General features: G+C 35.0%; 1 long non-coding RNA gene across 1 annotated transcript; it reads left to right on the top strand.

Moving 5' to 3' along the window:
• The first annotated feature begins 40,528 nt into the window (after positions 1-40,528).
• Positions 40,529-59,358, top strand: LOC111528898. The gene is made up of 3 exons (XR_002727193.2): positions 40,529-40,843; positions 56,831-56,900; positions 59,278-59,358. It is a non-coding gene; the product is annotated as an uncharacterized LOC111528898 (long non-coding RNA).
• The last annotated feature ends 12,731 nt before the right edge of the window (positions 59,359-72,089 follow it).

The raw sequence follows: 72,089 nt of genomic DNA, 5'->3' as shown, positions 1-72,089 counted from the left end.
ATCTAAAAACTATTTTTAACAAAATTGCAGATACAAAGTTAACATACAAAATTTATTTGCACTTCTATTCTTTTTTTCTTTCTTTCTTTCTTTTTTTTTTTTTTTAATCCCTCTGTCACCCAGACTGGAGTACAGTGGTGTGAGCTTGGCTCACTGCAACTTCTGCCTTTCAGGTTCAAGCAATTCTCCTGCCTCAACCTCCTGAGTAGCTGGGACTACAGGCGTGCACCACCATGCCTGGCTAATTTTTGTATTTTTAGTAGAGATGAGGTTTTACCATATTATCCAGGCTGATCTCGAACTCCTGACCTCAGGTAATCAGCCAGCCTTGGCCTCCCAAAGTGATAGGATTACAGGCATGAGCCACTGCACCTGGTTCTACACTTCTTAAAAATGGGAAATACAATATAAAAAATAGTATTTACAAAGTACAAAATATGGGAAATCCTTGTGATCAATTTATTGTTTGTTTCAATGAAGAAACAAATACTATAAAAATTGCTGAAATAAAGAAAACCCTAATTACGGACAATAAATAATAAAGGTAATAAGCCTTAATTAGTGCATACGATGTTCATTATTTGATGACTATATTGCTAAGATATCTGTACTCTCTTTATGATATATAATTTCAAAACAATCCAAATAAAAATGATATGTATTTTTTGTTATACTTGACAAGCTGATTCTAAAATTTTTATGGAAACATAATGAACCTACAATAGTGAAAATCTACTTGAAAATGAAAGTGTTTTAGAGCATCTGATTAATTGCTTGACGTAAGCTGACCTGATAGTGTGGCCTATGTGATGGGAATAGACAGATTAATAGAACAAAATAGAGAATGAAGAATGAGATGACTTCACATTTGTGTTTAATTACTTTGTGAAATTATTTAATGGAAGAAAAATATTTCCAACAAGCCACCCTGAAAATACAGAATATTCATATAGAAAAGAAAAACAAAATTTACCTTTTACCATTAAAAAAAAAAAAGAACTAAATTCTACATGAAAAGGAAGGTCAACAACCACGTTTCAGTTGAAGGAGAAGACAAGATGCCTATATGTATTAAGCAATTAGTAGTAAAAATAAAAATTCCATCTTGAAATAATTGGAAATCTGTGTTTCTTGGTACCACAAAGTCTGAATTTGCACTACCATCTGATCACATACACATGACATTGGTAATGCAAGGCAAGTTCCACAAAGTTGAGCACTGTCAACCCATATGATCATAAGAGATAATAATTTGTTTTCAAACCATTAACTCTTGACATAACTTGTTATTCAATAGAACATAACTGAAACAAAAGAATCCTACTGAAGGGGGGAAGAAACAACAGCAGCAACAACGTAAACAGCTGCAAAGAACATCCACACAAAAAATTCACATGGCGGAAAAAATCCAAAATATGGGAAATTCAGATGGCACAGAGAATTAATGACCTCAGGAACCAATGACAAATATAAAATCTGAAAGAAAACGCATTACATAATAGGCCTGTGCTAAATGCAATAAAATCAGAACTTCTCTCTTTACTTGGGAGATAGCACTGTATACTAATCAGAGCTAATGCTTATGCAAATTATAAACAGTGATGGATATACTTTATAAAAATGCAAAGTAGATGATTTGCAGTAAAATTATACTTAATGAAACCTAGTATGATTTTTATTTAAAAGCCAAGTGGGTAACCAAAAATTCTGTTTATATCTAATTAACTGGTCTTCCTTAATTACTAGTACTTGACTCTACTAAGGACTTTTACAAGTAGTTTGTTTTATTTTATAGCAATTTACTCAACAATCATCACAGCTATTATATACTTAACCATATTGTTATTAACTTGCATTGTGTTGGATAAATTATAAATTGAATAAAGAGAACAGAGTAATTTGAGAATATAAGCGCTATTTATTACATTGTTTCTTGAGAAATGATATTCTGAATTATAGAGAACTAGGTGATCAAAAGATAATTAAATGTGAGAATTAATTTTGTTGCATGAGAACTAATTGCCTTATGTGAACTAATAAATCATTAAACCTCTGTTGTTAAAAATGTGTATTCAAAAAATTCATGACAATCCTCTATGAATAATAAGTAGATGCATTTTTAGTCAAATTATCTATTATCTAGAAGAGTGCTAAAATTGTTTATCTTTACAATGGACTTTCAGTTCCAGGTCAAGTTGTAGGCTAGCATCTGCTGTGGCCATATGTCATCTTAGTGGAACACCATCAGGTGAAATTTGTAATGTAACACATTCAAAGTCTCAAAATGATCACAGGAGTTGCCATAATACATAAGGCTTTCCCCTGCTTAGCCTCTCAGTCCCAATAGGGGAGATAATTCCATACTTTAGCAAATATTTTTGTTGCAGCCATGAAGTTGGAAAATATTTTTTGCTGGATGGAATATTTCCCTGGCACCTGTGTAGTGAGCATATGATTAAAAGTCGATTTACTCATCATAAGAAAATATTTTTTGTAGACTCAAGAAAAAAGTGTAAAATTTAACACTGTATTTTCCTTTTTTTATTTCCCATGTTAGTCTGACCCTAAGTTTCTTTCTCACTCAAAGAGACCCCCAAACAGTGATTAGATTTTTCTGCTACTGAGCCACGATAGTAGATCTAGCTACATTCTATGAAGCAGCAGTCCCCAGCATTTTTGGCAGCAGAGACGGGTTTCGTCGAAGACAATTTTTACGCTGGGGGAATGGTTTTGGGATGAAACTGTTTTACTTTAGATCATCAGGCATTAGATTCTCATAAGGAGTGTGCAACCTAGATCTCTGGCATGCACAATTCACAATAGGGTTCAAGCTATTATGAGAATCTAACGCCACCACTGATCTGACAGGAGGTGGAGCTCAGATGGTAATGCTAGCTCGCCTGACGCTCACCTCCTGCTGTGTGACCCAGCTCCTAACAGACCACTGGCAGGTTATGGTCCATGGCCCAAGGGTTGAGAACCCCTGCTATAAAGCACAAGCAGCTTTGGTTCAGTAAAATATTCCCAATTCCTTAAATTCTTAGAAGTTTTAATCAGATTTAAGCTGTTGTCTTCATTTTTTATTAATTTAGATCGATTATTTGCTTTTTAAACTAAATGAAGTCTTCAACTTTCAATAAATTAAATAATGTTAACTTAGTATATATAAGAAAACTCAGAATTAAAATACCACAAATAAATATAAAAATAAACACATTGCATATTGTTTATATTCAAATTCTCAAATGACAGTTTGACATAGAATAAGAATGCTAAATTTCAACTGTGAAACATCTTCACAGCAAAAAAAGACACTACATTCCAAATAAACAAAATAGACTTTAGTATTTTACATTTGAAAATATACATAATAATCAATAATGGATATTAAAACTTCTTCCATCACTTTACTGAATTTTAAGACTAAAATCTTTTTTGTCTAGGCACTTGGAAGAAGGATGGTTTATAATGTTTGTATCAAATTTGGAAAATGATGTGTGGTAAACAGCATTCTAAGATGCCTCAAGTATTCTGACACTGGGTACATATTCTCCATACAACCCTTCCTCTTCTGTGTAAGGAAACGTGGATATAATGGGATATCATTCGTATGATCAACTTACTTGTAGTGAATCAAAATGGAGACTATTTTGTGTACTGATTTACTGAGCTGAGCCATTTTTTAAAAAGTGAAGCATCACATGATAGACACTCATTTCTTGGCTTTGACGAAGCAGACTATTATGATACCAAAAAGACCACAAGATCGAAAACAATGGGGTTGATTCTTGGAGCTGGAAACTGCAGTCCTATAGCTAGAAGTAAATGAATTATTCAAGAAACCACTCGGAAAAAAGACTCCAAACCTAAAATGGAATTGTAGTCCCTTGATTTCAGCCCAGGGATACCCTGAGCAAAAGACCTAGCAAATCCATATCCTGGTTCCAGACCCACGGAAACAGTAAAATAATAACTTGTGTTTTACACTGCTCAGTTTATTGCAACTTGTTATACTGCTGTACCCTAACCCTAACCCTAACTATTAAATGACCATCTTGACCTCGTCCTCTCTCCAAAGTATTGAGCTGAGTAAGAATGACAGCAGGCATACATATCCAGGCCCAATGAAATAAAGAACATTTTAACTGACTGACTCTCATTATTTCCAAGCTGTAAAAAAAAACTTACATTGTTTACATTTAGAAAGCATTGAGGTTTGTAATTTTGAGGCTGAAAATGTAGAAGTTGAATGAATAATGAAACATACCATAGCTCACCCTAGGAAGAACAGAATGATGACAATCTAAAACATGCAAAGTTTGATAAATTATACAATAACATGAGAAAGAAATTATATATTTTTTTCTTAATTCTCATGATAACTGATTAAATTTCAACAATATAAGCTTTTGGGCATCTTACATTTAAGAGGGAAAATATTTACATTTAAGAGGGAAAAGACTTGTATGTTACCCATGTTAGAAGGCAGTAGGGAACCATTTAATAGTTGAAGTTATGAAGCCAGGATGCATGGGTTAGAAAGGCTATCTCTACCTTTCACAACATAGGTATTTCTAAGTAAGTTACTTAACCTCTCAGCACTTCAGGTTTTTACACCTATAAAGAGAGAATGATAATATGTGTTAATTACCTGAAGGTTACATTAATTAAACTATATAAAATCTTAGCTTCTCATGCATAGTGAATGCTTGTGATTAGTTTTACTTTATGTCATGAGCAGAGAAAGCCTAAAGTCCTGCTTAAGTAAGATTGCTGTGTTGGTTATTTTTGTTATTTCTAGCAAAGTATTACTTAAATTAAAATTTAATTTTGCAAACAATGAAAAAATAGAATGGAGTGTTGTGTTTCATGCATGGCATGCTTAACTGAGTTACTGTTACTTAGGTACATGATTTGTCAAGGTCTTTAAAGAAGATAATGGTTTTTAAATCTAAAATTAACAACTGATTTGTTTGCTCTGTTCGACATTGGATTTAACCTTCTATTTTTCCCTTCAAGTTAGCGTATCTGTATGTCTTTAAACCATCCTGTTTAGTTTTATCATGTGGCCATATTCTCAGTTTGCTTGGCTGTTTATAAAATTTCCAAACTGAGTTCATCAAAGAAATAATCAATACTACATATGACACTCATTATTTTGATTTTTAATAACTAGCGTGAATTTGCATCCACATTTTGTTACTCATTTCACTTTGAAATGAAAGCATTTTTCCAATAATTATTCTTTTATTGACAATAACCAGTCTTGGCATGAATATCAAGTAATGGTTCTATAATATATTTGTAAGTGTAATTTTCCTCAAATAGAGACACTTAGTGATTAAATTATGATGTTTTTGTGAAAGTTAGCACGGAATAATACAAGCTAAACAACACAGAGGGCAAATATGTTCTCTGTGAGAGGCAGAATAAGACACCCTCTGACCCCAGGGATGTCAATGTCCTAATCCCAGGAACCTATAAATACATTATATTTTATAAAAAAGTCTATTGAGGTTGCAGGTGGGATTAAGTTTGATAAACAGCTGACCTTGACATAAAAAGATTATCCTACAATATCTCAGTGAGGGAAGGGGCAATGTTATTATTTAATAGCAGAAGAGAAATGCAGAAGAGGAAGTCAGAGTGATGCAGTGTTAAGGAGGGTTCAAATCTCCCTTCTGAAGATGGAAGAAGAGGCCGTGAGCCACAAGACTTGACGGTAGCCTCAAGAAGGTGGAAATGACAAGGTCAGGAATCCTCACCTAAAGTTTTCAGAAATGATCACAGTTCCACCTGTTCCTTGATTTTAGCCCAGTGAGACTTGTGCCCGACTCTGACCAACAGAGCTATACGATATTAAATTTTTCTTTAAAGCACTAAGTTTGTGGTAATGTGTTACAACAGAAAATAATACAACCCCCAACTTCCGAGGAGTACTCAATTCAAACAGACTGGGTGCAAATTGAACAACTAAGATGACTACAGACACTCTCAATTTTCATACAGTGTATTCGAGAGAGGAGGAAGAATTCAAGAGTCACCACTAGAGAAATGTTACAAGTGTGCCAACAAGTCTATCAATCAGACTACACACATCGAGTCATGCCAGATTCACAAAACCCAAGCAACACCTTTACAGAAAAAAAGTGACCTTAACACATTTCAATCTATTTTCTATACGTTAGCAGTTTTCCTAGTAACTTTAAATTTTATTCCAATGTTGATAAGCATCATAAGTTCCCATTTCTTTCTTAGTAGCCTAGAGATAGAACCCCTAGCTCCATTTTCCATGTTGCTTATTCAGGTTGAAATATCTGTATCCTCTATCTATATCTATCTATATCTATAGAGTCAACTGAAAAAGAAAGTCAGCAAACTAAAGAAGTTTATTTCTAGGTGGGTTACAACCTGCAGGACGGAAGCAAGCCTCTAGCAGAGACCATAAAGCATGCTTCTGATATGGTTTAGCTGTGTCCACACCAAACTCTCACCTTGAATTTCCACGTGTTGTGGGAGGAGGCTGGTGGGAGTTAACTGAATCATGGGGGCAGCTCTTTCCTGTGCTGTTCTGGTGATAGCGAATAAATCTTGCGAGATCTGATGGTTTTAGAAATGGGAGTTTCCCTGCACAAGCTCTGTCTTTTTGCTTGCTGCCATTCATGTAAGAAATGACTTGCTCCTCCTTGCCTTCCGCCGTGACTGTGAAGCTTCCCCAGCCATGTGGAACTGTAAGTCCAATTAAACCTCTTTCTTTTATAAATTGCCCAGTCTTGGGTATGCCTTTATCAGCAGTGTGAACAAACTAATACAGCTTCAAAGGGGACAAAATAGAGGTGAGTATTTCTGCTGTATGGGAAAGCAGGACATACTTATTCTATAGGGTACAGGAGAAGGTTATGAATATTCATGGACATAAGCTGTGCATGCGCATTAGGTTTACATATATGAAACATACAGCAACATATGATCCATATTCACATTGGGGTGGAGATTTAACATTTAAATGCATTATCATTAAGTCCCATAGGTTAAAAGGTGAAGTATATGGCCAAGTCCAGGGACCTGCATAATCTCAGGAGATCCATCTCAACTGGTCGGTAGCCAGCAGTCATCCTTCAAGAGGCTCTTTGAAGCCTGGGATGGCTGTGATGTCAGAATCACAAAATCAGGAGGAGGGCACTGGTGGTTGAATGAGGTAAGCAAAGAAGTCCTCTGGTCTTTTCTTCTTCTCAAGTCAACCCTTTGATAAAATCTACTAATGATTAGTAAGGGAAAGGTGGGTAGCAGCAAATGGGACATGGTCAGCCTCTGTCCTATCATGACCAGGAATTAAAACTTTGGAGACTTTTACCCAAAAGAGGGTCCATTAGTCTGTTGAAGAAGTATAGGACTTTTATTTTAGGTCCTCCTTTCCCTCTGCATATGTGTGTGTGTACATATATATGTGTGTGTGTGTGTGTGTGTGTGTGTGTGTATTTACATATACATATTCTTTAGCTTTTTCCTTGCTTCTAAAGAGGTGAAGCTTTGGATTGGTGTTGGAAATATATGGTCATGCTTGCTTCTGAATTGGCCATAATGAATTGAAATCTGTTTTTTCCTTCCATCCTTTTATAAGAACATTTTTGTTTTGCTTGCTAGCATTTGAAGAGGAATGAAGGTATATAGTTCATAAGGCATGAAAGAGTAGAAAATTCCTTCCTAAAGTTGTCGTGTTATCTTCCTGGCCACCTGGTCTGCATTCTGACACAAGAGAGAGCAGTTTAGTTTATTATTTAAAGCTGAACACATCAGTTCTTCAAGAGAAGTATAAGAATCGAAAGGAAGTACTTCACTGCAGACAAAAAATTACTGTGATCCTGAGACACATTTCATTAATAGTGAACTAAGCTCATTTCAAATGCCTTTTCATATTAAGACAGCAGATCATGTTGAAAGTAAAACCACAGGGAGAAATTGTGACATGTTTAAAGATGGATACTTTTGAAAAACATGACTATTGAGGATTATTTGGTTTATTTCCAAAATGACAATGCCCTACATGTTAGAAACAGCAACCTAAAATGTGGGAAAAATATCTTTAAAAGTTTTACTTAAATGTTCTTTTTAAAGGGTAAGTTATTCATTTGTGCAATAAAACACTGATCTATGATGAGCGATGGTTTAATTTTTTCTCCTTCCTTCCCTCTCCTCTCCATTAAAAAAATACAGCAGACCATTTCTATTTAAACAGGAGCCACTTCCATCAAAGGGACTGTTTGCTTCCTGGTGCATTACAATGTAGCATATAGTATGGAATAAATGAAAAACGCTTACAAAATAGAGAGGATACAAACAAGAGCCAACACTTGCATAGTGTTTAGTATGTGCAAGGCACTATTCAGTATTCTAAGCATTTTACAAGTATTAACTCATGTAGTTGGTACAACAGGTAGGAATATTGTTACTTGGATTTATACAAAACAAGTTAAGTAGCTTGCTTAGAGGCACACAGTAGATCTTGTAGGAATAATCCTGCTAGTAGTGAAATTTCACTTTTATATGTTTATCCAAAGCTTAGATTAAAATTAGTTGGGCCCTTGTGTTTGCAAATAATAAAATAAATTCAAGAAACAAAAGATGAAATATTAAAAAAAAAGGACCACAAACAATGTCAGTAAGCACTCAAGAAGGGATTGAACCTATGCCATAAAAGCACTTAGAAGTTCATTTCCATTTTCATGTTTATTTCTCTCCTTTGATTAAATCTTTGTTCTCTCTGGACTGGTCTTCTCTGTTCCCCTCTTCTCATAGTTGATAGAAGCTAGCCACCACTTAGTGATAGATGCTGGCCACCTATTCTCATAGTTGATAAATGCTGGCCACCGCATCATAGCTGATAGGTGCTAGCCACCTATTTTCATAGTTGATAGATGCTGGCCACCACATAGTTGATAGGTGCCGGACACCACTAGTCTTCTCTGTTCCCCTGTTCTCATAGTTGATAGATGCTGGCTCCTGTGGGCCAATATCTTTCATAACCAATCCATATGAACTGTCCTCATTTTACATTTTTATGCTAGGCAATTAGACTGGTTAAATTTAGGTTACGTATCCACCTCTGTCAAAACAGTTCTAATGTTAAGAATCTGACTTTCAAATATCTTTGAATAAAAGAAGTAGAACCAAGGGACTATAAAATGTCATGATTTCGGTAAGTAGAATCTTCCAGTATAAAGTGATATATTTGTAATATATTATTAATTCAAACTCAAGTGACAACATTAGTAAAAGGTTGATTATCTCCTGCTATACAAATGTATAGTGAGACAAAGGAACATAAAATGGAAATAAGAAGATATTATTGAATTTCCAAACCTCCTTCCTGCCAAAAAATATTATATGAGCACAGAAAAAATCAATAATATGAGGAAATATTTATATGACTATTTTAAAGCCATGTGTATAATTTATTTGATTGACATAAAGTTTTGTAAGGCATTTTGAAATAGCTGTCAATGTGCGAACAACAAGCTATTCATTAAAATTCTGTTTTTATATTCATTGTTCTTTGCTCATAAGCAAACTCTTAGTTGCTTGAAAAATAAATTTCAATATTACATATACCTGATAAAAAAACAGTTAGGTGGAATTTGAACAGACCAACTATGGTACCTGCATCTAGCACATATCTAGATGAGATACTTTCAGAGCTTACTCTCAAGCTCCAGTGGCTTTCCCACCTCAGCCTCCTGAGATGTTGGGATTACAGACATGAGCCACTGCGTCCAGTCCCTCAGTCACTCTTTTGTGCTTTGTAACTTATACACATGTCATATGTGTAATATATATTAAATATCTCAAAATAAGAACATAAAACTGAAAAGAAATACATTGGTTATAGATCCTAATATAAAATAAAATACTGTTTTATAAACTAACCTACAGTACAAAGGTACCCCAGTGTCTAAATCCTTGTCTCTCAGGGAGCCATATGTTCCTCAAGTTTCTGAAAGTGTCTTCTTCCTTCTTCTTCTTTTACCTCCCCTTCCTTCTCTCTCCTTTTCTTCTTCTTCCTCTTTATTCTCCTTCTTAGTTGTTGTCCTGAAAATATTTAAGTATATGTATCTACTTCAATTACAAGTTTAAATAATTAATACTGGTGTTTTCTGCATCCTTCCAATGACCAACTTAGGACTACAGAGTCAACTTTAACTATAATGGCGACATGATAGTATGAGTTCAGTAAATGGAATTACCTTTATGTTTATGATTCATTGAATTAGCAAATCATTTTACTATTTTATGTTTTCAAGTTAAGGTGGAAAAAACAGAGGTCAACAAATAATTAAGTAATGTATTGTTGCTAGCCCAAGACCATGGAACCCCACTGCGCACTGTATAAATTCAGTTGTTTGAACAGTAAAATGAAAGCTGATGAAAGAATGCAAGCATCACATACCAGACACTAAAGAAAGTATGCTAAATTCAATAAATTTTTGTTTGTTTGCTTGTAGCAACATTTTTTTTTGTTTGTTTCTTTTGTTTTGTTTTGTTTTTGAGATGGAGTTTCACTCTTGTTACCTAGGCTGGAGTGCAATGGTGTAATATCAGCTCACTGCAACCTCTGCCTCCTGGGTCCAGGCTATTTTTCTGCCTCAGCCTCCCCAGTAGCTGGGATTACAGGCACCTGCCACCATGCAGGCTAACTTTTTTTGAATTTTTAGTAGAGATGGGGTTTCACCGTGTTGGCCAGGCTAATCTCGAATTCCTGACCTCAGGTGATCCACCCGCCTGCGCCTCCCAAAGTGCTGGGATTACAGGAGTGAGCCACTGCACCTGGCCTGTTTTTGTGTTTTAAGTGGGGATTTAGTTTCAGCAAATAATCAAACCTGTATATTAATATGCTATTATGTTAATTTATGACCTAATTCATCAATATTTTAATGTTTATACTTAATTAGTAACTTTTTGATATTGCATTTGTATAAATAATATATTAGGGAATTGATTACTAGTTTCATGTTTTTGTGTAATTAACTTTATAATTAAACGATTTGTCATCACTGAAAGCGAAATATTTTTTCTCTTAAATGCTATGACTAATTGAATGTCTTTGAGATCACCAAATTGTGCCATGAAAAGCACAGATAATTTTTAAAGTGATTTATTTATGTTGACTTGAATTCTCATTTGAAATTCTGAAGAAATCATTAATAGAACAAAAATTTACATCTCAAATCATAACTAGGACTTACTATAAGCAATTTAAACCAACATTAAGTAGCAGATCAGAAGACAAAGATGATTATGCTCCTGCATTTTACAATGCTACTTTTAAACTCATCTAATAAGGCTTGGAGGATACCAAATGAACTTTTCCTTAGAAACGTTATATCACTATTTCTGTGAAATCTGACCAATATTTGTTATTCTTGCACAGTGTGTTAGCTCACTGCACACAGGTGGGTGTCATGGGATACGCAGAGTGCTGCTTTGCCAGCTGGAAGCTTCTGTGGTTGGTGGCGCATTGGCCTCAGTTTTGCTCAGGCACACTGGGCTCATTCCACCCATTCATCCTGGCAGGCTGTGCTCGGCTCGTGATACTGGCCCTGATCCCACACCTGCCAAGGGCAAGCCAGGCACAAAGCGGTGAGAGGTGAGTGAGCGAGTGTGGGGTCCAGCTGCTGCTCACAGCTAGACACTCTGGCCGCCGCGTTGGACAGCTCTAGGTACCAGCATGGGAGGCAGCGCCCTCCGAGGCTGCAGCTGGACCAGGCGTACCACAAGCAGCTTCCACTGCTGGCACTGGGGAATGCAGTGGGGCCCAGAAACTAGAAGATGCCAAGAACCACATTGCCCCAAAGGGGATGTCATAGCCCTGGCTCAAGGAGCTCCTATGTCTGGGCTCCCCAAAGCGCTGCAGCTCTTCTCTTTTTCTCTCTTCTCTCCTTCTCTTCGCCCCAACGTGGTGAGGAAGGAGTGTGTTTCAGCTTTGTTTGTGTTATAGTTCTTTCAGTCACACCATTCAGCGGGTTCTGAATTCTTGTCCGTGTCTAGGAAGAATTAAGTATGCAAATAACTGGAGAGTGAGCTAGGCAAAGAGGTACTTTATTAAGCGATAGTACAGCTCTCAGGAGACCTGAAGTGGGTAGCTCCTTTTGCAGGCAGGTCATATCATCATCTACCTGTGGCTGGGTCCAGGGTTTCTACAGGTTTCAGAGGGGAGGAAGCACGCGCTGCTTAGACCATGGGTGACCATGGGCGGGCCTGGAAAAAGCACGGTAAGTTCTCACTCCAGACCACAGAAGTGGCAGCCCAGCTTCCATGCTTCAGGCCCTCCCTGGCTTGAAGGTGGGGCTTTACTGGGGACCTGCCCCCTTTTGCCCTGGAGACTGTCTGTCTCCTACCACCATAAACCTGCTATCCAGAGTGCCAATGGCGCCCAAGCTATTTGTGCTGACGGATAACTGCATGTTCACATCTAGCTGCCCTCAGCCACCCCTCAGCCTTGCTCCCATGCTCGTTGGTGCCCAAAGCTCAGAGGGCGCCAAGGCGACAGGGTACTGGTGTGTCAGTGATGTCCTGAGCACAGGCACACCTGGCCGGGTGGTGACAGCACCGTCACTCAACCTCAATTTTGCTTTGAAATTGGAGCGGCACTGGGAGTAGGGTGAGGCCATGCAGTGGAAGCAGGCACTTCTGAATCTGTGGAGGCAGGGACTTCCCAGGTCCCCTGGAGCGCAGGGATACCTGGGTCCACAGCCTCGGCTGGGTGACTGCAGCTGTGCCCAGGAGGGCGGTGCTCCTGCCCCACCAACTCAGAAGTGGGTGGGGTTTTTGCCTGTTTCTGGCTCCACCAGCTCCGTGGAGTGAGCAGCCCTGGCCAGACCTCCTCCGCCAAAGACAATGTCTTCACAGTGGCTGCTCCAGCCGTCGTTGGTACATACAAGATATTTATGTTTATTTTATGAGTGAATAAGTGAATGAACAAGTCCTGCAGGAAACTATTTTATATTAAGCAGAATTGCTCTCTTCCAATAGAAGTCCTATTCCAGGAGTCTAAATGTCAGAAACAGATTGTCTCTTCCGGCCTGTGCCTGATTCTTTTATGCTTCACTTAATCTCTTGGCATGTTCTTGCTCAAATGCTTCTCGTAAGTGCATCTAGATATACTTAAGTATGCAAGACGCCTTATGAAGCCAGTGTCATTTCACTATTATATGATTAAAATTTTTGTAACAGCTTGTTAATTTTATAATAATACCTTACTAATTTTGAGATTTCGTAAGTGACTCCAATGTGTAGTTGATATAAATGTATTTCTGCTATAGTACATCTACATCTATACATGTATATTTATTATACATCTAAAAGGCATAGTAAATATAAAATTCCAGGGCAAATCGCCATGTGTGGAAACTACAGAGTAAATATAAGATGATAATAAAATTGGTATCAGGGTTGGGATTCATTCACCTCAAGTATAAAAGAAAGGCAAGAAAAAGTAAAAGGAGAGGTTTTTTTTTAAGAGACGATATTGGGAAGAAGATATCTTTAGATAAGAATGTGATGTGATATTCATTTCCTCTGCTACAGAGAGGAGGGCTTCATCCTGGACTCAAACATTCTTCTGGGGTGTGGACTCTCACCGAGATCTATGCAGAGCTTAATATACAATTCTTTCATCTAGGAGGCAGAATGAACTAAGTCTGACTCTTACCTCGGAATCCTTGCACAAGAGAGAAGGACTTAATATAACTCTTTAGAGGAGGTCACCGATTTGGGATGGGCCTACACTCCCTGTATGTGTTTCAACAATGAATGCTTTTATGATTCCTTTTTTTTTTTTTTTTGAGGCAGAGTCTCGCTCTGTTGCCCGGACTGGAGTGCAGTGGCCGGATCTCAGCTCACTGCAAGCTCCGCCTCCGGGGTTTATGCCATTCTCCTGGCTCAGCCTCCGGAGTAGCTGGGACTACAGGCGCCCGCCACCTCGCCCGGCTAGTTTTTGTATTTTTAGTAGAGACGGGGTTTCACCGTGTTAGCCAGGATGGTCTCGATCTCCTGACCTCGTGATCCGCCCGTCTCGGCCTCCCAAAGTGCTGGGACTACAGGCTTGAGCCACCGCGCCCGGCTATGATTCTTTCTTGGTGGACTTGAGCTGTGCGAAGAGCAAGCCATCTTGACTTTTGTCCAATAGCGCCACCTGGAGTCATGGAGGGAATTCAGCAGTAAAAAGCTAAAGATGCATCCCCAGAGCTCAAGAAACAGTAGTCAAGATCAGTTAGAAGAGAGGTTAATTTGCCATGGTCAAGAGAATGGCAAAAGAGAAAGGGCTAGCAGGAAACCTCAGAAGAATTCACAGAAGAAACTCTCCCCCAATGTATGTCATGCCCCTAGTACTCAACGATAGTTAAAACAAGAAATGCCATTAATTTGAAAATAGCATCTATAAAAGAAGGCGGGAGAGGGAATTTTTTTAATAAGAGAACTTTAAAAATAAAAAAATTCATTATACCTATTTTTAATCCTGAAGGCTTACAGCTTAAAACAGGCTGGCTAGAATGGATTAGAAATATGCTATTAAATTCAAATTCAGAGTTGAAATTAATATCTTGGATTGAACATTCTAATTACTAAATTGTGTCTGTGATAATAATAAAAGTACCTCTAGAACAAATGTTATTTACAAATGAGAAGAAACACCCTGACAGTTACTTCGCTAAGTATATTTTAAAGAGGCAGTGAGTGACAAAAACAAATTTGGATATATTAAAAGGAATTATTCAACATACAGGTTATGTAAGAACATACAAAGCTTTTCTTACATAATTTATTTCTCTACTCTGCACTCTCAAGACAAGCGATTTTTTTCTTTGACATGGTTAAGTGTGGTTTTATTTCTATTTCCTCTAAATTTGTTGTCTAAATTCTGTGGCCTAGCCAAAGCTGATAGGGCAAATATCACTATCACAAAGATTCTGTTAATAAGGATCAACATATGTTTCATAAACATTCTTATGAAACTGTGCATGGATTTCAATATTTTTTGCACCAAATAAACTCATACTCACTTGTTACTATGTCCAAAAGGGACCTAGTTTTAGGCATTAAGAAGGGTAACAATAGTTTGAGAACAGCCCCTATCAGAGCATCATGCTTTCTGCTAAAATTGAGACAAAAATAAACATCAAATTTGTGGTGAAACCTGGGTTGAAGAATGGGAAAATCACTGATGCTTTTTGAAAAGTTTATGGAGACAAAGAAATCAGCAGTTTACAGATAGATAACATTTTTTTCAGAAAGGTTAAGATGATTTTAAGACAAATCCGGCAGTGGCAGGCCATCATCGTAATTTTTCCTTCCCTCCCTTCCTTCCTTGTTTCCTGCCTTCCCTCCTTCCTTCCTTCCTTTCTTCCTTGTTTGCTGCCTTCCTTCCTTCCTTCCTTCCTTCCTTCCTTCCTTCCTTCCTTCCTTCCTTCCTCCCTTCTTCCTTCCTTCCTTTCTTGCTTCCTTCCTTCCTTCTTTCCTTCCTTCCTCTTTTCTTCCCTACCTTCCATTCTGGTTTTTTTTCCCCCTATCTTTCTCTCTTTTTCTTTTTTCCGAGACAGGATATCATTCTGTCGCACAAGCTGGGGTGCAGGCGTGCAATCACAGCTCACTGTAGTGTTAACCTCCCAGACTCAAGCATTTCTCCCACCTCAGCCTGCTAAGTAGCTGGGACTACAGGTGCATACCACCTTGCCCAACTATTTTTATTTAAATTTTTGTAGCGATAAGGTCTCACTATGTTGTACAGGCTGGTCTTGAACTGCTAGGCTCAAGCAGTCCTCCCATCTCAACCTCCCAAAATTCCGAGATTACAGGAGTGAAGAAAAAAATAATTTCATTTGTACCATAAATGAAAAAAACCAACAATTAACAGCATGAATAATAGCCAACATCGTAGACATCTCAATTAGTTCAACGTATGCAATTCTAATTGAAAACATAAACTTTAGCAAATCTTTCACTCAGTGGGTGAAATTGTTGCACCAAAATCAACTGCACATAAGAACACAGCTTTCAACTGAAATTTTAAACAAATGGGATCAATATCCTGTAGCATTTCTTCAAAGAACTGTAACAAGAGATTAAACATGGCTTTACTGGTATGATCCTGAAAACAAGGCACCATCAGAGCAATGGTTAGCAGGAGGTAAAAATGGTTCAGTCAAAGCAAAAAGGGACGAACTGAGAGCAAAAGTCATCACAACAGGTTTTACTTGTTTATTTATTTGGTCTGATCATGGCATTTCTTTTGTTTACCCTCTGGAGGGCCAAAGAACAATAGTATCTGCTTATTATGAGAGTATTCTGTAAAAGTTAGTCAAAAGTTTAGCAGAAAATCACTCTTCATTTTTTCAAATAAACTATACTAATTATATGTTTTCTGAAATCTTCCAGAAACCAAGATAAAGCAAAAATTATTCCTTCATTATATGGACTTGTATTTTGAATATCAGGACATTTCCTCAAAAATAACATAGAATATTCTGGTCCCTTCATCTGGCTTACAATTATTAATAAAATCCATTGATTCCTGCTTTTGTCTATATACTCTTTGATACCACACTTCCCTAGTTCTTCATTTTAGGTAATGTTTTGTATGCTGTTTCATATTATATTTATCAGATATTCTTTTTTAAAAAATGAATTTTCATGTTTATATTTCATGTTTACAACATGATTTTATGGGATACATATAGATAAAAAAATGGTTACTAATGTAAAGCAAATTAACATGTTTATAATCTCATACATTTCTGTGACAAGAGCAGCGAAAATCTATTTAACAAAAATTTCTAATACAATACAATTTGGTTAACATTAGTTCTCACTCATATTGTACATTAGCTCTCTAAACTTGCTCATGCTACATATCTGCTATTTTGTATTTTTTTTTTTTTTTTTGCCTACTTCATTACATTTCCTCATCACCCTCCTCCCTTCCTATGGAAACCACTGCTTTTTTCCCCTCCATCTGTGTATTTGAGTTTTTTTTTTTTTTTAATATTCCAAATATAAGTAAGATCATGCATGCAATGTTTTCTGTGTCTGACTTATTTTACTTATCATTATGTCCTTCAGTTTCATGCATGTTGTGGTAAATGGCAGGGTTTCCTTATTTTTGAAGGCTGAATAATATTCCATTTCATATATACTACATATCTGTAACTAAATGTCTATTGATGGACATTTAGTTTGTTTCCATATTTTGGCTATTATGAAAAATGCTGCAATGAACACAGGAGTCTAGATATTTTAGGAGTGACTATTTCATCTCCTTTGCATATACACCAAGAAAAAGAAAGGGGAGGGAGGTGCTGGATCATCAAATACTTCAATTTTTAATTGCTTAAGAAACCTACACACTGTTTTCTATAATGGCTACACTTATCTGCGTTCACACTAACAATGTATTAGAGTTTCCTATTATCTATATCCTTGTCAACATGTGTTATCTCTTCTTTTTTAGATCATAGCCATTCTTTTGGGTGTTATGTGAAATTTAACAGTGATTTTTATTTTCATTCCCTGTTGATTAGTGACATTAAGCACATTTTCATATACCTGTAGGTTATTTTTATGTGTTCTTTTTAATTTTGAAAATGATCTGTTCAGGTTTTTTGCTCATTTTAATTCAGTTTTTGTATTTTAATGAATGAATTGTATAATAGGATTTATTTATACATTTTGGATAGTAATTTTCCCCAGTATGTGTTTTGCCTCTTTATTTTGTTGATTGTTTCCTTTGGCATGCAGGAGCTTTTCATTTGATGTAGTCTCATTCGCTTATTTTTGTTTTTGTAGCCTGAGCTTTTGGTGTGACAGCCAAAAAATTGATCACCAAGAACTTAAAGATTATCAAGGATATTTTTTCCCTATGTTATCTTGTAGGAGTTTTATGACTTCAAGTCCTACATTTAGATCCAATTATCTCCTTATTCAATTATTGCACCCTTGACACGTGGGGATTATTACAATTCAAGATGAGATTTGGGTGAGGACACAGCCAGACCCCATCATGCCACCTCTGACCCCTCCCACATCTCACGTGCTCACATTTTAAAACACAATCATGCCTTCCCAACAGTCCCCCAAAGTCTTAACTCATTCCAGCGTTAACCCAAAAGTCCAAGTCCAAAGTCTTATCTGACACAAGACAAACCCTTTCCATCTATGAGCCTGTAAAATCAAAAGCAAGTTAGTTGCTTCCTAGATAAAATGTGGGTAAAGGCTTTGGGTAAATACATCCATTACAAATGGGAAATATTGGCCAAAACTAGGGGACTACAGGCCCCATGCAAGTCCAAAATCCAACAAGAAATTATTAAATCTTACAGCTCCAAAATGATCTACTGTGACTCCATATCTCACATCCAGGTCATGCTGATGCAAGGTTATGGGCTCCCACAACCTTGGACAGCTTCACTCCTGTGGCTTTGCAGGGTACAGCCTCCCTCCTGGCTTCTTTCACTGCTTGCATTGAGTGCCTGTGGCTTTTTCAGGTGCATGGTCCAAGCTGTCAGTGGATCTACCATTCTGAGGTCTGGAGGATGGTGGCTCCATGAGGCAGTGCCCCAGTGGGAACCTTGTTTGGGGACTCCAACCCCACATTTCCCTTCCACACTGCCCTAGCAGAGGTTCTCCATGAGGGTTTCACCCATGCAGCAAACTTCTGCCTGGACATCCAGGTGTTTTCATTTATCCTCTGAAATCTAGGCAGAGGTTCCCAAACATCAATTCTTGACTTCTGTGCATCTGAAGGCCCAACACCACATATAAACCACCAGGGCTTGAGGTTTATACCCTTGAAGCAAAGGCCTGAGCTGTACCTTGACCCCTTTTAGCCACACCTGCAATGGCTAAGATGCAGGGCACCAACTCCTGAGGCTGCACACAAAACGCAATCATGCCTTCCAAACTGTCCCCCAAAGTCTTAACTCAGTCCAGCATTAACCCAAAAGTCCAAATCCAAAGTCTTGTTTGACACGAGGGAAATCCTTTCCACCTACAGACCCAGCCCAGGACATCAATTTTCCATCCTAGCCCTCTGGTCCTCTGATGGAAGGGGCTGCTGTGACCGTCTCTGACATGCTCTGGAGACATTTTTCCCATTGTCTTGGTGATTAGCATTTTGCTCCTCATTACTTATGCAACTTTTTGCAATAGGCTTAAATTTCTTTCCAGAAAATTGGTTTTTCTTTTTCTACTGCATTGTCAGGCAGCAAATATTCCAAACTTTTATGCTCTGTCACCTCTTGAATGCTTAGCTGCTTAGAAATTTCTTCCACTGGATACCCTAAGTCATCTCTCTTAAGTTCAAAGTTTCACAGATCTCTAGGGCAAGGGCAAAAAGCTGCCAGTTTCTTTGCTAAAGCATAGAAAGAGTGACTCTCTTTTACTCTTGTTTCCAATGATTTCCTCATCTCCATCTGAGACCACCTCAGCCTGGACTTTATTGCCTATATCACTATCAGAATTTTGGTCAAAGTCATTCAACAAGTGTCTAGGAAGTTTCAAACCTTCTCATATTTTTTCTGTCTTCTGAGTCCTCAATGTTTCTAGGAAGTTTCAAACTTTCCCACATTTTCCTATCTTTTCTTGAGCTTTCCAAACTGTTACAGCCTCTGACAGATAGCCAGTTTCAAAGTCACTTTTTCACATTTTCGAGTATCCTTATAGCAGCACCCCACTCTCTGTGGTAGCAATTTATTGTATTAGTCTATTCTCACAGTGCTATGAAGAAATACCCAAGAATGAGTAATTTATTAAACAAAGAGGTTTAATTGATTAACAGTTATGTATGGCTGGGGAGGTCCCAGGAAACTTACAATAATGCAGAAGGCTCCTCTTCACAGAGTGGCAGGAGAGAGAATGAGTGCCAAGCCAAAGGGGAAATCCCTTATAAAACCATCAGATCTCATGAGAACTCACTCACTGTCACAAAAACAGTATGAGAGAAACTGCCCCCATGATCCCATTATCTCTATCAGGTCATGCCCTTATACATGGGCATTATTACAGCTAAACTGTGTCCGTTCTCTATTCTGTTCCACTGGGCTAAGTTTCTGTAAATATGCAGGTATCATATTCTTTTGATAACTATTGCTTTGCAATATAATTTTAAATAAGGAAGTGCTACATCTGTAACTTCATTTTTTCTTAGTATTGCTTTGGCTATTCTATTTTTTTGTGTGTATGTGATTTCATATTAACTTTAGAATTGCTTTTTTCTACTTCCATAAAAATGACATATTATTTTGATAGGAATTACATTAAATCTTTACATTGCTTTGGGTAGTATGAACATTTTTACAATATTAATTTTTTCCCATTTGTAGGTATTAGATATCTTTTCATTTATTTATTTCTTCTTCAATTTTTTCACCAATGCTCTGTAGTTTTCAGTGTACAAGTATTTCACATCTTTGGTTGAATTTATTCCTCGCTACTATTTTTATACTATCATAAATGGAAACTTTCTTGATTCTTTTCAGATAGTTTATTATGTGTGTACAGAAATCCAACTAAGTTTTGCACGTTGATTTTACATCCTGTAAATTTGCTGGATTCATTTATTTGTTCTAGCAGTTTTTTTCTGGAATTCATATTCTGGATAGGAATATACCATCTGTAAATAGACATCATTTTACTTTTCTTATTTCTGATTTTCATGGCTTTTACTTCTTTTTCTTTTATTTCTTTCTACCTGTCTTTGATAGGACTTCTAGTCCTGTTTGAATAAAAGGGGTAAGAGTGAGCATCCCCACCTTGTACCACATCGTTAATAGGAAAGCTTTCAGTTGTTTTCTGTTAGCTGTGGATTCTTCAAAACTAGGCTTTGTCGTGTTGAGGAAGTTTTCTTCTATAAATAAACTAGTTTGTATCAAAAAAAGTTTGTTAAACTTTGTCAAAATCTTTTTCTGTGTCAATTGAGAAGATTATGTTGTTTTTATCTTCCATTCTGTTAATGTGATATATCACATTGATTAATTTGCAACTGTTAAGTCCAGGCTTGCATGCCAAAGGCACATCCCATTTGGTCTTCATCTATAACCTTCTTGATGTGTTGTTGAATCCAGTTTGCTAATATTGTGTTGAGCATTTTGCATGATGCTAATTAGAGACATTGGCCTATAGTTTTCTTTTTTTGTGGGGTCTTTGACTGGCTTAGGTATCATCGAGGTGATACTGGCTTCATAATATGTGTTTGGAAGTATTTATATTTCTTCGAATGTTTGCTAGGATTTAGCCATGAAGCCATCTGGTCCAAGACTTTTCTTTGTTGGAAGGTTTTTGATTACTTCTTTAATGTCTTTAATCATTCTTGCTCTGTTGAAGCTTTCTATTTCTTCCTCATTCAATCCCCCTTGCCGAAAGATGTCATTTGGTACATAGTAGCATCTAATAAATACTGTAAAGATGTGTCTAGGTAAATAGTAATTAAATAGAGAATTTCTACATATATTTTTATTGTGAAAAGCAAGTAAGATAATCCATGTGCTTAAAGTATTTAAAATATGTCTAGTGCACAGGTATTCATAGACAAAGATTTGGTGTCGTTGCTATAATTTAAGAGGATGGGAATTACTAGGTAACAATATTTTGATATAAGAAAAAGGAACAAACATATTGATACAGAATGAGTGAAGGTATATAATTGCATACCACATTGTGCTTGAGATACATTTTCCAATGTACAATAAACTATGGTGCTTAAATAAAATTCTCTCTTCCTTTTAATGTGGGAAAGTTCATATCTGAACTATAATCTTGTCTTTCAGCAGCATATGTAGGGTTTTTTTTGTCACAACAGGGATTTAAGTCCAGATAGAAATGTTGTTAGCACGTAGAATTTTAAACAAACTGGCATATATCACTTGTATTTATAACCTTTTTTTGAATTTTCTAATATTGAAAGATAAAAATCAGTGGGTATTGTTAATATGGTGGTAACAGTTAATTCTACAAAGTTCTAGAGTAGAATTCTACAAAGTTCTAGAGTAGAACTCAGGAAGCAAGATGAATAGTTGAAAAGAAAGACAAATTAAAGAAATCGTGAAGATTATTTAGAAAACAGTACATTCTGCTTTTACTCAAGCCATTTAAACATATTTTTACAAGTTGAGATATGTTATTAACTTATCTAAATAGTTGCTTCTATTTTTGGCTTAATTTTTAATAAAGACATCTTTGATAGAACATAATTAAGTTATCAGAAAAGGCAGAATAAGGGTGGACATTACACACATTTCCAGGTAGGTAAGACAAAAATTTCATTCTAAATTTAGAGATTAATAAATATGCATTAAAGATTTTCTTTAAAAAAAGATATGTGAAAAAGAACTAAATAATTCAAGATGTTGTGTTGAAGTTGAAAGACTGTAAAGAAACCCCCTAAGCCGGGCTTGGTGGCTCACGCCTGTAATCCCAGCACTTTGGGAGGCTGAGACAGGAGGATCACAAGGTCTGGAGATCGAGGCCGTCCTGGCTAACATGGTGAAACCCCGTCTCTACTAAAAATACAAAAAATTAGCCGGGTGCAGTGGCGGGCGCCTGTAGTCCCAGCTACACGGGAGGCTGAGGCAGGAGAATGGCGTGAACCTGGGAGGCGGAGCTTGCAGTGAGCCAAGATCACGCCACTGCACTCCAGCCTGGGCCACAGAGCCAGACTCCGTCTCAAAAAAAAAAAAAAAAAAAAGAAACCCCCTAAAAAAAATAAAATCATTACAAAATATTTACTATATCTTCAAAAATTGTAGTAATATTAATTTTCTGGTCTTTGAAAAACAAAGACAGTGAAGATATGACTCTGACATCAAGTTGATTCCAATGTGTTGGGAAGCAAATGAGATAAGGAGCTGAATAATTTCAACATTGACAAGTATTACATTAAAGGGATATATCCATGGCTAACATAACATTGATAATGGAAGAGTCTGGTGGAAACATGAGTTAATAAACAGATGAGGAGAGGGAAAGAAACATTTAAATTTAGTTTTGAAGATATGTTTTAGTTTCTTATGATCATTAAGAAGACATTTGTTATAAGCAGAGAGATTGCAGAAAAAATATTTGGAAGTCTGCAGTAATATTTGGATAATCATAAGAATCGTATATGAACAGAAGGTACACTTTATGGGAGGAATAGCCAGAGACTGATAGGAAAGAAAAATATAAATTACATGCCTGGCTTAACAGTTCTCACAAAGAGTATGTTAGTATGCTAGTGCCACAATACTTTAAACGTTTTCCTAGAACAATGTTTTCCTACTTCCTGATGAAAAAGACTCCCATAAAAGCTCTTTGATAACCACCATCCCCTCCTCCAGTATTGCTGCTCAACTGAAATCCCACTAATAAAACAACTTGTGTCATTCTTTAAGGACAAGACTCAAAAGGCTATTTCTTGGGAGTTATATTTATTGCCTTCAATTCACTTGGAAGTATAAAGGACTGATAGATACCTTTTTTTTTTTTTTTTCAACCAAAGTACATTTAACAGGCAAAGAGATATAAAAAAAAAAAATGCTAGAGATAAAAACATTCCCAGCAAGGGGATGAAACAAATACCCTGAGTAGGGGAAGTAAGCCTCCCTTATTTTATTTGGTCTCTGAGGCTTATGCTGTTACTAAAGAGGAGGAAAGAACCTGTCTTTTATTTATTTATTTCAGCTCATTCACACAACCAATATTTTTCTGGATAATATAAGCTAATCCTCATTTATAAAGTTCAATATCATCTGAAGTCATAGCATAAAGCTTTACCAGAAAAGAAATCAGAACACAACGGTCGGAGTTACAATAAATGGTGTTCCTTTTTTCAGATTCATGTAAAGCCCTTGGATTCGGGAAAAAAACTAAATCTGCTATCACATGACATTATTAGAACTATAACAAACACTAACTATTCATCATTGCTGTGGATTTTTCGTGGAGGAGAATGAGAGGAGGATGAAAGGAGTATTGTGTTATTTTTTGTGGTTAACTCCCACCTTTTATGTTATTTGTTCATCAAACGTTTAAGACGCTATTGTGCCTCCGACCCATTTGTGTGGTACTTAGTGTCTAGTATCTACAATGAAAGTTACCAGCATTATTTTCTCTGAATAATGTTCTCATCTGTCAGTGTTGATCTAATTGTCAGCAGCAACAATTACAGCAGAAGTCACTATGATCCTTGGAAAATCTTATAAAGACAGATGATTCTGACATTCTGAAGAAAAGGGTTGAGGACTCTCTATTCAATTACCTTTTACCTAGACACATTTTTCACAGTATTTATTAGGTGCTACTATGTACCAGGTGACGTCTTTTGGCAAGGGGGATACAAACCTGAATGAGTCAGTCACTGTTGCAAAAACGCATACCAAAGCCTCAGCAGCTTTCCCAGAGCAAATGTGAGAATACATTCAAGGTAGCTAAGGCTGCTGTTCTTGACTCCTCTCCCTTGTTATTGTTGTCAGTAATTAGTCGGAACAACTTCCTTTACCTTCATTTTAGAGTTAATGGAATGAAGGAACACTGTTTATGAAAGTGAGGAAGAGAATAGTGGGTTATTAAAAACAAAGATACTTCCTACAATTCATCTTTCGGTGAGTCAGATGTTTACCTTTGTTGTGGCACATGCACTTATTTATATTGGCAATATCTTAGTCCATTTGGCCTGCTCTAACAAGGTACCATAAACTGGGTGGCTTATAAACAACAGAATCTTTTTTTTTATCTGTGTTTTATTTTCTCACAGTTCAAGAGGAAGGAAGTCTGAGATCAGGGTGCCAGCATAGTTGGGTTGTGATGAGGTGTCTCTTGTGGGTTGCAGACTGCTGACTTCTCTCCCCGTTCTCACATGGCAGAAGGGACAAAGGAATTCTCTTGGACCTTTTATAAGGACTAATTCCATCCATGAGGACTCCACCCTCATGATTTTAATCATCTCCCAAATGTCCGATCTCCTTATATCATCACCTTTAGAGTTAGGATTTAAACACATGAATTTTGGGGGGACACAAACAGTAAGATCATAACAACCAAGAATCTAAAATTCAGTGTAGGACGTGGGTAGAGTTCTAATGCCTTTAAAGCTGGCAAAGTTTGAAAATATCTAAAATCAATACATTTTATTTTCTTGAAGATAATTGATCTCTACATTGACTGTCAAAATCAAACCTACCTATATACATGTTTTATTTCATATACTATTTACTATAAAAGCATCTCTTTTTATTTTATGACTTAAATGTATATGCCAGATATAGAAATATACTGTCAAACATCTGTGTATGTGCAATTTTGAATAAAAGTTCTTTAAAAATTCTAGAAATGTGGTAAATTGATATAGTCTTTGAATATGATATCTGATATTTTTATGAATATCTATTTAATTTATTAAAATCAAGGATGCAAACCAAGACTTAACCATTTATCAATGTTTCAATAAAACTGCATTACATAAAGCACAGAAAATGTTGTCACACAAGTAGAAATAGGACCCTGAAAGCTATTGAGCACTGTATATTTCTCAAAGTATCACAATTGTAGAAACACCTGTGTTAAATAGCTGAGTTGATCCACTCTAAAAATATAGAGTACTTAATAGCCCAGGGAAGCAGATACATTGCCAACAAGTGACAGGTGTTCATCACAGGAGGCCATAAGAAGTGTGATGATGAAGGATGTGATGACATTTCCTAACCCATAATATATATATATATATATATATATATATATATATATATATATATAATCCCAAAATGAACGTATGCATTCATAATTGAGTTGGTTTTTAAAAAATTGTTAATGTGGCATTTAAGCTATTTAAGAAAAAACAATAAAATTTGAAATGTGCATAATGTATTAGTTTTAAAAGTTGATTGCAAAGGCATACAATCAAGTTAGAATCAGAAATTTTGTTTCAAAAACTTTTATATGTAATACTATATGAATAGCTTGTGTCCTACATTGAATCTGAAGTTATCAATAAGTCATTATATGAATGCATTTCATTATAATTAAATGCAATTTTTGAATTTTAGTAATGCAAATGAAAGCCTTCAGATAGACTATTTACTGTGATAAAATATAATAACGATGTTTCACCTAAGATTTTATTTTTTATTATTCATAAAGAAATTTACAAGGAGCCATAATCAAATTGTTCCATATTTCTTTAACACATACATGCAATCTTTTCATTTTATTCAACATAAAAATGATACTTAGTGAGGCATTTTATAAGCTTTATTAATGCCTCCTAGACATTCCTATTTGTTAACAGATGTCAACACTTGATTATCCATGCTGATGGAAGGTTATAGAAGCATGGATAATGAAAATAGTAGGTAATTCAGAAAACTGCAGTACAGTCAAATGCACACAAACAGAAACAAGCTTACACATGTTTATTCAAATATACCACCCTTTATCAGTCCTATAAGTAAATGACTCCAAAGTATTTTATAAAAGAAGAGTTGCTGCCAAAGTACACGTAGATAAAAAAATATAGGTATTACTACCTGACCAAACACAGAGAAAGAAGAATGGCTGTCTCTACCTCTAGAACCTAATAAATGATTTTACGTTTTCATGTAGGTAGTTCCAGCCTTTCCCTCTAGATTATCTCTACCTGAGGTGTTCCAGTTATAGTACCAGGCTATTCCCTGTCTAGGCGAGAAAGTATGGCTTTAAGGCCATACACCATTTTAACTGGTAGCTCTGATCAATAAACAATGGTTATAAACCAGGAATAGAAAGTTAAACACTACATGTTCTCATTCATATGGAGAAGCCAGAAAAAGCTGTCTCATCAGAGTAAAAAGTGGGCCTGGCACGGTGGCTCATGCCTGTAATCCCAGCACTTTGGGAGGCCGAGGCGGGTGGATAACCTGAGGTCGCGAGTTCAAGACCAGCCTGACCAACATGGAGAAACCCCCTCTCTACTGAAAATACAAAATTAGCCGGGCGTGGTGGCGCATGCCTCTAATCCCAGCTACTTGAGAGGCTGAGGCAGGAGAATCACTTGAACCTGGGAGGTGGAGGCTGTGGTGAGCCGAGATCATGACACTGCACTCCAGCATGGGCAACAAGAGTAAGACTTAGTCTCAAAAAAAAAAAAAAAGTAAAAAGTGGAACAAAGAATGCTACAGGTTGGAAAGGGTAGGGAGAATGGGGGCATACGAATAGATTTGCTAAAGGACACAAAATTATGCCTAAATAGGAGGAATAAGTTCTAGTGTTCTATACCACTGTTGGATCATTATATTAACAAAATATACAGTACCAAATAGTTAGAATGAGAATGTTGCATGTTCCCAACACACACAAAAAAAGATAAATGTTTTGGATGGGTATGCTAATTATCCTAATCTGATCAGTAAACGTTGTATGCATTAAAGCATCACTATGTACTCGACAGATATGTACAATTATAATATGTTAATTTAATAAATAAAATAAATATATATTAAAGTTTTTAAAAAGTACAGTGGGCTATTAAGCAGAAATAAAAATAACCCCAAATTCTGACATTTGTGAAATAAGGCTTATGCCACTAAGGATATTTGTTTAGCTACTTCAAAAGAAACCAACTGCCACTGGCATAAATAAGATACAAGTTTATTTCTCTGTTGTGTAAAGCATGACCCGCTAGGAGTGGCAAGATGATCAATTTCTTGACTCCATAAGGACACATAGTCATCTAGGTTCATTGTGTTTTGTTGTATTCTCATAATATGACTAAAGACAATTCACCACATGCCCACTTCCCAGTCCACAGGAAGGGGAAGAGGAAATGGAAGACAAATAGTTTTTATTCAGTGGGGGTGATCTGAAGAAGGTAGCATTGTATTTCTCAGAACTTAAGTACATGTTCAAGAGTGTCTGTAATGGAGGTTGTGAAATATAATCTTCAACTTAGATTATATCTGCTGAACTAAAATTTGAAACTTTAATGAATAAAATAAATAAGACAAAAATATGTTTTTGAAGATTATTACAATCTTTTCCAGAGAGAAAACAAGAAGAAAAGACTGTACTAAATTATCATGAAGAGCAAGGACTCCTCGCTTTTCTGAACAGAAATGATTGACTTCAGGTCAAATTCTGAGGAAAGAAAATGAACTTAGGTCTATAGATTCCAAGAAGTTCTCCATAGATTCTAGAAATGTTTAAAGTCTCCATGTTCCCTATTAAGACAATGACCATCATTATTTCTTGTGATTGAGGCACTATATTCTTTTTTAAAAAGTTCACAATTATAATCACTTTATTTATTTATTTATTTATTTATTTATTTATTTATTTATTTATTTATTTATAAGTTATTGGGGTACAAGTGGTATTTGGTTACATGAGTAAGTTCTTTAGTGGTGATTTATGAAATGTTGGTGGATCCATCACCCAAGAGGTATACAGTACACCCTATTTGTAGTATTTTATCCATCAACCCCTCCCACTCTTCCCCCCAAGTCCCTAAGGTCTATTGTACCATTCTTACACCTTTGTGTCCTCACAGCTTAGCTCCCACATGTCAGTGAGAACAGACAGTGTTTGGTTTTCCATTCCTGAGTTACTTCACTTAGAATAACAGTCTCCAGTGTCATCCAGGTAACTGTAAATGCTGTTAATTTATTCCTTTTTATGACTGAGTATCTTTTCATCATATATATGAAATACTACGAAGTATTATATTTGAATAATGGCTTATTTTTCCCTGGGTAAACACCCAGTAGTGGGATTGCTGGATCAAATAATAGTTCTACTTTTAGTTCTTTAAGAAATCTCAACACTGTTTTCCATAGCAGCTGTACGAGTTTACTTTTTGACTAGCTGTGTAGAAGCGTTCCCTGTTCACCATATCCACACAAACGTCTACTGTTTTATGACTGTTTGATTATGGTCATTCTTGCAGATGTAAGGTGGTATCGCATTGTGGTTTTGATTTGCATTTCCCTGTTGTTGGCCATTTGAATATCTTCTTTTGAGAATTGCCTATTCATGTCCTTAACCCACTTTTGATGGGATTGTTTGTTTTTCCTTTACTGATATGTTTGAGTTTATTGTAGATTCTGAATATTTTGTCAGATGTATAGATTGTGAAGATTTTCTCCCACTCTGTGTGTTGTCTATTTACTCCGATGACTGTGACATTTACTGTGCAAAAGCTCTTTAGTTTACTTAGGTCCCAAGTATTTATATTTGTTTTTATTGCATTCACTTTTGTGTTTCTGTTCATGAAATCCTTGCCTAATCCAATCACTAGAAGGGTTTTTCTAATGGTATCTTCTGGAATTTTTATAGTTTCAGGTGTTAGGTTTAAGTCCTTAGTTCATCTTGCATTGATTTTGTATAAGATGAGAGACAAAGATTGAGTTTCATTCTCCTGCATGTGACTAGCCAATTATTCCAGCACCATTGGTTGAAAAGGGTATCCTTTCCCCACTGGATGTTTCTGTTTGGTTTGTTAAAGATCAGTTGGCTGTAAGTATTTGGGTTTATTTCTGGGTTCTCTATTCTGTTCCATTGGTTTATCTCTTGTGCCACACTCTTTTGGTGACTATGGCCATGTAGTATAGTTTGAAATCAGGTAGTGCGATGCCTCCAGATTTATTCTTTTTGCTTAGTCCTTCTTTGGGTATGTGGGCTCTTTTTGGTTCCATATAAATTTTATAATTGTTTTTTCTAATTCTGTGAAAAATGATGATGGTATATTGATGGGGATTGCATTGAATTTTTAGATTGCTTTGGCAATATGGACATTTTCACAATATTGATTCTATCCGTCCATGAGCATGGGGTGTGTTTCCATTTGTTTGTGTCATCTATGATTTATTTCAGTAGTGTTTTGTAGTTTTCCTTATAAAGGTCTTTCACCTGCTTTGTTAGGTATATTCCTAAGTATTTTATTTTACTTTTTTGCAGCTATCGCAAATGGGATTGAGTTCTTGATTTGATTCTCCACTTGGTTGCTGTTGTTGTACAGAAGAGCTACTGATTTGTGTACATTAATCTTGTATCCGGAAACTTTGCTGGGTTCTTTTATCAGTTCTAGGAACTATCTGGATGAGCCCTTAGTGTTTTCAAGGTAAATTAATACATCGTCAGCAAACACTGACAGTTTGGCTTCCTCTTGACCGATTTTGATGCCCTTTATTTCTTTCTCTTGTTTGATTGTTCTGGCTAGGATTTCCAATACTAGACTGAAGAGGAGTGGTGAGAGTGGGCATCCTTGTCTTGTTACAGTTCTCAGAGGGAATGCTTTCAACTTTTCTGCATTCAGTACTATTTTGGCTGTGGGTTTGTCATAGATGGCTTTTGTTACACTAAGATATGTTCCTTCTATGCTGATTTTGTTGAAAGTTTTAATCATAAAGTGATGCTGGATTTTGTCCAATGCTTTTTCTACATCTATTGAAAAAATCATGTGATTTTTGTTTTTAATTCTGTTTATGTGTTGTATCACATTTATTGACTTACGTATGTAAACAATCCTTGCATCCCTCATGTGAAACCCACTTTCCCATGGTGGATTATCTTTTTGACATGTTGTTGAAATTTGTTAGTTAATATTTTGTTAAGGATTTTAGCATTTATGTTCATCAAGGATATCGGCCTGTAATTAGGTTTTTTGGTTATGTCCTTTCCTGATTTTGGTACGCAGGTGATGCTGGCTTCATAGAATTAATTAGGGAGGGTTCCTTCTTTCTCTGTCTTATGGAATAGTGTAAAAAGAATTGGTATCAATTCTTCTTTGAATGTATGGCAGAATTCTGCTGTGTATCTATCTGATCTTGCACTCCTTTCTGTTGGTAATTTTTAAATTACCACTTCAATCTCACTGCATGTTATTGGTCTGTTCAGGGTATCTAATTCTTCCTGATTTAATCTAGGAGGGTTGTATTTTTCCAGGAATCTATCCATCTAACTTTTCTGCTGTATGTGTGTAAAGGTGTTTATAGTAGCCTTGAATGATCTTTAGTATTTCAGTGGTGTCAGTAGTAATATCTCCTGTTTCATTTCTTAGTGAGGTTATTTGGATTTTCTCCCTTCTTTTCTTGGTTAATCTTGCCAATGGTCTATCAATTTTATTTATATTTTTAAAGAACCAGCTTTTTTTATTTCATTTATCTTATGTATTTTTTTGTTTATTTCAATTACATTTAGTTCTGCTCTTATCTTGTTTATTTCATTTCTTCTGCTGTTTTTTTTCTTCTTCTTGTTTCTCTAGTTCCTTGAGGTGTGACCTTAGAGTGTCAGTCTGTGTTCTTTTAGTCTCTTTGATGTATATGTTTAGGGCTATGAACTTTCCTCTTAGCACCACCTTCGCTGTATCCCAGAGGTTTTGATAGGTTGTGTCCTTACTGTCATTCAGTTCAAATAATTTTTGAATATCCATCTTGATTTCGTTTTTGACCCAGTGTTCATTCAGGAGCAGGTTATTTAATTTCCACGTATTTTCATGGCTTTGAAGGTGCCTTTTGAAGTTGATTTCCAGTTTTATACCACTGTGGTCTCAGAGAGTGCTTGATATAATTTCCTTTGATTTTTAATTTATTGAGGCTTGTTTTATGGCCTACCATATGGTCTATCTTGGCAAAAGTTCCAGGCACTTTTGAATAGAATGTGTGTTTTGTGGTTGCTGGATGAAATGTTTTCTATATATCTGTTAAGTCCATTTGTTCCAAGGCATAGTTTAAATTTATTGTTTCTTCGTTGGCTTTCTGTCATGAAGACCTGTTCACTACTTTCAGTGAAGTACTGATATTCCCCACTGTTATTGTTTTGCTGAGTATCTCATTTCTTAGGTCTATTAGTGATTGTTTTATACATTTATGAGCTCCAGTGTTAGGTGCATATATGTTTAGGATTGTGATATTTTCCTGTTGGACAAGGCCTTTTACTATTATACAATGTCCTTCTTTGTCTCTTTTAACTGTTGTTGCTTTAAAGCTTATTTTTTTCTAATATAAATATAGCTTTCCCTGCTCACTTTTGGTGTCCATTTGCATGAAATGCCTTTTTCCACACCTTTAAATTTATGTGAGTCATTATTCGTTAGGTGAGTCTCCTGAAGGCAGTAGATAGTTGGATGGTTAGTTCTTATCCATTCTGCAGTTCTGTATCAAGTGGAGTATTTAGGCCATTTATATTCAATGTTAGTTTTGAAATGTGAGGTATCGTTGCATTCATCATGCTCTTTGTTGCCTCTGTACTTCGTTTTTTTGTTTTGTTTTGTTTTTTGCTTTGTAACTTGTATTTTTCTTTTAAAGGCCCCGTGTGATTTATCCTTTAAAGAGGTTCTATTTTGATGCATTTCCAGAATTTGTTTCAAGATTTAGAGCTCCTTTTAACAGTTCTGGTAGTGATGACTTGGTAATGGTGAATTCTATCAGCATTTGTTTGTCTAAAAAAATTGTTTCTTTCCTTCATATATGATGCTTGGTTTTGCTGGATACAAAATTCTTGGTTGATAATTGTTCTGTTTGAGGAGGCTGAAGATAGGGCTCCAATACCTTCCAGCTTGAAGGGTTTCTGCTGAGAAAACTGTGTTAATCTGTTAGGTTTTCTTTTATATTTTATCTGGTGCTTCTGTCTCACAGCTCTTAAGATTTTTTCCTTCATCTTAACACTGGATAACTTGGTGACAAGGTGCCTTAGGTGAAGATATTTTTGTGATAAATTTCCTGGATATTCTTTCTGCTTGTTGTATTTGAATGTCTAGGTCTCCAGCACTGCTGGGAAGTTTTCCTCTATTATTTCCCTAAATATGTTTTGTAAGCTTTTAGAATTCTCTTCTTCCTCAGGAACACCATTTATTCTTCAGTTTGGTCGTTTAACATAATCCCAGACATCTTGAAGGATTTGTTCATATTTTCTTATTCTTTTTTCTTTGTCTTTGTTGGATTGGGTTAATTCAAAGATCTTGTCTTTGAGCTCTGAATTTCTTCATTCTACTTGTTCACTTCCATTTATGAGACTTACAAGAGCATTTCACATTTCTAAAAGTGTGTCCAAAGTTTCCTGAATTTTTTATCGTTTTTTCTTTAAGCTATCTATTTCCTTGAATATTTCTCCCTTCACTTGTTGTATCATTTTTTGGATTTCCTTGCGTTGAACTTCACCTTTCTCTAGTCCCTCCCTGATTAGCTTAATAATTAACCTCCTGAATTCTTTTTCAGGTAAATCAGGGATTTCTTCTTGGTTGGGATCCATTGCTGGTAAATTAGTGTGATATATTTTAGATTTGTTGAAGAGTCTTGTTTTGTCATATTACCAGGGTTGTTTTTCTGGTTCCTTCTCATTTGGGTGGACTCCGTTAGAGAGGGAAGGCCTAGGGCTGAAGGCTATTGTTCAGATCCTTTGTCCCATGGGGCGTTCCCTTGATGTAGTGCTCTCCTCCTTTTCTATGGATGTGGCTTCCTGTGAGCCGAACTATAGTGATTGTTGTCTCTCTTCTGGGTCTAGCCACCCAGTATGTCTACCCGGCTCTGAGCTAGTACTGAGGGTTGTCTGTAGAGAGTCCTGTGATGTGAACCATCTATCGGTCTCTCAGCAGTGGATACCAGTGCCTGTTTTGGTGGAGGTGATGGGGTTGTACAATGGATTCCATAAAGTTCCTTAAGTTTTGTGGTTTAGTGCTCTATTTTTGTGTTGGTTGGCCTCCTGTTGGGAGGAGGCACTTTCCAGAGAGCGTCAGCTGTGGTAGTATGGAGAGAAATAGGTGGGTGGGCAGGGTCCTAGAACTCCCAAGATTATATGCCCTTTGTCTTCCACTACCCTGGTGGATAGGGAAGGACCACCAGGTGGGGGTGGGGCTACGCATGTCTCAGCTCAGAGTCTCCTTGGACGGGTCTTGCTGCAGCTGCTGTGGGGGATGGGGTTGACGTTCACAGGTCACTGGAATTGTGGACCTAGTAAGATTATGGCTGCCTCTGCTGAGTCATTCAGGTTGTCAGAGAAGTGGGAGAAAGCTGGCAGTCATGGGCCTCACTCAGCTTCTACGCAAACAGAAGGGTTGGTCTCACTCACACCGTGTCCCCGGCAACAGTCTCCAGTACTTTTCCAGTGGGAGGGTGATATGGGCTTGAAAAGCTGACCCAGGCTACCTGCCTCCCAGCTGTGAAAGAAAAGGGCTTGATTGTTCCCCTGCCTGTAGGGTCTGCACACCGGATTTGTACCCTCCCCTGAGTTCTAGCCAGGAGACTTCTCACCCAGTTCAAATTGTTACAAAGTTCAGTTAGAGATTTCTGTCTCCCTATGTAGTTTTACACCCTGATTCTCTCCCATTGGATCTCTGTGGTGCCAGGCAGGAATGGCCTGCTTGGGGACCCAGAAAGCTCCCAGGGCCTTTCTGCTGCTTTCTCTACCCTTGAATTTTGCTTGGCTCTCCAAATAGACTCAGCTCCAGGTAAAATTGGAAACTTCTCCTACAAATAGACCTTCAGCTTCTCCAGTGGTGATATGTGTTTGGGAGAGGAGGGTCTCCCTTTCTCACTTCAGCAGTTGGGATACTCACAGTTTTGGTGGAGTCTCCTGGGTCCTGCAGGAGCCCTCCACTTTCTTCAGAATGTCTGTGGGTCCTCTTGGGATGGTTAGTTAGTTCTTGCAGTCATTCTGGAGCTAAAATTCACAATGCTAGCCCCCCGTATTCTGCTCTGTCTGGAGCTCCAATCTAATCTTGCCTCCCATCCACCATGATCACCATTTCCCCAAGGCACTATATTCTGAAAAATATATATGGTTTTAATTTCATATTAAGTAGAAAATAAACAGAGAGGGATAGTAATGTTCATAATTTTCAGTGTTCCTCAATATGCATTTCCTTAAATAATATTTTCATGAGACAGTTCTTGGAAACATTGCCTTCTTATCAAATAGGTTTGGGAGACATTGAATACTGTATCGCTACTTTGATAATTATAAGACAAATTAACAAATTAATGGTATTGCTACACATAACAAACTGTTTACATTTCAATTTTCCAAATATATTCATCACATAATTTTTAAAAACTCAGTGTTATTTTTTATTTAAAAATTTTATATACAAGATGTGCATAATGTATAGAATTTAATGAGTTGGAAGATAAGTATTCATCTGTTAAATAATCACTGCAACCTGTGCCATAAATCTATTACCTCCAAAAGTTTTCTACTAATGTCCTATTTACTACTATTATTATTTGTATAATAACATAAAATGAATGCTACACTCTTAGAAAATCCTTAGGTATACAATACAGTGTTGTTATCTGTAAGCACTGTGCTGTAAAGTACGTCATTAGTGCTAACTTGTCTTATATAACCAGAAATTTACACCTTTTTTTTTAATCTTCTAAGTCCTTTTAATTGTTCTTATAAGCTAGCATAAAATATAAACTTAAGTAGTACACATGAGTTTTATAATTTACTCATCTCTGGCAGATAGCTAAGCATAGCCCATCAGAGCACAACACAGTGTGAGGGAAATAAAGTGTACAATGAAATCTTCTATCCTGAACCTAATAATTCAACAGAGAAAGAACTATTTGTAGGCAATGTGGATACAGAAGGTTTCATGGAGACAGTGAAGATAAAGCTCTACTAAGTAACAAATAGGTCTTAATGATAAAAACATGGGCCTTCAAAGAACTAAAAGTACCAATGTGTGGCAGTCCAAAAATTATAAGGAAAATGAGTTTCCTTCATGAGTCACATCAGCAATATTTTTAAACTCTATCCCAAAGCAGCGGGGGAAACAACTTTACATCTTTTGACTAATACTTTCCTTTCTCCCTTGCCTGTGTCCCAACCCCTGACAACCACCATTCTACTCTGTGCTTCTATGAATTTGGCTATTATTTATGTATTATATAAGTAGCATCATTTAATATTTATTATTCTGTGTCTGCATTGTTTCACTTAGCATAATGTCTGCCAAGTTCATCCATGTTTTGGCAAATGGCATGGTTTATTTCTTTTTATGGCTGAATAGTAATCCATAGTATGTATATACCATATTTTAAAAATTCATTTATTGATGGATACTTAGATTGCTTCCATATCATGCTATTGTGAATTATGCTAAAATGAACATAGGAATGCAGATATGTTTTTGATATTCTGATTTTAATTCTTTTGGATATGTATCCAGAAATGGGTTTGATGGACCATATGACATTTCTGTTTGCAGGTTTTTTTTTTTTTTTAACAGTATATAAGGAATTTTTTTTTCATAACCTTGAAAGAATGTGCAATACATAAATTTTTAGTGATGAAAACCATTCTAACAGATATGATATGTTATTATGTTTTCTATTGGTATTTCCCTGATGATTAGTGGTGTCAACCACCTTTTCATATATCTGTGTTTTCTTTAGAGAAATGTCTATTTATACCTTTTCATATTTTTAATTTGGGTTATTATTATTGTTCCCATTAAGTTGTAGCCAAATGGTATATTTTATATAATAACCATTTACCAGTTATATGGTTCATAAATATTTTCAGGGTGATGCTGGCATCATAAAAAGAGTTTTGAAGTGAACCCTCTTCTATTGTTTGATTGGAATGATTGGTATTAATTAAAAACATATTTAATGTTTTTAAATTAGGAATGATTAATATTAATTAAAAACATATTTAGGAGAATTGTTATGTGAAGTTATTTGGGCCTGGGCTTTTTAGTGTTATTGAAAGATTTTTTGATCACTGACTCAACATTCCCATTTGTTGCTGGTCTATTGAGGGTTTCTGTTTCTTCTTGATTCCTTTTTGGTAGGTCATATGTTTCCAGGAACTTATTCCTTTTTCTAGGTTGTCCAATTATTTGGCTTTCATAACATTTCCTTATTGTATTAGTCCATTCTCATGCAGCTATCAAGAAATACCTGAGACTGGATGATTTACAAAGGAAGGCTTCCTTCCTGAGGGGAGGCCTCAGGAAACTTACACAGTCATGGTGGAAGGGAAAGCAAATGTGTTCTTCTTCACATGGCAGCAAGAGAGAGAAGTGCTGAGCAAAAGGGGGAAAAGCCCCTTATAAAATCATTAGATCTCCTGAGAACTCACTTAATATCACCAGAAGAGTATGAAGGCAATCATCACCATGATTCAGTAACATCCCACTGGGTCCCTCCCATGATACATTGGGATTAGGGGAACTATAATTCAGGATGATATTTGGGTGGGGACACTGTCAAACTATATTATTTATAATTTTTTTAAAATTTCTGTGGCATCGATTGTAATGCAACCTCTTCTATTTCAGATTTTATTTATTTGAGTATTCTCTTTTTCTTTCCCCAGTGAAAGAATTTGCCAATTTCACTCCTCTTCAAAGATTCAACTCAGCTTAATGGGATTTTTTGATTTTTTAGAAATTTTCTATTTTATTTATTTCCTCTCTGATTTTTTTTCCAGCTAACATTGAGCTAAGCTTTTTTTTTTTTTCATTTTCTATTTCCTTGAGATGTAATATTATATATTTTATTTGAGATTTATTTTCCTTCTTTACATGTATGCATTTATCACTATAAACTTTCATCTTGGTACTGCTTTCACTGTACCTCATACATTTTTGTATGTTGTGTTATCATTTTGTTTTGTCTTGAGATTTTTTTTAGTTTTCATTTGATTTATTTGATAGAATTGTTCAAAGGTGTGTTTTCACATTTCCATGTATTGTAATTTTTTCTGTTTTTCTTTTCTTATTGATTTATGGCTTTATTCCATTGTAATTGGAAAATCTCATGACAGTCTTATGAGGGCTTTCTTTACATGACAACTCACTTTTACTGTCTCCAAAATATTCTTTGTCTTAATTATGACAACTGAAATATAATATGTCTTGGTGTATACCCCTTTAGGTTGAATTTTGAGAATTTTTTAAGTTTCATAAATTTGAATTCCCATTTCTATCTATTGATTGGATAAATTGTGTTCTTTTTGTTGTTGTTTGTTTTGTTTTTTTTGGTTTTTGGAGATGGAGTCTCACTCCATTGCTCAGATTAGAGTGCAGTGGTATGATCTCGGCTCACTGTATCCTCTGCCTCCCGAGTTCAAGCAATTCTCCTGCCTCAGCCTCCCAAGTAGCTAGGATTACAGTCATGTGCCACCACTCCCGGCTAATTTTTGTATTTTTAGTAGAGACGGGGTTTCACCATGTTGATTAGGCTGGTCTTGAACTCCTGACCTCGTGATCCACCTGCCTCAGCCTCCCAAAGTGCTGGGGTTACAGGCATGAGCCACTGCACCCCGTCCCAATTTTTTATCCATTGTTTAAAAAATATTCTATATGCTTCTTTCCCTTTTTGTTCTGGGACTCCCATAATATATATCTTGATTTGCTTAATGGTGTTTCAGAAGTCTCACAGATATTTTTCACTCTGTTTAATGTTGTCCTTTTGTTTCTGTGACTGAATAATTTCAAAGTACCTGTATTTGAACCTACTGATTCCTTCTTCTGTCTGATCAAGTCTATTGTTGATGTTCTCTATTAAATTTTTTATTTTAGTCATTATGTTGTTCAGCTCTAAAATTTCTGTTTGATTCTTTTTTATGGTTTCTATCTTTTGTTGAAATTCAATTCTGCTTATATATTGTCCCTCTGTTATTATTTATTTGTCTTTCTGTGTTCTCTTGTTACTCACTGGGCATCCTTAAGAAAATGTTTTTAATTTTTTTTTTTTTTTCAGGCAGTTTGGAGATGTCCATTTATTTAGTGTAAGTTAGTTGTTGGTGCTTTCTTTTGTTCCTTTTGGGGTATGATGTTTCTCTGATCTTTGATGATCCTTGTAGCCTTGCATAGTGTCTCAACATTGGAAGTAGTAACCTTTTCCAGTCCTTAGACATTGGTTTTCACTGGGAAGGCCTTTCATCAATCAAATTTCCATGAATCTGTGTGAGTGTGTTTCTGGAATACTCATGTGACTGTGTGCTTCCTGGCTCCATGGTGGTTTGGTCACGAGTCAAGGTTCATGGTGTCCAAATTGGCTCCAGAAACCACTGGAGGTTAGGTGGACTTAGAGACTAGATCTATAGTGATTGGCCTGGAACTTGGAGCCATAAGGGATGGCCTGTTGTTATATCCCATAAGGGCATTCCTGGAGCATAAATGTGGGCTGGTGTAAAGCATGAATCTTCAGGGCTGATCTTGGTATGGGGTGGGCATGAAGGTTGGACCCACAAGGATAACATAATTCTTATTTTAATAGCACTTATTCATGTATTTTGAAAAAGCTTTTCAGAAAATTGATTTAATCCAAGCTCTTTATTTTATCATGTTGCATAACAAATGACTACTAAGCACTTACTTTCTTTAATAAGAACTAGATATGTAAATTAACACTCCAGTGAATTCTAAACTTTTAATATGGACAATCTTACTGATTTTATTTAGGGTCAGCAAATTATGATTTATTGGCCAATTTGCTGACACCTTTCTGATTCTTTCAACAATAATATATAACATATATAAGTCAGGATCCCAGGTGTTCTGGTGTATCATAGGTCAATTCAGAAGAAAATCAATTTGATATAAAATTGAATCAAGCTCCATAATACCTTTGGGAAGTATTAATTATTCTCTCAACTGTTCTTTTTATTGTTGTTGCTATTGCAAATCTTACTTGAGCAATATTGTTGAAAAGTATTTAAGATATTTCAACTGAATTTTATATGCTACTTGAAGGCCACTGAACTCCAAACTACATTGATGCCATTATACTAAGGACTCATAATATGGAGATAAATGAGACACAGTATCAGCTCTTGACCAGCCCACCGTCTAGCAGAGAAGACTGAAAAGAAATCCATCAATTTTCATACGGTAGATAATATCTCTAATAATGTTCCTCAAACTCATCCAGCAAGGAAAAATGACATATTAGTTTAGTTTTTTTTTCCTTTCATTTTCTTTAACACTTACATATCTCATATATGTCAAACCCTGTCCTAATTACTTTCTGTATATTAATTCATGCAGTCATCACAGCAACTGTAAATATAATTTTTCTCAGTATGAGAAGACATAGGTCAAACAGGAAAAAAATATTTTCCCAGAGAGAACAGAATTTGCAAAGGCACTGAAAGGGCACAGGATGCAAGCCCACTCCACCTTGTTGCTAAACCTTTGTCCTGCTCTCACAAACATATTGTAAAGATGTTGTAAGTTCCTATTTTTCTGTGGCATGGCAGGGTCACAGGACGCGTTTAAGTATTACCTGCTAAACCCGTTGTGAAACCTGTCACAATATGATTAACTGCCTTTGTGTGAGACTGCTTTCCCGCCTCAGGTTTGCGAAAACAAGCCCTGCCCTGTCCTGCAAGCCCCTGATAAACGTCATCAGAGTTTCAAAATTAACGGAAATATCAGAAATGGCGGGAACCAATCATAATAAGCTGAATCGCCTTGTTCAAATATCAGCCAATCATGCATCCAGTTTGTACAATGACTCTGTGCCTGTTTACCCCAGACTATATAACACTGTCCTGAGCCCAGTTGGGGATCTCTCCTGCCCGGCTCGTTTCACGAGTGAGTGAGAGCTCCAGGTTCGAACCTGTAATAAAGATCCTTGCTGCTTGGCTTTGACTCTGGACTCTGGTGGTCTTCTTCGGGGAATAAACGGTCTGGGCATAACAGCACAACAGCAAAAGTAGTGCTGAAATAGAGAAATTGGACAAAACTTGTTAAATCCTATGTTTTCCTTCAAGTGAAATATCAGAAAGGATAGAAAACAGCAATGTATGCAATAACTCAAAAGACATATTTTCTAGAAGATTGTGGTACTCAGCAGAAGGAAAATTTTTAAAATCAAATGTCGTTCAGTGGATATTAAAGGTAAGTAATTTCAGAGATAATATTTAACATTGCTATTTTAGTTTAGTTCAGTAATGTTTTCTGGTTTTGAATATGGTGAGATCATATTGTGGAATTTTTAAGCGGCTTGATGGTGTTTTAAATTACCTCACAAAATGCCACATGATGCTTAATTTGCTCAAACTGTATAGTTTACATACAAGCTGGCATTATTAAAAATAATTTAAATTTAAAACCTGGTTTAGGTTGTTGCATTTTATGCATATATTGATATTATAGACATAGACTATAGTAAAAAAACTGGCATGTTATTTTATTTTCATTAACAAAAGCAAATATAATTAGCTTAGGGGTCATCTACTACAATATGTTAATTTACTCAGAGAAATTAAACAAGTTGTACAAAGCTACAAAGCTCATTATATTGTTGTGATTCATAAAATACTGAAAAATTACTGTATAGTACTCTGTTGATTATATTAGTTATAATGCAAAATTATATTTTGTTAAAATGGAGAATATTTCTGTATCTAAAATGTGTATTTTATCTTAATCAATCCAGTATATCTAATTTTATAATTAATATTTATTAGTAGTATTCAAAAGCATAAATTTTTCCTAAAGAAATCAGATCATCAGTTCATTATAACGCATTTTTGAAGGCTGCACTGTTATGTAATTTTTGTAATAAGCTTTATATTAAAAAATGCTAGTGACAAAGAATCAAACTTGCTAAAATTTCCAAAAGCTAGGGTTCAAAAGATATATAGATAAAAGTATAATTTTGGAAGAATAATCCCTCAAATTGCATAACTATGAAATTTAAAAAATCAGTCCTAGTTACAAGAGGTACCAGTGTATGCAAATGTATCTAGTTACCATGGTACAAACAAGCATAACAAAATATTTTGCTGCTTTAAAAGTAATCAAATATTGGGGTCACTAAATATTTACATGATATGTAGAAAAATATAGGTAATTTTTCTCTTGTATTCTAAATTAAGCACAACTCAACTAAATAATTTTATCAAAGTTTGAACTTCAAAATTAATTTAAGAAAAGATTCATGAGATAGGAGATTGAATGAATATGCAATTGTAGAATAGGATATATGATCAAGTTGACTGGAAAAAGGAAAACTATCAATACATAATAATATTTATTTTAATCTCAGTATATGCTCAGTAACCCTTGAAAACGAATGGGATACTTAGTCTACAGTCTGAAGAATTTATGTTTATAAAAGATAAGTAAATAGTAGACATGGAAGCTAGTAAGAAGTTTCACTCCCGCAACTCCTCTTCTGAAAAACTAGGATTTGTCACATTTATCCAGGATAATATTGAGTTCTGAGAGTCTGTGGTTCTTGGATGGTTAGACAGATGATGAATAGTGATATTGCTAACATAGTGATAAACTAAAACATTTATCATTAAAAAATCTCCTACATAAACTGTGTCTTCAATAGATTATGATATTCCTCAGAAACAATAAAAACTAGTTAATAGTCATCTTCCGTTGGCTAGTAGTCAAAAACAAGTACTTTAGACTGCCCGTGTTCAAATTCCTGATTCCTTTTCGTACTAGCTCTGTTACCTTGGCATAATCAATTAGTCTCTCTGCACCTCATTTTTAGCATCTTTATAATAAATTCTGCCTTATGAGTTGTTATAACAATTAAGTAAATTAATTTTTAAATTTTCAAGAAGATTGCCTGACAGTTACTTTATTTGAGCCCGTTAAATGAAATATCCCTATAAATATATACAAATTAGACATTCAGTTGATATTTATTATATAAACTAAAATGATAATATAAAAGAAGCAAGGTTATTGTCTTGAACTATGTTGTAAACATTTTAGTGCTGCTTATTTACTAAAAAATGTTCCTAAGTAATAATAATATTGAAACTCAGAAAGTTTTCTCAGTGAAAGTATAGATGAGAGCTCGATAAGCACTTGGAATGTATATTAACTCTTTTAAACCATTATTGTACCATTTATTGCACTAAAGCTTGAAAAAACATTAGGAGGAAGAGGGTCAAGGAGCTGAATCTTGAATTAGTCACTCACTGCCAAATATACTCAAGGAAAAAAATGGCAGTGCAAGAAAACATATTATCTGTTGATATCTAGGTTATTGTCCCCCAGATCTAATCTGTTGTACACTGAGCAATGGGATTGAAATGCAAACTTGTAGACTTAAATTGTACCCTTTAACATGAAAAACTTAGATAAGAAAAGAGTCTGATCAGACTCACACATTCTTTTAACCTAGTACCTCAAAGAACAAGGTAGTCTCCAAAGATAAAGATATTTTCCTACCTGATTTTACCATAAAAAATGAAATTCAAGAAGAAAAGTGACCCAAAAGATCCAAAACAAGAGAAAACATTACATATTTCCACTTAGTGATATCTAAAGTTTATTTTCTTTTGTCTTAAAAATTCAATTGCCAACTCATCTGCTTGTTTTGTACCCGGTTTGTGCTAGACTTATTTGATTTCAAAAATATAATGGAAATTATATTTTCATTAATGGAAATCCTGTCGACAGAAATAGAAGTCAGGCAGTCCAGAAAAGTAAGCCTCTTAAAAAATGGTACAAATGAGTGATTTACTCATATCACAGTAATCCTTCAAGAATATTCTGGAAATATTTGCAACTGGTGGGCAAGCAGGCAGGTAGCCAGAGTCCCCAAGGGTATTATAAGAAATAAAAGTGGTGTAAACATCTTGCTATCACATGAGAATGGTAAAGTTTACCCTTTGAAAAATATAGGAGTATTATTTAGAGCTGGGTGCTTTCTTGGAATTTCAGTACTAATGAAGTTTGTCCTTAGCTGGCAGTAGTTTTAGAAAACATTTTACCTCTATCTACACTCAAAAATTAGCTTGCTTTTACCTGCATTAAAGGAACTCATATCCAGACCTTCTCGCTGTTGTTGTCTTTCTGTTAATTATATCTTCATAACTGGTTTTGTTAAGCCACATATCTTCTATTATAAAGGGAAGAAAAAAAACCCAAATTCTTCAAAATTGATTTTTGGACTCTCTAATTCTAGGTGCATTATTTAAAAATTATTTGCATCCTGAGATTTAAAAGCAGGCATGCCCTTATAAGGAGCACGTTGCTGCTAACAGTTGCCTTCACATACATCTCAGAATCCAAATTTCTGGAGTCTGTGGACCCAACCCTTCAGGTGTCATATGAATATGAGATTTTTGCTATTGTACCTTATCTCATCTCATGTGTCCAGTATATTTCTTTATATAGAACTAAGGCACACATTGACACTTTTATGCTTCTAGGAGTTCAGGCTCATTATTTCCTTCAAAGTTTCAGCAATTATCATGGAATGCATACAAAAGGAGCATGGAATTTCTTTGATTCTATGTCACCTATGCTATTTATTACTACATATATTGGAAGAATTTCAGGAAAGTTTTTGCTTTAAAGATATTTTTCCAACAAAAATTAGTAAATGTAATGAAAAAGAGCAAGTTAGGTTATTATATTTACAAAGTAACTGACTTACTAAATGCAATTAGTTTTTATTTATTAAACAAGTCAACAATATAATCTAATAAGAAGTAACCCTTAACCAAGAACAAACCAATTCATAATACTGTATCTTGCCCCTCTCATTTGCAATGAACTAATAATTTTTCATATATGTTTGGCATAGGTACTTTTATAATGTGAGAAATATGAATTTAGTTTTTATATCTCTTCTTTCTTCTTTCGCTCTTTTTCTCTCTCTTTTTTCTTTATTTCTTTCTTTCTTCTTTCTCTCTTTCTTCTTTCTTTCTCCTTCCTTCCTTCCTTCTTTCCTTCCTTCCTTCCTTCCTTCCTTCCTTCCTTCCTTCCTTCCTTCTTTCCTTCCTTCCTTCTTCTTTCTCTCTTTCTCTTTTCTTTTCTTTCTCTTTCTTTTTTTTTCCTAAAAATGTCTATATACATTGTGTCTAAGTCCCAGTTCTATAAAAACAGAAATGTGAGAGCTCTGAGTTTCTTAATTTATCAGTCGGTTCATACAGAAGTATATAGGAAGGCTCAGGTTATCTATATCTATATCACATCTATGACTCATTCAGCCCTGAATTTGGGGTTCTGCTCTTTCTATTCCAGATTTTCCAACTCAAATATAATGCAATATACAGTGTTAATTCTAACAAAAGAAAATATAAATTATTTGTTGAGTTTCATAAACACAACAGTTCTAGAGAATGGGATAAAACACAAATGTACTACCCTCAGGATTTTTTTTAATTATCAGGAATTAAAGCAGATTTTATGACTATGTCAAATAAAAATGGTATTACAATATTTTTCAGACCTTTAGATTATTTTTAGGTTAAAATAAAAGGTGCAATGAAACATCAATACAAAATTAAATGGTAAACATTTGAGACAGAAAATTGGCAGTAGTTTCAAGAGAAATAAAAATATACTCATAATTAAATAATTATGTATCAGGAAATTTAATTTAGCATAACCCCCAAACTAAAAAGAAAAATAGTTGGGTACAGACATATATACTACATTTTCATAAAGTTAGTATGACAAGTATATATTTTAATTCTGTGGAGCTTCAAATAATATGCAGCAATAGTGAGTAAATATTAAGATATAATAAAATTCATAACCATGCTCAATGGATTATAAATTTCTCTGTAGTCCAAAAGCGAAAGACAAACCAACCAAAACTACTCTTACAATGTCACATAGGAATAATCTTGTGAGTTTCATAATTTTCAGCAAAAACTTTGGAGGAGTTCTATTCCAGAATGTTAACCAGGGTCAAATCCCCCCTCCATCAGGTCACTGAGGGCCCAGCGAGGCTCATAATTTCATATCAGGGTCTAAGGCTATTATTTTTATCCCCTCAAAATGTGGAGACAAATTTTCACAGATTCCTGGAGCTGTCATTTTTGTAAAACTGTCAGTGATACGGAAGAAGGAGAAGGAGGAAGCTACAAAATAGGACTTGTGCTAAGGTTTTCAGTGGTTTAGAAAAAGGACTTCGACATTCATTATTATATGTGTCCTGAGACCAGAAAATTTCACTCACATTAATGAATGTACAAAACTTGGCATGAGGTTGTGGTTGGCCATAGTGAAAACGTTAACACAGAAATGGAGAGCAAGCAAAAGAGAAAAGGAACTCTCACATTCAAGATGAATATACAACTAAAGTGTGCTTGAAGAAGATGACTAAGAGTTAGTTATTACTTGTTTCAAAATATATGTAAATGATAGAGAACTCAAGAATAAATTAAAATAAGTATGCTTTTTTTCCTTAAAATGATAATGAAAAGATAGCATAAATAAAATTGATAAAATGTGAAATAAAAATAGTAGACATAAATCAAAAGCATATTTATAAAAATGAAACAATTAGAAAGGTTCAAAGGAAAAATTATAATTAATGAATGTTAAAAATGATATCATAATCTTTGGGATAAATTCTGGAAATGACTCAGTCAGAAAAAAAAATTTTAATGGTAGATATAGATAGTGTTGATTATTTTATCCAGAATACTGCACAAATAGTTAAAGAGACAAAATAATAGATAGTTTGCTGCCAATAAAATCACTCCAGAAGTCAAGATTGAAGGACATTTTGGAGCAAAGTTTGAGGGGACAATAACTAAGACTTTCCCAGAACTGAAGACTCAACGAGGGTCCTTTAGAATAAATCAAAATAAAGACAAACAATGTAATTTTGTAGGGAAATAGCTGAATATTGAAAACAGAAAAAAACGTTAAAAACTGTGTAAAAGGAGACCCTAACTAGATGTTATAGAATAACATGCAACTGTGAGAAGCCTTCACTCTGGTTAGTAATTGTGAGATGATTGTCAATTCTATATCCAATTAAAAGAACAGACAGGATTTAGGGTAACACTATATTTTCAGATAATCAAAAGTGAAGACAATTTACAGCACACATACCCATGCCAAGTCAACTACTAAAAATAGTTTTTCAGTAAAATAAAATTAAATGGAAGGAGTGGTATGCAGAAAACAATGTTCATGAAAAAGCAGTAGGTTGTAACTAGGCAGGGCTGGTGAGTTGCGTAGTTAAAATGTGCCGAGTTTTTCATTGAAAGGAGGAAAGAGTTATAAGTAACTATAGAGTTTGTGAGTAAATATATTTTTGTATGTTAAAAATGTATGAGTAATTACAAAGACACAATGTTCAGTATACAGTTAGCAAACCAGCAGAGGACAACAGATAAGAATGATGAAAATCTTATTACTGCAATAGAAATGAAGGTGTAGGGTAAACAAACACGCAAAACATGCAAACCAGAACTTTTAAACAGAATACTCAGACTATGCTAATAGAAATCAGTAAGCTATGTAAGTAATTGCAATACAATGTAAAAGATTGTATTCACTTCAAATCGGTACTTTTAAATTCAAATTTTGCTGTTTACTTTACTTAAAAATAAACCAATACTTAAAACTACTCAATAGCTAAGGCAAACAAAAGCTAATGAAAAGTGAACACATGTATTACTATAGGATAATAGATCAGTTTCTTATTGTTGCTATAGCACATTAACCCCAAACTGGGTCAGTCAAACTGACATAAATACATTATCGTACAGTTCCGGAGGTCAGAAGGCTAGAATCACTCCAGAAAGACATGTTCCTTCTGTAGCCTCTGAGGGGAGAATCTGTTTCCTTATCTTTATCTCTTTAAGTAGCCACCTGTATTCCTTGATTTGTGGCTGCTTCTTCCATCTTTAAACTACAATCTCTGCTATTTGTCACAGTATCTTTTCTCCTGCATCCTCTTATGAGGGCCATTGTGCCTGGATAATCGAAGATACTATCCCCTTCAATATCAGACTTAATCATATCAGTAAAGTCTCTTTTGCCACATAAGGTAACATTCACTGGCTCCAGGGATTGGAATACGGGTGTATTTGGGGGCCATTATTCAGCTTGCCATAGACAGAAAATGAGACTTATTATTTGGAGACAGATATTACTTCTACAAATAAATTTGTTAATTCTATTATATTTTAGTCAAAATCTGACGAGGATTTTCTAATAGACTTGAAAATTTACCTGGAAGAATAAATTCTGAAAAAGAATGAAGATAATGAAGACTTTTATCGCTAGTTATACTGAATTATACAATTATAGTAATTAAGAAACAAGCAAAAAAATAATAAAGTACTCCCTAATGGGCATGAAAAAATATTGCTTTTATGTAAAAATACAAATTAGATGTTCACCTTATACCATGAAAATAACCTGTAGATAAATAGGACATCACAACAAGGAAAGGAAAATTTGAAAACACCAGTAGAAAATATAGCAGAGAAAATTATAACCTCAATATTGTTATTTTTTTTTTAAGACATAGTCTCACTGTTGCCAGGCTGGAGTGCAGTGGCACAATCTCAGTTCACTGCAATCTCTGCGTCCTGGGTTCAAGGGACTCTCCCAACTCAGCTTCCCTAGTAGCTGGGATTACAGGTGGCACGCACCACCATGCCGGCCAATACTGTGAAAAAAATTTGGATTAGCAAAAAAAAAAAAAAAAAAGTCTTAAAGGGAAGAAGGATACATTTGACCAGGCAAAGCTATACAATTCTATCTAAGACTGATTAAGCAGTATGAAAATATATACTACTGTATGAGATAAGATATTTGTCACATATAAAACAACTAGAAACCAACACATTATAAGTCATATATATCAAGTATTGAAGAATAGCCTCACAATTCAACTAAAATGCAAATGAGGTATGAAAGCATTAACTTGCATAAGGTTCTGAAGAAAGTCGGGCACTCACCCACAACTGGTGGTGATAGAAATTACTGTATAGTAAATATTTTCAAATATACATAGCCCTGACAAAATCTTTATACTTCTCTCTCTGTCTCTCTGTCTCACATATATATGAAGAGGAAGTTTGGACAGACTCAACTACAGAGTGGTTGTGCTTGTGTTTAAATCTACTCTGTCTGAAACTGAGCTCATAATCTTAATTTCTGTATAATATTTTCTGTAATGCAAACAAGATTACAAAACAACAATACGTAAGAAAATATCTGAAAAGCAATATATCAAATTGTTAATAGTAATTGTTTCCATGGTGTAGGCCTGTAGATGATTACTTTTTTCCCTTTATCTCAAAATATGAAGACATACAATTATTTTTAAGCATGAAATATTAGCTTTATGCAGTTACGTAGATGTTATTCCTGCACAATCAGACATCTCCTTTATAGCACATGTGAACTGGGGAAAAATTAGATTAATTAAGGGTATGCATTTTAAGTATTTAAAAAATTAGAAAAAACTGATTTTACAATAACTGCTATTAAGACTTATTAAAATATGTCAATTGCTAAGGAATTCTGAAGAGACTCATTTGTTACTAAGACATATACCTAATACTATACCTAATACATATATTTATGAAATAGTTAAATTTTACTTCCTACTTCATCTCCTAATTCAATCAAATGTCTGAAACTGTTAGACAAATATGGTACCTATAGTGAGAATAGAATTTCAATTTTAATTACATTTATATTTTAATTTTAATTATATTTTTGTCCTTGGTGGTACCCTGTTCTTTAATTTTTCTAGAACTTTTATATACTCTGTCAACATAATAACTATTTTTAAAAACATCAATAAATTTTGATTACACTTGAAATATTTTTGTGTTTCAATATTAACTTACATGGAATATATCACTTGCAGAATAAATGACTTTGCAAACCATTACTTTTGATTAAGAAGGCAGTAATGTCAGGCAGTACATTTTAGTTGACTCATTTACCGTTTTGTCTCACTTGCCAAATAAAATACTATCGCATCCATAAGAATTACTTTAATCAAGTCCACTGGTGAGCTAGCTGGATTCATAATCTTAGTTACTGAAATTGATATAATCATACTCTTATTCTTTGAATATAGAAGAAAGCTGGTTATTACTCCCCTAGTCTATTTGCATGAAAAACGTTTTAGTTGTTTTGGTAATCTCCCAAGAAGTGACCTTCACAGTGAGTAGACAGGAGAAGGCAGTTCATACCAGGTGTTTAAATGTGTTAAAATGAAGAATAATACTGAAATGAAAATTATTAATTCAAAGTCCTGTGCCACTTAAACTTTTAAATAGATCAATATATTCCTCATTAATAAAGAAAGAGCTTATAAACCTGTCACTCCACTGGCAAGTATGCATTGATATTTAAAAAGAAAAAAAGAAAAGAATGCCCTTTGTTTTGAACCATTCGGATATGGGAAAATCATCCATGAGGAATTAATTACAATTAGCAATAAAGATGATGAATATTTGGTGACAAGGGAGGCCCCTCATTTACTTTACAAATAAGCTTTGTGGCATCATGGGCAAATGCTTCATTTGAAGTTGACATAGTTCATCCAAAGCATATGCTTTGTAGCTCTTCCTTCTTTGTTCTGGTGAATTTTCTCAAATAAAATAAAACACACATACAAAACTTTCTTGTCCTAATCTTTCAAGATGCATCTTATTTTATCAAGATGCATTTTATTTCTCTCTCTTTCTTTTTACCTTGAGTAAATACAGAAACATTTTCTAAAATCATTATACTTTGGTCCATGGTTACAAATCATTTTATACATTTGGTAACACTGGTAAACCAGTTAGTAGATTTCTTTTTCTTCAATATGTCAGTATGTGATGGCTATTCTAAACCTTTTGCTTTTCTGTGTAAATTTTAAGATCAGTTGTTCAATATTTACAAAATGGTTTTCTGGGAGTTTTCTCTTTTCTTTTCTTTTCTTTTCTTTCCTTTCCTTTCTCTTTTTTTCTTTTCTTTTCTTTTTTCTTTCTTTCTTTTTTTTTTTTTTTTTGAGACAGAATCTCACTCTATTTCGCAGGATGGAGTGCAGCGGCACAATCACCAGTAGCTGGGATTACAGGCATGCGCAACCATGCCCGGCTAATTTTTTTATTTGCCTTTAAATTGTGTGGAATATGTTGATAAAATTGGGGAGAATTAACATCTTAGCAAGCCTCAAGATTTAATGTTTGCCCTGTTGGGTTTTGATCTTACTTGGGACCAGTTGTCCCTTTATTCTTGCCAAATAAAATACTGTTGTATTCATAAGAATCAATTTAATGAAGTCCATTGATGAGGTACCTGGATTCATAACCTTAGTAACTGAAATTGGTGTAATTCTATTCTTATTCATCAAACATAGAAGAGAACTGGTTATTTCTCTCTCAATCTATTTGCAGGAAAAAAATGCTTTTGTTATTTTTATAATCTATCCTATTTCTGCCCCATCATTTTATTTTGGAAGTAGATAAATTGTTTTGATTTCACAGACTCATAGCTGGAGGGAAATTTGCTTCAGAATGCCTCCCACCTTGAATCTCACCCATGTCTAGTTCAGATGAGACTTTGGACTTTGGAATTTTGGGTTGATGCTGGAATTAGCTAAGACTTTGAAACTATTGGGATGAAATGACCATTTTGCATGTTAGAAGGATGTGAATCCTGGGGACAAGTGAGATATGCTATAATTTGAATGTGTACCCCAAAAAGCATGTGTAGAAAATCGAATCGCTATTGTAACCGTATTAATCATTTTAAAATGTGATGAGACCTCATGAATGGATTAATGCCATTATTGTCGGAGCAGATTCTTTATAAAAGAATGAGTTCAGCTCTTCTCTTGTTCTCGTTCTCACCTAACCTTGCTCTTCCACAATGGCATAATAATTCAATGAGGGCTTTGCCAGGTGTTGTCCCTTCAATCTTGGACTTCCCAGTCTCTAAAAGCATGAGTCAGTAAATTTCTGTTCATCATAAACTTTTTAAAAAAGTATCTTAAGGTCTTCTCTTTGACCTGTAGATTGTTTAGCATTGCGCTGTTTGTTTTTCAAATGTTTCTCAGGAAATTTCAGCTGTCTTAATTTACAAATTGATTTCTAGTTTAAATCTACATAGTTCGAGAATATACTAAGCATAACTTTCATTCTTGTAAATGTTTATTTAAGGAGTGCTCTAAGAATCATCATAATTGAGCCCATCTTGATGAGTAATTCATGTCAGTCTGAAAAAATTTATATATTCACTGTAATTACATGAAGTAGTAGATAAATAACAATTATGTAAAATTGATTAACAGTGCATCTATATAATCTACATCCTTACTGATATTCTATTTCATCTATAAATTACTGATAGTGTTGTTGATGTCTGCTGGTCTAATAGATTTGTCTAATATCAGTTTTTTCAGTTTGTTTTCATGAATTTTGACAATTTTTTAGGTGTATAAATCTTTATATTTTTATTTTTAAAAAATCTAAATAATCCATTATATAACAATATTGTTATTGTTGACAATGTTTCTTGTTATGAAATCTTCAAGTCTTAAATAAAAATAGCTGCTTCATTTTTCCTATTATTAGTGTTAGTATTGCTTATCTTTCTGGATCCTCTTACTTTGAATTCGAGTCTTTATATTCAAAGTGATTCACTTGTAGAAAGCATATTTTGGGTTCTTGTTTTTGTTTTTCTTTTTACCCAGTCTGACAATCTGTCTCTTTTGGTGTACTTAGGATATGCACATTTAAAGTGATTATTAATGTAGTTGGTCTATTATCTACCTTGTTCTAAGCTACGTCTTATTAGTTGTGTTTGTCTTTTGTTTCTTTTTCTTTCCCTCCTTTACTACCTTCTCTAGCTTTAAATGTACACTGTATATGATTATGTTTCCTCTCTTTGATGTCATCAATAATACTTCTGTAATAAATGAGTGGTTGCCTTAGAGTTTATGATATACATTTTAAAAAATCTTAGTACACATTAAAAAACACAATAATAATGTGCATGAATTATAAGAACCTTTAGTAGAACATTCTCTTCCCTATATTCCCCTGTGATATTTCTGTCAGTTATGTCACTTATCTTTATGCCATAATCACATAATACATTGTTAACATTATTGCTTTAACTAAACATATATCCTTTAGATCAATTAAGAATAAGAAAAAGAAGAGATGTTATTTAACTTTTGTCAATTTTTATCAATTGATTAACAGTGCATCTATATAATCTACATCCTTACTGATTCCTTTATACAAATTTGAGTTTCTGACTGTATTATTTTTCTCCTGCCTGAATAATTTCTTTGTTTATTTTCCTTTTTAGGACACCTATACTGGCAATCAAACATTTTTTTTCTCAGAAAATTGATTTGTCCTTCCCTTTTGAAGGGTAATTTCTTTGCCTGGAATGGTATTTTGTAGAATTGTTTATTTTGACACTAAGGATAGTTCACTATGCTCTGTTCTTATGTACACATTTTACGGCAATAGGCCAGCTGTGATTCTTATCCTACTTCCTCTGTCGATGGATGATTGTGTACCCTTTGAATATTTTCAAGATTTTCCTTTTATCTTTGGTTTTCTGCATTGCAGATAGGATCTTTTTTTCATACTTATCCTACTTGCTCTTCTCTGAGTTTTCTAGATCTGTGGTTTGGTTTCTGAAATTAATTTAAAAAATTCTTGATCGTTTTCACTTTAGATGTTTCTTCTGCTTTGTTATTTCTTTCTTCTCCTTCCTCCTTTCCCTTCTCATTATGTATATAATACATTTTTGATACTGTGTAATGATTCTTGAATCTCCTGGGTTTTTAAATTTTTATTTATTTTCTCCTTTACACTCATTTTGGGAACTTTTTATTGATCTATTATATCTTCAAGCTCTCTGATTCTTTCTTTCTTTTTCTTCTTTTTCTTTCTTTTTTTTTTTTTTTTTTTTTTTTTTGTGATGGAGTCTCGCTCTGTCACCCAGGCTGGAGTGCAGTGGCATGATCTCAGATCACTGCAACCTCTGCCTCCCAGGTTCAAGCAATTCTCCCATCTCAGCCTCCTGAGTAGCTAGGATTACAGGCACATGCCACCATGTCTGGCTTTTTTTTTTTTTTTTTTTTTTTTTTGTATTTTAGTAGAGACGGGGTTTCACCATGTTTCCCAGGCTGGTCTTAAACTCCTGAGCTCAGACAGTCCACCCACCTCAGCCTCCCAAAGTGCTGGGATTACAGGCATGAGCCACGGCACCCAACTGATTCTTTCTTGAGCCTGGTCAAGTCTTACTGATGAGCCTATTGAAGGCATTCTTCATCTCTACTTAGAGTTTTTCACTTTCATCACTTTCTTTTTATTCTTCCTTAGACTTCCCATCTCTCTGCTCAAGTCATCCATCTGTTATTGCATGTTGCCTATTTTTCTGATACAGCCCCTAACATTAATCAGTTATTTTAAATCTTTTGTCTCATGGTTTCAACAGCTGTGTCTTATCTAAGTCTTGTTTTTATGATAGTGTTATCTTCTCAAATTGTTTTTATCTTTTGTTTTTCTTTATGCCTTAGATGTTATTGTTGAAATCCATACACGCTGTATGAGACAATAGGAAGTGAAGTAATTTGACACAAAATGTGATGATGTATGTAAATTTAGCTAGAGATTTTGCTCTGTTTAATGCTTGTTAAAGATAAAGGTAAAGATTTAAAATCTGTCTAGCGTTCATATTTTTTTTTTCTCTTGGGTTTTCATATGTACTCCTCTTGTAGAGTTTGTTTCTTTAATCTTTTAAAATATGTAATTCACTGTTATACTGAAGCCCTGTTGGTTTGGTGGTAAGATGTATGGTAGGGGAAATAAATAGTCTATATTTTTGTAAGTCCCAGTCTTTTAGAGACCTTTTTTTGGTTCCCCTAATTTCACAAGTGTTCTACCTTTCCCCTCCCCTGTACCATACTATTTTTTCTAGTAAGAATGTTCTATTTCTGTTTTCTTGAAGTCTAGAACCTTATTGTCTATAATTTTGTTTAACTTTTCCCCCCTAAGTAAGATAGAATAGCAGGGGAAGCTTTGTGTGAAGAGGAGATTCATTCTGCCAGCTGGGTTAAAATTTTGGAATTGCTCTCTGATAAAGCCCTTTTCCCTGGAGATTACTCATGTGTTCTGGAGAAGGCACTAGGCATTGTTCACAATAGTCACTCTTCTTCCTATGCCAAAGACAAGAAGTGATCTTTCTTGGATCCCATCAAAACCTATGACTTCCTGGAGGGGAAGCCTATGAAACTACGAAGATCCAAATAAGAATCTAGGCATTTTTCATTCATGCCAGTTCATAACAAGTCTCCAGAATTAATTTAAATTACCATTTACATGCATGCAGCAGTTTATAGATATAGGAACTTTGGCCCTAGATAAGCAGATCTCAGTTACTCCATCTCTTTAAGTAAGACTCTCTCTCTAGATTTCAGAGTGGTAGTCTGCTGTATGATCTTTGTTCTATGATGAATCCAAGAAAAGAAGTAACCACTTTTTAATTTGTCTAGCTTTTCTTTTTTTGTATTAAGGACAGGAGTGACGACTTTCAAATGTTTTATCTGAGACCTAAAATCATAATACTGAATTTAGCACCACCTGTACTTATAGTGAGCATGCTAAGTACTCCAAATTCCAGAGTCTTTCTGGTTTCTCTTGCTCAAAGTAGTTTTTATCTTGATTTCTTCCACCTAGCACATCGTTTTCACTCTTTAACTTTCTAGTTTGGTTCCTACTCATCAACCTACTTTACGTTTTCAAAAATTGTTGATATTCTTGTTATCTGATATTTCTTAACACATGAGGATTTATGCTTTCATTCTTCCCTCAGTATCGTTTTAGTGACATTTTGACATTTCAATAGTAAACATTAGTCAAAATGTGTCTTTTCTTCCATATTTTGTGAATGTACTCCATTCTCATGTTTTAATTTGTTCCAAGTATATTTATGAAGTACATACTATATGTAAAGTACCATGTTATGTTGAGACATACGTGTTAATAAAATTTATTTCTGGCCTTATAGTCTTAATAGTCCTTTGAGGGCAAATGGATGAGGAAATTTGTAAATATTATATCGAATAAAATAGACTATAATATTTAAAACATGTTCTTTTTATTTTGAGTATGCCAAGTGGGCTACTTCTTTTCTTAGCCCCATATAGAGTATTAATCTGTTTACACAGATTTTTCAATCATACAATTCTTTTCATAGCTATCATAGATTTCAGGTATGTTGCCAATTCTGTTTTCATCAATAAGAATGATAGGCTTCCTATAGCTGGCCCTAGATTTTTAACTCTCACCAATTAAGAGACACCACAAACAGGGCTGGGCATAGTGGCTCACACCTATAATCCCAAGACTTTGGGAGTCCAAGGCAGGTGGATCACTTGAGATCAGGAGTTTGAGACCAGCCTGGTCAACATAGTGAATGCTTATGTCTACTAAATAAAGTACAAAAAAATTAGCCTGGTGTGGTTGCGCACACTTGTAATCTCAGTTACTCAGGAGGCTGAGGCAGGAGAATGGCTTGAACCCGGGAGGTGGAGGTTGCAATGAGCCTAGATTTTGCCACCGCACTCCAGCCTGGGCAACAAAGCAAGACTCCATCTGAAACAAACAAATGAACAAACAAAAACTAACCCACAAACTAAATAGAAAATTATTATGTCTTTTTAAAAATTAATTAAAACCTACTATGAGCCATTAGGGTCTGTGTCAGTTGCAGGAAGCTGCCTCACCAAAGGTCCCACTCTTCCGGGACGGCTTTTTTTCTAATTACTGAGTGACACAGGAATATCGAGGTTCTGCCATTTTGTACAGCTGTAGGATATTCCTGATGAGAAATAGTCACCAGAGCTCCCTGTAAGTTGGCCAAGACTTTGTTGAGTCTGAAATGCAACTTGATTTCTCTTCACTCAATCATGCCTTTTCTGCTTCATTTCAAAGGTGTTGTTTCCTAATAGCTATCTTATACCTAAAACTCAGCATCTCAGCATCTGCTGAGAAACCAACATGTGACAATAATGAAAGTCAACCAAAAACGAAAAGTCTAAATATTTATTTACATAATGTTCTCTTCTTAGCACAATTTGCTTTTGTAAAACAGTTCCCTTCTCTTCTATTGTTACAGAATCTCCTTTACCATGAAGGCACAGATTAACTCTGGCTAATGGCAATATTATTTATGCAATAAGAAAAAGGTCAGTTCTGTCAAACTTATGTGATTTCACTTGTGTTTGCATTATAAATATTGTGATCAAATCACAGTTCCTTAGCTAAAATTTATGTAAGGCATTTTAAATTTTGTGTTGGTTTAATAGCTAAGTTGGAGCAAAAATGATCCAAGGTTTGATTTAATTGGGCACACATACATTTGAGCATTCAACAGAATAACCACACCAAAGTTAATTGTCCATGCGGATTTCTACTGGCCCCAGGTAATGGAGGCAGAGGACATGAGAAGTGTCACTTGGACTAGGGCTTACATGAGGACACTGCTCTCAGTATGTACCCTCTATTTCCTCCTTTTAAATATAAAACATTTGCAAATAAAAGTTGTGACATTTCTTTCCACACCATATTTAAATCTTTTGCATATCCCATGGAATGTATTTATTTCCAGTTGAACGCTACTAACTTGATAAAAAGTTCATCCAGAAGAAAATGTGCCTTATTTGCTATTTCTAGTTCTTTGCATAGTACCTAATACAAAATGATAATATGTGAGGAAAATGATGGTATCTGATGCAAAATGTATAGATACATAATGTATACATATATGTGTATATGTATGCATGGGCATACATATGTATATACATTATATACACATTAATACTATTGAAAAATAATGTAGGAAGAAATTGCAAAAATAATTGTGATTTATAGGTCATGAAAGGATTCATCAAACAATTTTTAAATGTATAATTTATTCTGAGGAAAAATGGAAATTAATATCAACTTCCTACAAGTTTTTTCTTAAAGTTTTCAGCTCCTAAGAACCATCCCCCCCTTCCTTTCTATTCATTCATATTAATAAGCCTCTTGGACTTGATGTCATCCATGCTTTATATTATTATCACCCACACTTCTATGAAGACTTTGTAAGCCACACCATTTAATTAACTTTCATAACCTTAGTACCTAGCAAAGAGCCTGGAATGTAATAACAACTCATAATGATGTTGATGACTAGAATTTAATCTACTGTAAAACATTTGAAGGTAAATTATATCATATATGCTATGTATGTTGCAGTAACTGTGTAACTTTTTTCCCAAGCAAGAAAAAATAATTATAACGATATTTAATATTTTAGCTAGAATAAAGAGTATAAAATCAAACTCATAATGCTGAAAAGTATATGGATTTAACAGATTATTATTTTTATAAGTAACTATCAATAAAATCAAAGTAAGAAAACACAAAAGAATATTAATGCTTTTTGCTATATTTATGCAATATTATATTTTTCCTATACCACTGAATAATTCGTGACAATGAAAATCTATCGTAAGAGTTTTGTTAAGCAGCATTATTTCTCTGGGTTTTTTTGAAACTGTTAGCATGATGCTTCCCTTTGCTTCATTATACTTCCAGAATCAAACTAAGATTTGGAAAAGAAAGTTAAATTGAAAATAGATAAATAAGTGAAATTCACTTATTTTTAAGAATTATTGGAAAAATAACACCTTGGAAGCATTAACTGTTTTAAGCTTACTATACTAGCAAACTACATGTTTGCCCTTGTCTTACCTTTCCTCTCTTCCTTCAGGATCAGTTATTTACTTGATCATATTCTATAGTGTGTGTTTACTGTTTACATATGCATAAGTACCTTTGTTATTTTCTTTCTCCTTTTTTGATGGCCACTATCCTTGGGTGATCTAAATATAGATATTTGAAAATAAGTACTATTTTCTCACTAGCTGATAAGGTCTTTGTGAATAATTGAGACCCTGAAACTACCTCAGATGTGGGGAGGCTATAATTTACTAAGGACACTCTCATACTGCTCATGTGTAAATTGAAACACATTGAATGTGGAAGCAATCATCATCATAATATGATTGTTATAAAAAATCATTACCTTTCATGCTGGAAATGTCATTTAAATGTCAGTTGGGAAAATATAGAAATCCAACATGGGCTCTAAATACATGCTGCTTAATTCACTTATTTTAGATGAATTGACATTCTACTAACCAGCCGTCATCTTGTCACTAAATATTTTCTTGATTGAATAAAATGAGTGGAATAGGCACAATTTATCAACGAAACTATTTCAGTTATTCATTTTTTCCCTGAATTTGAAAGACCAGCTGTGAAAATTGCAACAATAACAATAATGAAAGTAGAATCTGAATACAAAAAAGTGTGTTTTCAGGAGTCATCTAATTGAGTTATGCATAGTAATAAGATTTAGCTGTTTTTGAACTTTGCTTACATAAAATTCATATTTATAACTTTATTTTTGCCTAGTAAAGTGTAGGAGAAAAATTCCCCCAAGCTGTTACATGAACCAATGTCAAGAGAAAATGAAGAATCCTTATTGTTGAAATTCTTTTGTTAACTCTCTAGGAATATTTTGATTTCTAAAGGCAAGTTGAATCTAGTGACTCATTAAATAAGGAAGCATGCAAATAATTTCACAGCAATGAGGTAAGAAGTTATTGTCCACTTCCTAATAGATAGTCTCTTAAATATTGTATATGGCTTTCAAAGGTTATATCTTCATAGCCTTTCCTGCAGGAAAAAAAACATATCTCCCAAAGAAGTCCAGTCTGGTACAGTATTTAATGAAGTAAATAAGACTCTATTGCTTGCAATTTCAGTGGAGACACATTAATGGCTCTGGAGTGGAGAGATAACACAGCACCATAGCAAGTATTGTCTTGAGTTCTTACAGCTACAAGCAATGTAACTAAAGGAAATCACATGGTTTACAACTAGTCTGTCTCACAACTAGAATCTAAATCCCATGTGGCCTCACCACACATACAAATTAGTCCATCTTATGAAACAGAAGGTTACAAAAGTTGTCACAACTTTTTTGACATACCAAGATTTAGAAAGCTGTGAAGAGAGGGCATCATCATTAGTGTTATATATCAAATTGTGTGTATTTTTTTTGGCATATTTCCTCAAGATAAAGCCCCCACTTTTTGCGCTTACCCAAAGTCACTAAAAACTGCTCTAGAAAAAAAAAATCCTACAACTGTGAAGAACTATGATATTTTGAAGTCAGAGTAGGACATTAAGGGTCTCTTAAAAATAATTTTTAATGTCCAGTCAGCAGATTGTTTCATCCCACATTAGAGGGAGTGGATATTGAATAATTTCACCACTTTTTCTCAAAATGTTTACATCTTGTTTATCCCTGGCCTCATCTTCAAATTCACAGATGTCATTGAGGCTGGTAAGCATGATTTCTGTGAGCTTATGATATCTGTCACTCCATCCCAATGGGAATCTCTATAGTCTCACAAACTTTGTCCTTCCTTTTTCCTCAATCCAAGGTTCTCCCACATTATTGTGAAGCAATATTCTAGCTGGAGACAATTTTAAAAAATAGAATGTTAGCCCACAACCGCAGAGTTTCTTATTCAGTAAGCCTGAGGAGGAGCTAGAAATTTTTCATTTCTAAAAGTTCCTAAGGAGGTGCTGATGCTACTGTTTGGAGAATATTTTGGGAACCGCAGGTCTAAGAAAAAGAGATGACTTTCTTCCTACCCAAGTTTAGTATCACTAGTTGCTCTATATGACAACACATTTTTATCTTAGTTTGTTTTCTCTTATTTTTATTCAATTTATTCTTCACAATATAATCATATTCAAATCACTCTCATTTTGAAGACCGTTCACAGCCCTGTTTATTGAGCTAGGGGTTATCTTTTCTTAAGACACAGATAAGTTTATTTAAGTTGGAAGTTTTTGTTTAATATTTCCACTTTAATGCCTGATTCTCACATCTCAGTGAAGCTCATTCTTGCCTCTTCTTTATAGATTCAGCAATGACTTCTGTAGGGAAGTAAAAGTAACAGATTTTCCTCACTCTTCACAAGATTCATGGCCGACACCTCCAAAACAAAAGACAGATTAACAAAAGAGGACATACAAATTTATTTAACATAAGCTTTGCATCTTCAGAAATGAAGGCTGAAAGAAACAGGAAACTCTGTATATTTTTATGCTAAGTCTGATGAAGTGTGAGCAGTTGTACAGAAGTACGATTGGGTGAAAGGGCTGTAATCTAATGGTAATAAATGAGGAGAACTTAGTAAAACCTGTTTGTTCAGATTCTTCTCTGTGTTTTCAGAGACAATATTCCTTTTCTCTGGTTATAGGTTGGCACCTCTCACATGAAGATTTTATAACCTACTTCAGAGGAAGGTCAGAGAAGTGTTTTAGGGCCTGCTTCAGGAGAGAAGGATGGGAGAAGATCAGAGAGACCTTGTTTCTTCTGCTATTTTCTCAAGTGCCAGGGTGCCATATTTTGGAGTAGCATGTACTGAACATCATCATTTCCAGATTATTGTATTTAAAAACAAAATCATGACCACAACAACATTCAACAATATTCTGACTTCTCCCTCTTCTTGAATCTTTATCTTGGCTTCTATGCCAGTAGTCATGGCTCACTGTCTCTGCTTGTTTTTCCATCTCTTAGCTGCAATCCACCCTCTTTCTGCCTTTCTGGTCATGTTCACCATGGGTCTCTCATTATCATTTTTACTATCATTTTATACCAACTGGTTGGATTAGCTCATTCATGTCCACACATTTGGCGGTCTTCTTAATCTGAATTATGCCTCTGCAGTCTAGATCCCTCTCCTGAGGTTCAGATCAGGACAACCAAATTCCTACTTGACATAATCACCCAGATGTTTCATGGGAATCTCAACGCTGATGATAATGTAAGAAGATAGTAATTTTGCCTCTATATACCAATCATTTAATATTTTAAAACATTTATTATAAGCATCTCCACCTAACCAGCTATGCAAACAGAAATTTAGGACTTGGTCTGTTCTCTAGAACATGTCATCAGTCAACAAACCTTCCTATTGATGACTCAATTCTTGCAACAGCTTGGTTCCTAACTTCAACTTCCTCCGGATCACACTGCTCTATCGCCACCAGCACAATTCCTTTGAAACAAAATTCTAATGTTTTTTTACTCTCATGTATAAAATATTTTCTAAGAGCCCTGCTTCAAAATTTAAAAGATTCATGTCTAAACTTAATACCTGTCTGCTCTTTACTTAGAGTATATATCCCTACCTTCCAATGTAATTGCAGTTCACTAAACAGAATGTGCTACTTTTTTCATCATTGCATCAACACTACTGGAATCTCTCAAATTATTTGGTAAACTACCTTGACATTTCCTTTGTGAAAAGTTTCCTCCCCTCATAACATTCTTTAAATATTCTTTTGGAAATAGCATACCATTTGGCAAATTTTTTAAAGTTGGATTGTTCTCCTGAATTTATTTCCCTATGCCAAGAATTTGGACTTAGTATTTTGTATACTTACAGATTCTACTAGAGTGCATGGTACCTAATAGTTGCTAAATAGATGTTTATAAAAGTGAAATTAATTTAAATAACAGAATTTGGACCATTTGAAAATAAAAGAGACACAAAAACTACTTCCTGTGGGTTCCAAGAGAAATAAATACACTGTCAACATAAAGACTTAATGGAAATGTTCATAGAAGTTTTATTTATAGTAACAAAAAAATAGAAACCAAGTACTCATCAACTTGTAAATAATTAAAAACAGATGATGCAACATTACTAAGCATTAGAGAATAAACTATTATTGATAAATATAACATGGATGCAGCTTATAAAATGATGATTTAAAAACTAGAAATAAAATAATACTTACTCTTTGATACCATTTACATTAAATCCCAGAACAAGAATAACTGATTTATAGAGACAGATAACAGAGGATTGTTGACTTGGGTCCAGGACTGTGAAGAAGAGATTAGCAATAAGGGAAACTTTTCATAGTGATATAACTACTTTGTATCTTAATTGTGGTTATAATTATTTGGATGTATTCATCTGTCAAACCCATGACACTGTACATAAAACTGACTCATTTCACTGCATGTAAATAATAATAACATTTTTTAAAGTAACTAGCCTTTTTTGTAGTTCATATGTAAACCTAGTTTTAGATTACGTATGTCAAGCTCAAATTCCATTAAAGGTAAGTCAAGAAACATACATACATGGAGATCCAACTGAAATCTAATATGAAGTGATAGGAATTGTGTTAAATTGGAAATTGTATGCTGCACCAAAAAAGTCCAAATTTAAACATTATTAAATATTGGTCTAGCCAATAAAAGCACATCTCCTTGACAGAGTCAGTCCACAAACACTTGTTAGCAACTCCTGCATTACAGAAAATAATAGTTGTTCCAAGATCAAGCTGAAAAAAAAAAAGTGAGGTAGAGAATTAATTTAATTTATCACAATGAAGATAAAAGGTAAATTTTACCTTTTGGCAACTCTTCCAGTAAAATATTTCTGCTATAAATTGACCTGATGAGATTAATGGTGAGTCCAAACATATAAACCATTCTCTGGAAAGATATTGCTAGACAATGTGAGGTGAATTAATTATTTCAGTGTATAAAATAAACTTTAGAAGATCTGCAAGTGTGTGTGTGTGTCGAAGGGGAGGAAGTGGGTGGGTGACGAGAGAGAGAAAGGAAGGGAAAGAGAGGAGGTACACATATACTTTCACACTAAGGACACAAAAATATGTAAATGGACTTTTGCAAAAAATCATTAAGTCATAAAAATATAATTTAGCTTGTGAAACTCTAAGGAGACTCACATCTTTCCTGATTTAACCACAATTGAAGTAGTCATCGGTGTCAAACTTATCAAAATGTATTTACAGAAGCCCATACCAGTTTACTAAATCTGAATTTCCTGATGATAGAAGGAAGAATCTCGGGTAAAACTGACATTTTACCATGAAGTTAATGTCATCAGTTCAGAAATACATGACTGGTTATCAAGACGTACACAAAAACATGAAGTTTAGATTTTCAAGCTCTAGCCAATTCAGGAGCAACAGAGTGAACAGAATCTCATATAAGAACAGAATAAACCTGTAGAGATAGATCATCCTCTGAAAAGCAGAGTGCCGCAGAAGTCTTCTCTAGGTGTACATTTCTTTGTGAGTCTTCCTCATTAGCCTATCTAGTTGTAGAGTGTTGAAGCTTTGATTGTGCATCAGACTCACATGGAGATCTTTTGCAAATATGAATATGGCACAGAATCACTTCAGAATTGCTAAGTCTGAATTTTCTCCAGTGACATTCAGATCTCTTCACTTTTCCTTCTTAAAAATTCCCCATATGATTCCAGTGGCCTCACATATTTGCAAAGCTCTTACTTAGTTTCCTCTCACCCATTCTGCCAATCCCTTTGCCCTATCTTGACCTAGGTGAGTATCTTAGCTACATATTTAATCATTAATCCCATGTTAAGTTTAAGAAAGCATTATGGTAAAATTCTATATTAAGTGGATGAATATAAAGTATTACTCCCAGCATTTAAAGGGCAGATACCTAATAATTGCACCTATCTATAAACAGGCAAGAGACTGGAGATTAGTGTTAGTGTTAACCTTCTATTCTCCATTCCTTCTGCAATTATTTCAGTAGTATCCTCATTACTTTTCACCAGGGATATTGTTTAGTCACCTAATTGGTGCCCCTGTCTCCATTCTCTTACTTTTCTAATTCATCCTACAGATTCTTGTCAAGTTAATTTCCTTAAATAATAATTCTATTCTAGGCACAGTTCTGTTCAAAATCTTTGCCTGCTAACCAAAATACAAAAGTTATTCAAAGCCTCTAATACCAAGTCTAAATCCGTATTTTCAGTTTAACGTCTTTCTGCTCATATACATGTAATCTTCCCAACCAAGTTAACTGCCTCCAAAACAGCCTCATGGTTTTCTGATTCTGTGCTCTAAAGAAATACTGTTATTGTTTCTTGAATATCTGTTTCTTCACCAATGTAACTACCTTTCCAAGGGAAGCAGGTCTTTAGCCTTACTACATTGTTCTTTTCTTGTTTGGTTGGTTTGTCTCTCATAAAGGTAATTTCTCAAAACAAGAAACGAATATTCTCTTTGTGTCCCATCTCTCACTGATACCATGTCAAGAGCTAGAATAAAATTCTAACATGCCTTTGTAGTAAAATGCAGTCTAGAAGAAAAAATTTACAGACAGAAGACATTCATACCAAAAAAGCTTCAATATAGTCACACAAATGTAGGGAATCAGAGAATATGTGAGCAATACCAACCACCAACAACAAAAATCCAGAGAAATATATTTTAAAGTGGTGCTAATGTGTTAATATAGTTTCATAAAAGAGCATGTCTACATTTGGAATGGTTACTTGAAAACTGAATATTATGTTCACATTTAGTTTAGCTGTTTCATGAAAACTGGGACTGATTATTGACCCTACTTAAACTAAATTGAGGTGCCAGACAATCTCTGACAAAATGCCAAATGCAGGGAAAATAATCTAATGAATTAGGAAAGTAAGGAACTCATTATGTTACACTGTATATTCACTCTCAAAGACTATCTCTTTAAAGTACTCCAAAGTATCTTTCAACAAATATTTTACCCTTAGATTTGTGACAAAAGCCTCAGCATTTTGAAATGTTTTTTATCGATTGATCTCTCTTGGATGAAGTCCTCTGGAGAACTCAATTTACGCTCACTTTATATAGGATTTCTGGTCTTAGTAGAATTTTTTAAAAATACAGAGGTTTTGAGGGTAGCAGAAGGATTAATATTGTGGCAAATTCTACCTCTGGGATAAATCAGCCTTCTATTTCTAAATTTCAGTTTGGTGATTAGGGATCTAAATATCTTACTGTTTTACAGAATGTCACACTTTATGAAGGGACCATGCCTATTTTTATTGGGAAGAGAAAAGGAACAAGTAATCTAAACACAACGTTAATCCACATATACACCAGAGAACAAGAGACAATTCTATGAATAGAGTAGACTCCATTATCTCCATGAAGTTTTGGGATGCAAGATGCTGTATTAGTGTAAAGCCAGTACCAAGTTATTCTCGTCTTAATAAAGGACAAGTTGATTCACCTTGTTACCCCACCATTAAAATACATGAATAACACTTGATATGCTCTTTTGAGTCAACTTCGTTCCCTATGAAGACTGAGTGATAAGGAAATGAGCTAACCTATTTAGAAATCCCTGTGCTCTATGCCTGCATCGGCTGTAAGTAGGCTGCTGTTGACCTCACAAAGGTAGTCGTGGTTGTCTTAGACAAAAAAATGAAGCAAACAGTAAAGTACTAGGATGTAAGCACTTGAGGGAGTATGAAAAAGATAATTCATTTCTCCTCAATGTTGGTATTTCTGTTTCAAGCAACAGAAATTCAATTGCATTTTATTCTGGATGTGTACACGATTATCTGTTTGTTTCTGTAATACTGAATCCTTATCCAAGGTGACCAGATTCTCTTGGGGAAAGACACTGAGCTATTGTATAAATGAAGGTTTTTACTTTGCTTTATGTACCTTTCTGTACTGTTTGAATTTCTAATCATGTATAGCCATTTATTTATGTCAACAGCAGTTATATGAATGGTGATTTGTAAGACATTTGAAATTTATTTTTTTAATAATTCTCTGGACTAAAACCACTGAAAACTATTAAAAACAAAAATAATAGAACATCATAGAATTGTGGAGGTAAAATGGAGGAGATGCGAAGAGGATGTAGGAGTTATGGGTACTAGATGAAATGAATCAAGAAAGACACCTATATTATAGAAGCTTTAAAATGTAAGACTATTATTAAAAATAATAACATAATAAAAATAGAAAGGATGTAATGGAAAGTGGGAGGAGATGTATTTGAATTGCGGTATGTTCCTCTTATTTTAAAAACATCATTTTATCATCTTAAAAAAATGAAGCACGAATCACATAAAATATTTAGGCTTAGAGCAAAGATTGTCCACTGGGGAACAAATTTTTCCCTCAAGGGACACTGGCAATGTCTGGGGAGATTTTTGATTATCATATATTGAAGGAAAGGATTGATTTTAATGGTATCTATTGGTTAGGTGCCAAGGGATCCTGCAAAAAAAAAAAAAAAAAAATCTTATAACACACAAATGTGCTCTGCACAAAAATGATCAACCAGTTCAAAATCTCAGTGATGCTAAGGTTAAGGAAACCTATTATAGACAAGAATGTTGGAATAGTTGCAAAATAGTACAAGGCAGACTATCATTTTAGGTTTATTTGCAATGTTAGAATTTTTATGTTATTTTCCTCTATTACTTTTATATTTATTTTTTGTTAAAGACTCATTATATTTCTGAAAAATTGTGAAAACACACCCAGATCTAGAAATGTAGATAAAATTTTCATTTGAAGAAAATCTCACAAGTATCCAAGATTACAATTAAATAAATGCATACCTAAAGAGACAAAAATCAAGTTGGCTACAGAATTATCCTTTAATGATCTTGCAGTTATTCTCTACAGTTTTAAATCCTAGAAGATAAGTTCCCTATATCAACTGCATTTTAAGGAGAAAAGTGTGAATCCAAAAAATTTACTTTCTATCCTATTAGTTGATCATATGTGTATTAGTTCATTTTCACACTGCTATAAAGAAATACCCAGGACTGATTGTTTTACAAATGAAAGATGTTTAATTGACTCACAGTTCTGCATTGTTGGGGAGGCCTCAGGAAACTTACAATCATAGCAGAAGGGAAAGCAGCACATGGCAGCATGCAAAATGGAGATTGTGAAGGGGAGAGGCCCTTATAAAACTATCAGATCTCATGAGAACTCACTCACTGTCACGAGAACAAAATTGGGGAAACTGCCCCCATGATCCAGTCACTTCCCACCAGGTCCCTCTCTTCACATGTGGCCATTAAAATTCAAGATGAGATTGAGGTGGGACCACAGAGCCAAACCATGTTGATATGCAAAAATAATATAATTGGATTCTTATGTTTCACTGGATGTTCTGGTTTCATGCCCTGGTTGTAAAATTAAATATTCCACTACACTTAACAAGGATTTCACTTATGACTCCAAAAATAGAACTCAAGAATATGATCTTAATAACTGAAATAAGTTAAATTAGTGTTCATAGTTACTGCTATAAGTATTATACTTACAATATGAAATCATTTTAAAATGTAAAAATTATATTAGAAATAATGTGAAATAATCTCTTTGTCTTTTTTTCTTTTTTGAAATGGGGTCTTGCTTTGTCACCCAAGCTGGAGTGCAGTGGCACAATCCCGGCTCCCCTGAGCCTCTGCCTCCCAGGTTCAAGCAATTCTCCTGCCTCTACCTCCCAAGTAGCTGGGAATACAGGCCACCCGCCACCACGCCTGGTTCATTTTTATATTTTTTTAGTAGAGACAGGGTTTCACTGTTTTGGCCAGACTTGTCTCAAACTCCTGGCCTCAAGTGAACCTCCTGGCTCGGCCTCCCAAAATGCTGGGATTACAGACACGAGCCACTGCTCCCAGTCAATAATCTTTTATTTTTTAAACTGAAATAAATATCATTGAGATTTTATGTATGGGAATGAGAGACTAAATCTCTTGAAGAAATACCACAAATATGGCTACACCTGTATTATAGGTTTTATATATATATTATATATGTATATATAGGTATATGTATTTGTATATACATATGTATATATGTATATAATATATAATATATATTTATATGCATAATATATAAATACACATTTATTATGTATTGTAGTTATTATATAAAATCATCGAAAAACAAAAGGCAATGTGGAAATGTATGTAATAAGTGACAAAATGTGTGTAACAAGTGACAAAATGTGTCTTTCCCTGTCAGTTCACAATTTCTTTCACACCTCTAAAAGTTGAAGACAATGAGTGAACGCACTCTGTTCATTCTAAAGAGAGGTGACAGACCCTGCTACGGTGTTTATTTGCAGATGACAAAATTGTAGCAGTCAATCCCATTTTGCGCTTCTAGAAGATTTCTTAGTAGACACACCATGACCTTGGAGGAGAGTACAGGGGAGCAGACAGACCCGTGACTTTATGCTTCTGTTGTTGAGGTCCTTCTTCTGCTCTATAGCCCCTGGAAGCAGGTGTCAGGGATGTTACTTACACATACGGGGACGTCTGGCCTCTTTCCTGGTGTACACTTACTGAACTGGAGGATATCATAAGGTCACCAAATGCTCCTACCAGGAGTCAAAATAATTTGGAGGAAATATGATGTTTGTTCCAGAAGTTTTCTGGGATTGGACTGCAAAGACAGAAGTGTGTGGTGGTGGGCGCCTGTAGTCCCAGCTACTCGGGTGGCTGAGGCAGGAGAATGGTGTGAACCCCGGAGGCGGAGCTTGCAGTGAAGCCGAGATCGCGTTACTGCACTCCAGCCTGGGCAACAGAGCGAGACTTCGTCAAAAAAAAAAAAAAAAAAAAAAAAAAAAGTGGGTGCTTCGTGTCAAGAGAAACCTGAGTGTTGGATGCCTTCTGAAACAGCCCACAATAGTAGTGGCAGGACAGAAGGGTGGTAGTAGGAGCAGCCAGCATTTATAGACTAAGGCTTGGCAGTGATATCTGAGTTGTCTCTTGGGCTGAGAAGACAAGCATTGACATAGCTGGGCGAAGACATCCACCTAAGAAGACGGGGAGACCCCGGAAGAGAACCGATGGGATAAAGAGGCCAAAAGTCTTTGCCACAAAAAAAGCGTATGGGAATGGTGAGACTCTAAAACTCCTGAAAATAGTAACATATGTAGCATGTGGGTACCTGTCATTACAGTGCATGCTCGTAGCCAAACAAGAGTTGCAGATAGCACCAGCTGCATACAGTCATGGTACTACTGTATTTACTTTCCCTCAGTCAAATATGACCTCGGAAGAGCCAAATGTCAGAAAAAGAGATAAAATAGATAAGACTGAACCACTCCCTATTCTGCCACTGAAAATCCTCAGACTATGGAGCCTGCTTGAGTGAAAGGAAGGAGAGAATGTTTACGTGAAATACATTAAATTAAAGGTAGAGTACAAACCAGAGCAAATAATTTAAATCCAGAACAAAATAAAAAGATTATTCGAAAACTGAAAACGTCTAAAAAAATATTAGGACACTAGGATAAAACAAAAGTTCAACTGTAAATCAGGTGTTTTGTTGGTTTGGCTTTTGCTGCATGGGTGAGTGTGGGTGTGTACTGGGGAGGGTATGCATAGGTACGCACATGCAATTGTAATTAAGTTAAAATTTCAACTAACACCTCAGGTAGAAAAATAAAGGCCAAAATGAGGTTTCAGACAAAGATTTATCACTTAAACAGCAATGCTGAGAAGTCATATCATGATGCAGAAAACCACTTTTCTATGAAGACTCATCAGTTAGAAGCTCTGTGCTCACCAACAATATGGCATAAGCCAGGAGCAATTGCCTTTTATTCCTGGGAGTTGTCAGAAGGTCTCAGTGGGACATCCTCTAAATAACACTATGAAAGCACTCATAGGAGAATGGGTTAGCTGTAAACTCATATCAGCCCTAGATAGTGCAATGCTATCTTGCAAAAGGTCTGCTCAGATAAGAAATTTCAGCTCTCATTCTTCCTAGTGTATCTTTATGTACCAACCTCATAGAGATAGGAAAATACATCCTGCCACAAGGGAGAAAGGTTCTCCATTTAGAAAGAGGTTACTCGTCATCCTGCTTCCTAAAGTTTCTCATCTGTTCAGCAAAGATTCAATTACTAAATTAAATTGGTTTTCAAAATGGGCAAAGGAATAACTTCCACGTAAGAGCTGGATGGAAATAATAGCATACCTAGATTACATAGTATGAATTCTGATGTTTCCAAACACTAACCTTGTGTCTGTGTGTCTGTATGTGTGTCTGTTTGTGTGTGTGTGAGAGAGAGAGACAGAGAGGGAGAGAAAGAGAGAGAGCATGTGTGTATGAAGAGAGAGAGGGAAAGAGAGACAGATAAATTAGAGTCCCTGCTTCCATAAAGTTTAATGTCTATTAAGGAAGAAAGATGTGGCAGAAAATATTTATTGAGATAATTGATGATTAGTTCTTTAAGCTATAGTACATGGAAATCTATATGGCTCACTGATCAAATCTAGCACAACACTTGTTTTTGTAAATAAAGATTTGTTGTAACACAACTGTGCTTATTCATTTATGCATTGTCTGTGGCTGCTTTCAAAGCCCAAAGGCAGACATGAGGAGTTGTGAGAGAGTCTCATTGTCTGGCAAAGGCTAAATTATTTACTCTCTGTCCATTTATAGGGAAATTACTGATTCACCTTCTCCAAGAGATTAAAATAAAGAAGAGATTCCAGGTTCAAACTGTGAGTTGAATATGTGCATATAATCTCAGTCCCTCTAAAACTTTACTAAAATGATTAAGGAAAACATAATTAAAAAGAAAGAGAAGCATAAAGTTAAGGAGGCCAGCAGGACAGAGGAACATATAACAAATCAACGAAATATTGGGAGCTGGAAAACAGATATTCAAGTAGTAACAGAATTAACAGAACGAAGAATGCTGAATTCTACGCAGGAAATGAGGAAAGTTAAGAAACTGATAAATGTTTTATACTGCAGAATTCTCAAAAGACTCAGGAAATGGTAGCAACAGAAATGAGTGGAGATGACCATGATAATGATTGGACAGAATGACAAGATAATAAAGATGTGTGATCCTAATATGAAAAGATCCCTGTATTAAAAAAAAAAAAAGTCTATCCTGATAATGGGAATTCTTGTATCTTTGAAAGCTACACAAAAAATTAGTATTGAGGCTGCATTTGGGGAGAAAAACTAAGTCTATGAGGGAAAAATGGTGCATTTTTACTGGTTTGATGCTTTGTACTTCTGCTTTTTTTCCATGAGCATTTGCATATTGTGAATCAAAAACAAAAGATATAAAAAACACATTCCCAAAGGATTGTATTCTTTAAATAAGAAATACTTCCACTACTGTGCTCTAAGATACAAACACAATCCTGATATTATTTTGTTTGGGTTCCTTGATGAAGAGAAACAATAGATTTTATTTTGCACTGTTGAAATCACAAGGCATAAGGTTCCCGGAAGTCCACAGTTGTCTCCCTTTCCCCTCATCTCCAGACACACATGCTTCACTGCCAAACTCTGTTCTAAAATGACTCAGTGGGAGAAGTAAGCAAGTTTGGCTAGGGGAGATGAGATAATGACAGTTAACTGGCAAGATAGATGATGAATTTCTTTCCTATGACCAGAAAAGGTAAATAAGTCTCAAATTTTCCCATATGTGAGGACCA

Source organism: Piliocolobus tephrosceles, chromosome 4 (assembly GCF_002776525.5).
Source record: "Piliocolobus tephrosceles isolate RC106 chromosome 4, ASM277652v3, whole genome shotgun sequence".
NCBI lineage: Eukaryota > Metazoa > Chordata > Mammalia > Primates > Cercopithecidae > Piliocolobus > Piliocolobus tephrosceles.
The sequence above is the reverse complement of the archived record's forward strand: the minus strand, read 5'-3'. Positions and strand labels throughout refer to the sequence as shown.